This window comes from Arachis stenosperma, chromosome 8 (genome assembly GCF_014773155.1).
Source record: "Arachis stenosperma cultivar V10309 chromosome 8, arast.V10309.gnm1.PFL2, whole genome shotgun sequence".
NCBI classification, from domain to species: Eukaryota; Viridiplantae; Streptophyta; class Magnoliopsida; order Fabales; family Fabaceae; genus Arachis; species Arachis stenosperma.
The window spans coordinates 29,031,547-29,103,635 of NC_080384.1; the positions used below are offsets into that span (position 1 = coordinate 29,031,547).

The following is a 72,089-nucleotide window of genomic DNA, read 5'->3' on the forward strand; positions in this document are numbered from 1 at the left end:
TATGTAATTCGAACCTATTTGATTCGAACTACAATTGCACATAAATCGAACCTAATTGGTTCGAATTACTCATTATTAAACGCCACTACTAATTCGAACCAAATTGGTTCGAATTACCAACAATTTGGCTATATAAGGAGTTCGAATCAAGCAAATTCGAACTCATTCTCATTTTTCATATCCCACCAAATTCCAGAGAAAACGACCCATATTCGATCCGAGAAATAGGAGAACCGAAGACTCAGCTGATGGGGGACGATCCTGCAAGGCTGTACCGGTTGGACGGGGTTGCTCATATAGCCGGGGTCATCAACGACAAGGTTAGTACATAGAAAACTTTGTGCACACGGTTTATTTGAGTTAGTGATTTTGCCTATGGTTTTAGTGGCAGTTTATGTTAGTGGTTTATCGTGGTTGTATTGCAAATGGTTTATATTAGAGGTTTTACATACGATTTAGTTGGTGATTTATGTTAAGTGGTTTTTTATAAGTGCTTTTATATGCGGTTGTGTTAATAATTTATGTAAATGGTTTATATTAGGTGGTATTGTTAGTGGTTTATTGTAGTAGTATTACAAATGATTTATCTTAATGGTTTTACATGCGGTTTAGTTTGCAATTTAGAATAAGTGATTTTTTGTAAGTAGTTTTATATGCGGGGTTGTGTTGATGGTTTATGTAAGTGGTTTATTATGTTGGTTTTTTTTTTTTTTTACCCCAAACCGTTCCTATAATAAGTAATGACACTTATTATAAGTAATCTAATATAATAATTGAAGACAAAAAGACACATGTGATCTTTTTAAAATTTTTGTGTTGTGTATCAAAATTTTTGTGTTCAATAATTTTATTGAATATATATTGGAGAAAAAAGCTACGACGATGATGACGATAATAACGAAAGAGGATAAGAAAAATAACGAAGGAGACAATGACAATAATGACAACAATAATAATATTTAAAAAATATGGATACAATAAACTTAATTAAACTTAGTTTAAAGATTACTTGACCTCTCCTCCTCCTCTTACTACTACTACTACTAATAATAATAATAATAATAATAATAATAATAATAATAATGTTATTAAAAATTTTCATTATTTATAATATTAATTAGTTCTATCCCTCAATGAAAAATATATATAGCTAAAACTTTTTTTTTATTTTAATTTTGTCTTGTATATGAACTATTACTAACTAATTTTTTATAAAATGTTTTCTAAAATTATTAGTTTCTAGAATTTTTCCTGCTGAATTATCCTTCTTTAATTTCTGTATGAGCTGTACATACATACAGTAAATAAAGTCACCAGAAAAATACATACAATAAATAAACAGTACTACTTATATTGACAAATATCTTTTTTTTTTTTAAAAGAAGAACCATAATATACAGCAATTTGCCATTTATTATTTTACAAAAAAAATATTAGATAAAATAAGAACCAAAAGTAGTAAGCACAGATAAAACTAATTAAAAAGATGTTTTAGTACTTCATTAGGTATTATAATTGTCGATCTAACATTTCTATATCAATATTTTTATGAACTTCTTGTACTGAATTTGTCACGAGAAGAAAAGCCAGAGAGAGGATCTGGAAAAGGTTTTGGACTTTTTATAATAAGATGAAATTAAACCATTGATTTATTTAGAGTCATTTTCCAGTGATTCTTCGGAAGTCATGGATCGGCAGATAGAAAACATGGACGGGACCTGTGAGAAGCTACAAGCTAAGACCTCTTTTTTTTTGTTTTAATTATTATTATTTTTTTCCTACTTTTTTCTAATTGTTATTATTTACTTTATTTTCATTTCCCTTGCCAAAGCCACACCAATAAGTAGTGTATGTTTATTTGCCTTTTGAAAACGACACAACACACACAAGCTAATAAATAAAAGCATATCTTATATGGAAAAATTCTCTTTCTATGCTTTATGAAAAAGTGGTATATATATAACAAAAGTAAAAAGAGTTATATGATATGATATGATACGATGTGATGATGCCCTGGCTAGAAATAGGGTGTTCAAATTCAAAACGATCTAAATTAAATTATTCATTTAATCCAATTTAAAATAAAATCGATTAAAACTGCATTGATTTGGATTTGATTGGATTTTATTTTTTGCAAACTGTTGGATCGGATTAGATTTCAAATCTACTTTTCATAATCGATCCAATCACATCCAAACCGTGCCATAATATTATTATTTTATTATTATATTTACAATTATACTTATAACATGTTCAATTTATTATACATTTTTATATTATTCATGTATTATTATTATTTAATAAATATTTTACGTTCAAAATATTATTTATTTATTTATTTTAACTAACCTATAATTTTATTTCTATTATGTTATTGTAGGCTTTTTAAGATATCGTACAGACTTGTTATGTTATTGTTAATTATTTAAAATTTGATGTTGAGACTTGTTATATGTATTTAATTTTTTTAATTTACAAAACCGCAAATCCAATCAAATCCAAATTGCTTGAAATTAGATCGGATCGGATAGAATATTTTTAAAAACATCATCCAATCCAAACCGCACCGCAAGTATAATTAACGTTCGGATTGGATAAATTTTTTGCTCAAAACTGATCCAAACCGCACTGCAAACACCCTTAGCTAGAAATAAAATACTCTTGCTTATATCATATATGAATAATGTTACACATTTAAATTTTTTTTATTAACTAAGTTTAATTATATTGGTTTTTTTTTACTTAAAAGAAAATAAACAAAAACAAAGAGAGAGAAAAAAACAAAAAACTGCTTAAGAAAGGCAGTCCCGCTGAATACTACTCTCAAATTTCTTCTAAGACAATGGAAGCTCCACTTGGGGAGAAAAGGTCCTCATTGCGGTCTTTGCCATGACGTCTGCTACTGTATTTGCATCTCTCAAGATCAACCGAAGATCAGCATGCCATTTCCAAGACATGATATCTCGGATTTTTAATACCAAAAGATCAATAAACCCAGAGCAATCTTGTAAATTATTGACAATAGTAAAAGCATCCACATATTCTGTCTCACATATAATGTCTCTTTGTCCCGAGTTCCATGCTAAAAGAAAGCCTCTCTAAATAGCAAATAACTCTCCTTGCAAAATGCTACGACTCTCAATTGTTCCCAGACAGCCTCGTTGCCACCTTCCCTTCCAATCTCTGCTAACACAAGCAAAACCAACTCGAGCACCACTGCTAGGATAGCTAGCATCACAATTAATCTTAAAGGTACCCACTGAGGGGGAAATCCAAGAGCCACTAATGGTTGAGGGGATAGACAGTCGTTGCAACTGAAAAATATTTCGGAGCTCCTTTTCCAAGGACAAAGCCATACCAATCACCTTGTCTGTGGTCCAATGCTCGTGAGGATGAAAGATCTCGTTATTCCTCGAACGCCAAATCCACCAGAGACCAGAAAAGAATCTAAAGGGGCGCTGTTTGTTATTATGTAAGAACCAACTCATCAAATCCACTGGTTGATCGGAGATCCCTAAAGCTTGCCAAACAAGTTAGGCCTTTGGACAATCCCAAATACAATGTAATACCGATTCCTGACCTGAGAAACATCGTGGACAGCTATCCATGTACGAAATGTCCCTCCTAAAACGAAATGCAGCAGTAGGAAGAGCCTCCCGAAGACATAGCCAGGCCAAAAATTTGTGCTTTTCTAGAACATGTTGACGCCAAAGCCAAAGCCAATTACCCCTATCCTCCCAACTAAACATCTTCTTACTGAGCCACAAATAACCACTATGAGCATTATAAACCTTTGAAGTCGCACCAGTCCAACACCAACCGACCTCTGAACCAGCTTGAACATCTGGGTTGTAAGAGTTAATATTGCTCTGCAGAGACTGATTCAGAGGAGAATAGATATTCTCAAGGTTCCACTGTCCAGATGACCAAAGGTCCAAGATCCTGAGATCCGAATCAGAAATGTGAACATAATCCATCTCCTGACTCAGTCGCTCCTCTCTTCTCCATTTAGAAAACCAAAAGTTCTGTTCCAAATCCCCAATGCACCAAATAAAATCTTCCTTCAGGATATCCCAAACTCAACATATACTCTTCCAAACATAAGATCCCCTTTCTCAAGACCGACTAAGACAATCATCCTTAGAAGAATGATATTTTTTCGTCAACAGGTGAACCCATAACTTATCGGGATGGTCAAAAAATGTTGCCAAACTAGTTTTCCAAGAAGAGCAATATTGGCACAAAAAGGATCTCTAATTCCCAGACCTCCAAACTTCTTATGGGTGACCAATACTTTCTAGTTAACTATATTTAAGCCTCTACCATCAGCTTGACTTTTCCATAGAAAGTTTCGCATCATGGATTCTATCTTATTAGTTACCCCTTTAGGGAAGAGAGATGCTTGCATGCGATAAGTAGGAATCGCAGTCACTATCGAGTTGAGCAAATAGAGTCTACCTGCCTTATTAAGCAATCTCCCTTTTCAGCTGGCTAGCCTTCCCCGAATCATGTCCAGAACATCGTTGAAAGTTACACGTGTCACCCGAGAGTGATTAAGGTTCACCCCTAAATACTTGCACAAGTTCTGGACAAATCTGATGGAGGAGACTCTAGTGAAAATCTATTTTCTTGTCGCTGAAACATTCCTAGAGCATAGCGCTTTAGATTTCTCCACATTAACCTTCATCCCAGAGGCTCTGCAGAAAATTTCCAAAGCTACCATTACAGTTTGAACTTGCTGTTTTTCAGCTTTATAGAAAAGAAGCAAATCATCGGCAAACATCAAATGAGAAATTCTTGGACCCCCTCTAGAAACCGTAACCGGCTTCCATAAGTCCTTATCAACTTGCTGATTAATAGAACAAGACAATCTCTCCATACACAACACAAACAGATACGGTGATATAGGATCTCCTTGCCTAAGACCCCTGTTCGGAGTGAAGCTATTTAATCTATCCACATTCCAGAGGATAGACAGTGAGAAAGCAGTGACACAACGCATAATCAGATTGACTGTCGGAGGAGGAAAGGCAAAACTCACCAGGGTTTGTTTCAGAAATCCCTAATCCACTCTATCGTACGCTTTCTCCAGATCAATTTTAAAGGGCATGGTACCTTTCTTTGACTTTGTCTTCTTCATGAAATGGAGAACCTCTTGTACTACAACGATGTTGTCTGGGGTTCCTCTCCCCGGGATAAACCCTCCTTGAAGGGTCCAATAATCTCTTTGAGATGGGGACGAAGTCTATTGATCAGGACCTTCGTTATAACTTTGTAAACCACATTACAGAGACTAATTGGTCGGAAATCCTTCATAGAAACCGAATTTTCTACCTTTGGAATAAGAACCACAAGAATTTCCATCATCATTGGATCTATATCCAAACCAGAGAACGCATGACAAACTGTAGTCAAAACATCAAAACCAACAATCTCCCAATATTATATAACAAAAAATAATTATAATTAATATTATTTTAAATTTTATTATTTAATTTTAGTTCATAAAAAAACTTAAATATGTAATCTTATTCATATATTATATATCTTATAATCGATTGTCTAACTTCAATTTTTCATATACACATCTTAATTTAATTTGAAGACCACTTTTTTGCACTTAAAATATAATGATTTTGATTTGCTCTAGATTAGAACTTTAAGATCCATGAACACGCACCTGATTCGGATATGTCTACTTTTTTCGATAAGTAAAAGTAAATCACAAAGCAACACAAACAATATCACCATTCATCACCACCGATCACAACTCTCCTTCTTCAACGAGAATATAAATTTCACGGTTCCGTCGTCACCCACGTCACCATTATCACAGCTCCCTTAGCCTTGCACCTTTTCATAGTTATGTTTTCGGTTTGAACTTATTCACTACACATACATCGTTGAAGTGAAAGTGTTTACAGCCTTTACTATGACATTAAATTAAAATCTCCTTCAAAAAAAAAGACATCAAATTAAAATCTCACAACAATAGAACTAAATGAAAAGAGGAAATAATTTAGATAAAGATATTAAAAATATTTTTTTTAAAGATATTTTTAAAAATTAAAATTTAATACATACAATCAATTAAATTATATTACTTTTATTAAAATTAAATCGGACAAATTAGTTTAGCAAAAAAATTAATAAATTAAATTTTGAATCGGTATAAATTAATATTTTTTATAAAAAATTACTACAATATTTTTATTATAAAACACAACTAAAATATTCCTATTATATATATATATATATTAATTTTGAAAATTTTAAATTCTAATCTATAATGACAGAAAAAAATGACTAGAATTTAGAATTTTTAAAATTAATATATATAATAAGAGTATTTTAGTCATTTTATATAATAGGGATATTGTAGTAATTTTTTATAAAAAATAATATTAATTTAGACCGATTCAAAATTTGATTCACTATTTTTCGGTCAAATTAATTTGTCTGACATAATTTTGACAAAAATAACACAATTTAAATAATTATATATGTTAAATTTTAATTATTAAAAAATATTTTTTTAAAAAAGACGTGTTTTATGCGTCTTTATAGGAACAAAAAGAAACTGATTTTATATATATATACTACTTAAAGGTTCTTCATTAAATTGCTTATGCATATCAATTGTACAACTACTACACTTAAAATTAGTCATATGTTTTGAAAATATATTTTAAAATTAAATAAAAAATATATAAATACATAATAACTAATTTTAAATATACATATATAATGAGGTCTCTAATTTTAAATATACATATATAATGAGGTCTCTCGTAGTTATAAGAGTGGTGACTACTAGTGGCTAATATTTGACTTGCCAATAAAAAAATAATATGTGATAGTCTTTGTTAATATATTTAAAAGAATCAATGTAGCGCTTGTTTATTGTGGTGGTAACTTTATCATTTTATAATCCGACAACTTGAATGTCCATTGGCAACGTGAAATGAATTTGAGAAAAATAAAAAATTAAAAAAAATAAATTTTTGTTACCTGCAAATTCTTTGTAAATTAGATATTAATTCATTAAGAAAAAAATAACTAAGTTCTAAAAATAAATGTTAGATTAAGGAACTATTTTAAAATTTTTTTTATTAAATAAAAAGTTTTTATCAATTAAATAAACTTTAGCTTTTTATTTATTATAATTTATATCAATTACTCATATTTAGAATTTAGAATTTAAAGTTTATAATTTATTAATTATGGCTAGATTAATTATATAATTTTAAATATAATAAATATATAATTATAAATATTACATATATAAAATTATAATGATTATATTATATAAAATAATTTTAGATATCTTAGATATATATTATATAATATATTACTAATTTTACAATTAAAATGTACCACATATCACTTTCTCATTATAATTGAAATCAAATATTTTCTACTAAAATTAAATAGTTATCTCCTCCTCTCTCTCTCTCTTTCTATTTCTCACATTCTTTTACCCACTCTATTTCTCTTATATATCATTATCAATAACTAATTACGAATTTAATAATCAAAATATGCAACATAACATTTTCTAATTATAATTAAATTAAAATTATAATTATAAACATTTAATAGAGTGGGTGAAAAAAGATGAGAAATAGAAAAAGGGAGAGAGAAGAGAAAATAACTATTCAATTTTGGTGAAAAATATTTGATTTCAATTGCAATGAGACTATGTGATACATTTTGATTGTGAAATTAGTAATATATAATAGATATCTAAGATATCTAAAATTATTTTATATAATATAATAATTATAATTTTATATATGTAATATTTATAATTATATATTTATTATATTTAAAATTATATAATTATTCTAGCCATAATTAATAAATTATAAATTTTAAATCTTAAATTTTAAATATGAGTAATTGGTATAAATTATAATAAATAAAAAACTAAACTTTATTTAATTAATCATAAAGAGTGCAACACTTTATTTAATAAAAAAATTTAAAATAGCTCCTTAATCTAACATTTATTTTTGGAACTTAGTTATTTTTTTCCTAATGAATCAATATCTAATTTACAAAAGACTTGTGGATAACAAATTTTTTTTTTTTTTTAATTTTCTATTTTTCTCAAACCCATTTTACGAGTGTCAATGGACATTTAAATTGTTGGATCATAAAATGACAAAGTTACCACCACAATAAATAAGTGTTTCATTAATTCCTTCTAATATTAATTATATGTTACTTTTTTATTGACAAATAAAATATTAGCCACCAATAATCATAACTTTTATGGCAACCGGAGATTTCACCTATATATAATATTTTATTTTCTATATATAATAGATGTTGAAGGAAGAAGACTAAGTCAGCTTAATTACTTGTGGAACTGCTAGTCAAACAGAGAATCAGTCAAAATAGTTATGTAACTGATTCCTTAAGTAGCTCTCTTGTTTAGAGTATTAAGCCACTCTATGTGTATAAATAATGGTTAGTGGCTCACTTGTAAAGACACACATTTTTGAATTGGTGAAATTTTAGATAAAGTCGACTTCATGTGAAGTTGTTAAATGAAAATTTAGTCAAATCAGTTAAATTATTTAACGATTCTCAGGTATCAATTTCATGTAAAGTCAATTGCACCTGAATTTTCACCTTCTGAATTGAAAGTTCTGCATATTCTAATTTTTCTATGCTGTATAGTTCATAGCTTTGAGCTCTCTTTAGATTTGTAGTGCAAACTCTTACAATAGAGTCTTTTTTTTTTTTTTTTTGGAAAACTTTTCTATTAACCTATTGATGATTCTCTCTATTTCTTGTATTGATTGCGGGGTACAGCCGTACAGCCATAAATACACTGTGTAATTTCATCAGTACTTATTATAGAGAGAGAGTGGTCTCTGACTCACTCTGCTAAACTACTTTAATTTTCTGCATGATAAATGGTTGTACACTTTTATCTTACTTTGCTTGCAGTGATCTTCGGTACGATTTTCCCAAGTTTCGTTGGTAATGTATCTTTGTTTAAAAAAAAAAAAAGGATTATGTGGTTGGTATTTAATTGACTTTGAGAAGAAAATTGGCATGAAAAATATTGGTATTCGATAATATTAACGAAATAATCATGCTTTTAAATATTCATGTGACAGTTAAACGTTGGTGTGAGAAACTAATTAAAATGCTGATCATGAGATTTATAAGTGATATAGACAAGAGAAGGAAGAAGTGAAGAACGTAACTGCTAATTGAATTTCTGTTATTTATTTCTTCTCTTAGCTGCATGATAATAAATAGAACTATAAATAATTAAATAAAAGAGGAGTGCTGCTACACATACAAGTCTTTTTGACTTACAAGTCTTACAAGTTACTAGGCCTTTTAATGCGTTATTCAACGTTTATTGTTTTCAAAGCGCGATACTCACTCTTCCTCTTCCTCTTCCTCTTCTTCTTCCTCTTCTTCTTCGTTTTTTTTTTCGATTTTCATGATTTCTGAAATCAAGATTTGAAATCGTTTTGAAGAAGAAGAAGCAGCAGAAGATGAGGAGAAAGAGAAAGAGTTCTGAATTATGCAACGAATTTTGGGTGTATTTCTTAAATACTTTGGGTGTATTTTTCGTAATCATTTGGGTGTATTTCTGTAATCCTTTTGAAGATAATGAAACTTCAGAAATACACCCAAATGATTACAGAAGTACACCCAAAATAATTACAGAAATACACCCAAAGAATTACAGAAATACACCCAAACGGTTACAGGAATTCACCCAAACGATTATAGAAATACACCCAAAGGATTATAGAAAATACACCCAAAAGATTACAAAATTACACCCAAAGGATTTAAAGAAATACACCCAAATTTCGTTAAAATACATATTATGCATAATTCAAAACTCTTTCTCTTTCTCCTCCTCATTTTCTACTGCTTCTTCTTCTTCAAAAACGATTTCACCATGAAAAATCGAAAAAAAAAGATAAAACAGAGAGAAAAGAACGTAAATGAAGAAGAAGAGGAAGACGATGAAGAAAAACGTGCAGAAACGAAAGAAAAGAAGAAGAAGAAGAGTAAGAGGAAGAAGAACGTGCAGCAAAAAGAAGAAGAAGAAGAAGGAGAAAGAGAAGGCAAGAAACGAAAGAAAAGAAGAAGGAGAAGACGAAGAGGAAGAAGAATGGTTCGAAGCGTGTTTTGAGCGTTAGTTTTAATTGAACTTGTAAGGCTTACAAGCCTTAATCGCTTGTATGCGAAGAATTACTCATAATTAAATAGCTAAATTAAAGGTTATTTAAGAATTACTAATGTGGAGGATTTAGTAGTATTTACGATTGAACGTATCAAATTGCATTTTCTGCAAGTAAATATATCTAATTTCAATACAAGTGTTAATATATAAGACGCTGTGAAATATAAAATAATTGGCCAATTAAAAACAATCGACAAAAAAATTCATAAAAAAAATCTATGTAATGAAATGATAACTTCTAAAAATAAAATAAAATAAAATAAAATAAAATACCTACAGGCTTCCACCAAGTATATCATGACATATTAATTATTATGTAACCATTGTAAGAAATAAGAAGTAAGAACACATATCATATTTTTATTTTATTAATTAAAATATAATATAAATTGTTGAGTTTGGAAACTTAAGATTTGATGATAATTAAACATTATTAAAAATATTATTTACAAAATTGTTAATATATTTTTTGGTTATTATTAATTTAATTACCAATTGGTTGTTTAACAAGTTTTGTTAAAGTGTGTAGATTTGGTTATTGAGAAAAAGAAATTTAAACCCATTATGATGACAAGGCTCGGTCTTTGCAATAATAAATTTAAATAAAGTGGCTGCGAATTATTTTGATGCTAAGCTAATGCTCATTGGGCCAGTAAATTATTGTGTAAGCCCAAATTTAATCTTTGTTGTAAAACCAATAAAGCTTGGTTCGAATCAAAAAGAAAAGAAGGAAGAAGTAGTGCATGCTTTCCACGAATATTCTATCCCCTCTGATGGAATTTAAATTTAATTAAATAGATTTAATGCATGTATTGATAATAGGAAAGAGAAAATGCAATTGATTTGATGGTATTTAATTTCCACACGTTACAAGGCATGAGAGGGAAGTAGATAATTAACTCATTCTAATTTTCTTCTTTACTTCCAGTAAAAGCTTTTCATTCTTCTCTCTTTTCTCTCTCAATGTTTTGGTCATATCTGTCAGGAAGAAGCTTGAAGATGTAAGCCATCAGAAGTAGAAACAGAGAGTCTATGAAGAAGCAAGCGGCCAAGGTGATGGTGGCCCTTGCAAAAAGAAGATCAATAGTATGGTGTGGCTGAGATCCTTAGCACAAAAGGTAAGATATGGTGAGAAAGTCTCAAGATCTTCATACCTAGAAATGGAAGCAATCCATTTCGGTCAGAGAAAAAGATCCATGGGGTATGGCTCGTTTCTACCTTCTGTTCATCCATCACAGTAGGTAGCTACTGTAGCTACGTGGAGGAAGAAGTAGAGGTGGAGCAGATGGAGCTGTCAAGGATCAATGGTTCATCAAGGGTCAGAAATCCTTCTTGGAAACCAAGTCAAGATGGAAGGCTCGGATTGATGAAGTTTGATGAGAAGGGATGAGAGAGAGGTACATGCATGTTAGTTTTGCTTTCAGTTCCCTCTCTCTTCTCTCTGTCCGAACTGGTTTTGATGATTGAATAAGAAGAAGTTAGCTCGGTTGAACCGTTTTAACCTTGGAGGGTTCCCCTTCTATAATAAGGGTGAACAGCCAAGGCTTGAAGTAAGGAGAGAAAGTACAGAGTTCTCATAGCTACACAAGCTAACAGAAGTTCTTCTCCTTCAATGTGTTTCATTTTGTATTTTCTTTAAGTTTTGTCTTTTTTGAGTCTCATGGTGAAAAAGACAAACAGTGAGGTTTGTAAAAAAAAGTCAGTGAATGAAAAAAAGCAGAGTGTACAAAATTAAAGAAAAAAAGCCATAGGTGTCTTAGAGGTCCTTTGTACATCTATGTGTTGTGTATCATGATTCTGTGGGAATTTCCTTGCAAGTTGGGTTAGCACTTAGCAGTTGAAAGTTTGGTAGGTGACCAAGTCAAGTTCAGGATTGGAGATAGATTCTGGACTTGTCCCAGATAGGAAGGGTAGTTCCTAGGGAAAATTGGTGTATGCAATCAAGATGATTATAGTGAAATTCCATCATTGTTGTGATGGAGACTGGATGTAGGCTGCATTGCATTTAGCAGCTGAACCATGATACTTCTTGGTGTGATTCTATCTTTCTCTTCTACTCCATTTCTGATTCTGTTGCATAGGAGACAAATTGAAAGATATCTCCTGACTGGTTATGAGACAAAAAGAAAATGTCTCTTGACTAGTTACGAGACAAAAAGAAAAAAAATCTCCTGAAGCTATTTCAAAAGGCAGAAAGTTATTCTCAGCAAAAAGGGGCTAAGATTTAACCCCCCTTCTCTTAGCCACTGATAACCATCAATTGGTATCAGAGTTTGGTCTCAAAGAGATCAAGCTTTGCAGCTTGGAGAAAAGATCCTGATGGCAGATAACAGTGGCTCAAACTTGGTGGCCTATACTCTGACAGAAGGGTAGTCAAGCAACAGACCTCCTCTCTTTAATGAAAAGAACTACACGTATTGGAAGGAAAGAATGAAGATATTTGTTCAATCAGTAGATTACAGACTCTAGAAGATTATCCTGGAAGGTCCTCAATTTCCAACCACTACAGGAGCTGATGGTGTGGTTTCTCTCAAAGGCAAAGCCAGTTGGACTAAAGAAGACAGAAAAAAGGTGGAGCTCAATGCCAAGGCTATCAACTTACTCAACTGTGTAATCAGTTTTGAGGAATACCGACGGGTATCAAGATGCACAACAGCAAAGAAAATCTGGGACAAACTTCAAATCACTCATGAAGGGACAATCCTAGTAAAGAAGACTAGAATAGACATGCTGAACAGAGAATATGAAATGTTCTCAATGAAGGAAGGAGAATCGATAGATGAACTGTTTGAAAGATTTAACATCATCATTAATGGCTTGGAAGCTATGGGATCACATATCCAGAATCTGTGCCTGTGAGAAGAATTTTGAGAAGTCTCACAAAAGAATGGGAAACTAAGGCAATAGTGATATCTGAGAATAGTGGTCTTGATTCTATGACTTAAGATGATTTGAGAGAGAATTTACTTGCTTTTGAAAATACATATTTGAAAAAGATACAAAAAAAGGAATAGCTCTCAAATCTGTTACTAACCCTCTGGATGATGAATCCAGTGATAATTTATCTGAAAATGATTTTGTTTTGTTTGCTAAGAAATTCAGGAAAATGGTGAAACTTAAGGAAAGAAGCAAAAGGAGCAGCTCAAGGAAGAAGGATCTCAGCAAAGTGATCTGCTACAACTGCAAAGAGGCTGGGCACTTCAAATCTGATTGCCCTAAACTGAAAAAAGAGGAAAAGCCGAAAAAGGGAAAGAAGAAGGGACTCATGGCTTCTTGGAAAGACTTGGAAAATGATTCTGAAGAAGATGAAGAATCTGAAACCAAGTCTCAGACCTGCCTCATGGCCGATCACGTAGAACAGGTAGTATTTCATAACCCTGACACTAAAGACTTTCATCTCATGATTGATCAGCTTTCTGAAAAAATCAAATATTTCCTAAGTGAAAACCAAGATCTTGAGTCTCAAATAGAAATTCTGAATGCAGAAAATAGTTTTCTGAAAGAAAAATTGAGAGAGGCTGAAACCGCTGTTGATCTTGTTGAAGAAAACAAGCGGTTGAAAGTTGAAATTAAAAGTTGTGAAAAACAGCATTTTGTAGTTGCATATCTAAACTATTTTGAAGAAAATGAAAAGTTTCTTTAAGAGGTAAAAAGACTCAAAGAAGACCTAGCCACTTTTGCTCAAAGTTCAGAAAATTTAAATTAACTATTGGCTAGTCAAAAACCTCTTTATAATAAAGCTGGTTTGGATTTTCATAAAAATTCAAAATCTGTTGAAAAACTTTATTTTGCAAACATGGCATCATCTTCTAATGATGTAAGGTTTCAAAACCCAACAAGCTTTGGGAAAACAGCAACTCATAGATTTTGTAGATTATGCAAACGAAATGGTCATTATCACATTCAATGTTTCTTTAGTGAAAGAATGATTGGTGATAAAGTTTATAAAATTGCTTGTGATTGTAATGGATTGGGACAAAGAAGATGGTTTGACGTTAAAGGATCCAAAAAGATTTGGATACCTAAGGTCACTTGAGCTTATTTTGTAGGTTTGCCTAGCATCCAAGTGAAAGGACAATATGTGGTATATAGATAGTGGATGCTCTAGGCATATGACCAGAAAGGCAACCTTCTTCATTAAGCTTGATGAATATGACGGAGGGTTTGTCACTTTCGGTGATAATGAAAAGGAAAAAATAGTGACAATTGGAAAAGTTGGTAAAAGTTTCTCTTCTTTCATAAATGATGTTTTACTTGTTGATGGACTGAAACACAATTTACTAAGCATTAGCCAATTATGTGATATTGGTTATGAAGTTATTTTTAGAAAATTAGATTGCTTAGTTATTTGTGAAAAATCTGGAGAAATTTTGTTTGAAGCTAAAAGGTGTAACAATGTATATGGATTAACTCTTGAGGATTTAAAAGATAAAAAAATAACATGCTTTACATAACTTGAATCTGAAAAAATGGCTTTGGCATAAGAAATTGGGTCATGCAAGCATGTACCAAATTTCTAAAGTTATTAAGAAAAACTTGGTAAGAGGAATTCCAAACATTAAATTTGATAAGGATATTATTTGTGATGCTTGTCAATTAGGCAAACAAGTAAAATCCTCTTTTAAACTAAAAGATGAAATTTCCACCAAGAGGCCATTAGAAAAGTTGCATATTGATCTTTTTTGTCCCACTAGAACTCAAAGTTTAGGAGGTAAACATTATGGTTTTGTAGTGGTGGATGACTACTCTAGATTCGGTTAGGTACTCTTTCTAGCTCATAAGAATGATGCTTTCCATGCTTTTTCAACTCTTTGTAAAAGAATTCAAAATGAAAAAGATTTGAAAATTGCCCACTTGAGAAGTGATCATGGAAAAGAATTTGAAAATCAAGCTTTTGAAAAATTCTGTGATGATTTTGGTATTGCTCATAATTTTTCATGTCCTAGAACTCCTCAACAAAATGGGGTAGTTGAAAGAAGGAATAGAAGCCTTCAAGAAATGACTAGGGCTATACTTTGTGAAACGATGTTTCAAAATTTTTGTGAGCTAAAACTGTAAATACAGCTTGTTATATTTTGAATAGGACTATCATTAGAAAAGGGTTAAACAAAACTCCTTATGAGCTATGGAAAGGAACCCCACCTAATCTTAAGTATTTCCACATTTTTTGATGCAAATATTTCGTACTTAACAATAAAGAAAATCTTGGAAAATTTTATCCAAAATCCTATGAAGGAATGTTTGTTGGATACTCCACCACTAGCAAAGCATATAGAATTTACCTCAAGGAACATAGAATTATAGAGGAATCCATACACGTGTCCTTTTGTGATACTAATTCAATTTTCAATGCTGTGGTAGAAAATGATGCAGGTTGTGAAGATATTGTCAACCAGGAAGCAAGTGAAGAAAATCCCAAAACTGTCCCAAGTGAAGAACCTGTCCATCCAGAATTGTCTCATCAGGATGGAGGAGACATTTCAGTTTTGTCTCCTAAACCAGTCAGAGAAATCGGAACAAAACTGACTGCTGAAACTCATCAAGGCAGAACTTTACCTTAAAGGCCAAGGGAATGGAAGTTCTTGAAGGGTTACCCACATGATTTTATCATTGGTGATCCTTCTCAAGGTGTAACTACAAGATCCTCAAGCAAGAAGCAAGTTGATCAAAGCAATGTTGCTTTCTTATCCCAATTGGAACCTCTCAACATCAAGCAAGCTCTTGGTGATCCCTCATGGGTCAAAGCAATGGAAGAAGAGCTAGCTCAATTTGAAAAGAATGAGGTTTGGACACTTGTACCCAATCCTAATGGTAAGAAGGTGACCGGTACTAAGTGGATCTTTAAAAATAAATTGGGTAAAGATGGTAGTGTTGCTCGTAACAAGGCTAGATTAGTGGCCCAAGGTTACGATCAAGAGGAGGGTATTGATTTTGATGAGTCTTTTGCCCCGGTAGCAAGAATGGAAGCAATTAGGTTGCTTCTTGCCTATGCTGCCCATAAGGGTTTTAGAATATTCCAAATGGACGTTAAATGTGTTTTCCTTAATGGCTTTATAGATAGAGAAGTATTTGTGACTCAACTCCCCGGTTTTGAAAATAAAGAATTTCTAAATTATGTTTTTAAACTTTTCAAAAGCTCTTTATGGGCTTAGGCAAGCTCCAAGAGCTTGGTACGAAAGGCTTAGTGCCTTCTTATTGGAAAATCACTTTTAAAGGGGTACCACCGATACTACTTTATTTATCAAAGAATCTAATGATAATATTCTACTTGTTCAAGTTTATGTGGATGACATAGTGTTTGGTTCGGCCAATGAAACCTTGTGGGAAGAGTTTGGAAAACTTATGACTAGTGAGTTTGAAATGAGTTTAATGGGAGAATTAACTTTTTTTCTTGGTCTCCAAATTAAACAAACTCCTAGTGGTATCTTTATTCACCAAGGAAAATATGCAAAAGGATTAATCAAGAAATTTGGCCTTGAAAATTCTAACCCAATGGGAACACCTATGCATCTAAATACTAAACTTGAAAAGGATGAAAATGGCAAAGATGTGGATAAAACACGGTATAGAGGAATGATAGGCTCACTTATGTATCTTACTTCCTCTAGGCCAGATATTGTTCAAAGTGTGGGTGTATGTTCAAGATTTCAATCTCACCCAAAAGAATCCCATCTTTCGACCCTCAAAAGAATCATTAGATACATTAAGGGAACTTGTGATTTTGGTTTATGGTATCCTAGATCTAATGATTTCTATGCAGTAAGGTTTTGTGATGCAGATTATGCGGGAGATCGGGTAGATAGAAGAAGCACATCCGAAATGTGTTGCTTCCTTGGAAGCTCACTAAACATGTGGTCAAGCAAGAAACAAGCCACAGTTGCTTTATCCACGACTGAAGCCGAATACATATCTGTCTCTGCTTGTTGTTCTCAATTAATTTGGTTAAAAACTCAGTTAGAGGATTATAAATTGAAAATCAATAGCATACCTTTATTTTGTGATAATATGAGTGCAATAAACATCTCTAAAAATCCTGTTCTGCACTCTAGAACTAAGCACATAGAAGTTAGATATCATTTTATTAGAGAACATGTGCAAAAGAGTACTATTGATATTCAATTTGTAAAATCCAAAGAATAATTTGCTGATATTTTTACTAAACTTTTGTGTGAAGATAGGTTCTGTTCGTTAAGGAATAGTTTGTGAATATTAGAATTGAATTCTATTGAGAAATTGTGATCTTTACTGATTCTATTTGGTTTTGTCTTGTAGGAAGGGGGGAGACAAATTTGGGATGTGATGAACAGGTCATGTAGCAGGGGGAGACTGAACACTGGCACTTCTGAACATAAGGCCTAGCAAACTCTCTTGGACCCACTCTATGACTTTGTGGCCCATTTTCAGTTGTTCATCATATTTTTATTTAAATAATTTTTTAGGTTATCACATCATAACTTAAAAAAGGGGAGCTCTTGTCAAATCAAATTCTTTCCCTTACTCTATCCCTAGAATCAAGGAAAAAGATCTTTCAGTTATTTTTTAATTTTAAAATTTCCTTAATGATAACCGCTCCATTAAATGCCCATTATCATATTAAACCTCTCTCTACTCAGCATTTAATGCAGTTATTCTCTCTCTCCACTCCAACCTACTCGGCCATCTCTTCATCTTTTCACCCTATACTTCTTCCTCCCTCATCATGAAAAAAAAGTTAGCACCTAGAAGAAGTAACCGAAACCCCTCCTCCAAAATTCCTCCAACTACTTCTACTCTATAAACACACACTCATATTCACATACATTCTGCTTCATCTTCATCTCCTTCTTCACAATCAACCGAAGCCATGAGGAGGAAAGTAATTGCTCAGATAACTTCTTCTCGCAAAAAGATTGGAAAGGAGAAAGAGCCTGTGATCGAAGAAGAAAAGTTACAATCCTCTCCACCACCGTCACCCCCAAGGCGATCAACTCCTAATCCATCAGGCCTAAGCTCTCAGCGCTCCAAAGGTTATGTTTTGCGCAACACTAGAGAACCACCAAACCCATATTCTCTTGACTTCAAGAATAAGTTCAACAAGAATCACTCTCACTTTGATCCAGTACGATTCAACTCATGCGCTGCCTACGAGTTCCATGGGCAAGTTCTGATTAACCGACATCTGTGTGCTTCTCATATTGTGAACCTGGAAACCCTGAGTACTAAAGGAATTGGCTTCATTGCTCTGTTTGATAATCTCAAATGGACTCCATTGTTCAAGATTCAGAAGCCGGTTTATCCAAATCTTGTTTGCGAATTCTACACAAATATGATGTACCATGACGGAGCAATTCACTCTTATGTCAAGAAGGTTCATTTAACTCTGAACAGAGAGACCATCAGCGCTGCCTTAGGGTACACTGATGAAGGAGCCACTACTTGTATGTCAGGAAAGTGTGACTCTCAGGTTGGCATTTCTTATCAGATATCCCTAACTCAGGTTTGTGAAAACTTTTCTACACTGGATGGTACTGTTCTTACTCATAAGGCTCTTGGTCCAGTAAGATCTCTACTTCACCGCATTATCAATCACATTCTTATGCCACAAAGCGGTTCTTTTCAGAGAGTAACAGTTTGTGATACCCTAGTTCTATTTGCTATTCTCACTTCTTCATCTATTTCATTTGTATATTTAATGGTTCGTCACATGTGGGACTACATACGTAGTGATAAAAAGATAAATTTTCCTTATGGTATTTTTCTAACATGTATCTTTGAACATTTTCATGTTGATTTACTGAATGAGCCAGTAGAAAACAGGGTGTCCACCATCAAAGGAGGCGGAGTTTCTGGAACCAAGAAAGGAAACAAAGAAAAAAGCTCAATCCCAGCCATGTCAGTTGATAGTGATCTTGAAAGTGGTCCATCTGATCCATCTAAGCTTGCTGAGTCACTCAAGTACGTTGTAAATGAGCTTTCACATAAGTCCAAACTGATGGCACGTTTCTACAAAGAAGCTCGCAAGCAGGCATACCAAAATGAAAAATCTTGGAACAAATGTAATGAAAGGATTAATCTACTCCTCCAAAGCTTTGAAACGGATCTAGGTCCCTCAGATAAAGACAATGCTTTTTCTGACTCTGATGTGAATCTCTCTGATGCCTAAGTGTTAGGATTATTGCTTCCCACTTATGTTTGAACAATTTCTAGCTTGTTGTTCTTCTGCGTACTGTTTTTTGTTATTGGTAGACTGTACTTGCATACTCTGGACTCTTGTGTTTTGGTTTAAACAAATACTCTGCATTTTGGTATACTGTTCTTCAGTTATTTTGTAGAACCCCCATTGATGACAAAAAGAGGAGGAGAAAAGAAACAGGGCTGACTTTATTGATAACTAAACAGGGGCTGAAATCTGAATGATTAATGATTACCCTTGTGCTTGTGCTCAATTTTTTGGCGTGCTTGTGCTCAATTTTTTTTATGATTCATGCTCTGATATCTGCTTTATCATGTTCTGTATTTGGTTATGCTCTGATATATACTCTGATCTGATATTCATTGCCAATTTTTTATGAAGCTTTGTTGATAATTCTAAATCTCTAAAAATGCTTCATAATAGCCTGAATTATTGTTTTGTTTAGTAAGAAACTTTACTTGGCAGAAAACAAATTGCGAACATGTTGATAAGAATGTTGAATTTGGTTTATTTATTGTTATGTACTCTGAAAGTAATTTAGAATACTCTATTTTGATTGAGAAAAAAATTGCTGAAAAGATAACAAATCAGGTTTTGTTTATCTTAATACATTTGCTCAAAAATCAAAATGTTCAACATTCTTTTGTTGAATACACTTTGGAATGTATAAAACTTATTACAGGTATTGCTCCCATACATTACTCAAACAGCAAATATTAAGGGGGAGCTATGTGACAAATAGAAAGGGGGAGGATCCAAAAATCTTCAAGGGAGTACTCTTAATCCTTACCCTTTTCAATTCATTTTTTAATAATGTTTGTCATCAAGGGGGAGATTGTTGAGTTTGAAAAACTTAGGATTTGATGATGATAAATATTGTTAAAAATATTATTTACAAAATTGTTAATATATTTCTTGGTTATTATTAATTTAATTACCAATTGGTTGTTTAACAAGTTTTGTTGAAGTGTGTAAATTTGGTTATTGGGAAAAAGAAATTTAAGCCTATTATGATGACAAGGCTCAGCCTTTGCAACAATAAATTCAAACAAAGTGGCTGTGAATTATTTTGATGCTAAGCTAATGCTCATTGGGACAGCAAATTACTATGCAAGTGGTGTGGGATTTTCTAACCCACAAACTAACTGGCAAGTGCACCGAGTCGTACCAAGTAATACCTCAGGTGAGTGAGAGTCGATCCACGAGGATTGATGGACTAAGCAACAATGGCTAAATAATTTACTTAGTTAGGGAAGAAGAAAATGGTTTTGAGATGTTCAAAGGGTTTAAAAAGTGACTTCAAAATATTAGAAGGCAGCAAGTAATTAAGTTGAAAATAAAATATGGGAGAAAACAGTTAAGATTTCAGAGATATCTATTTCTAGATTGACTTTTCTTATTAATTCATTTTAATTATGCAAGATTTAATTCATGACAAACTATATGTGACTAGACCCTAATTCCTTAGACCTTTTTAGTCTCCTCTAAAATTCATTAACTGCCAATTTCTTGGTCAATTAATTCCAATTAGAGGCTGCATGATCAAATTCCAGTTTGTATGCCACAAAAATTCTAATTACCCAAAAATAAGGGGATTATATGTCACGTATCCCGTTAAATCCAAATAATTAAAATTTTTGAGAAATTATTTTCAAGCTGTTGTTCAAGTAAAGAGTTTTTCCAAGTTATACAAGAACTCAATTAGAACATGGGTCATACTTTCGTTCCACCCAAATTTATAAAATAAAAAGCGAAAACAATTCTTGATTTATAAATCAAAATATGAATTAAAAGACAAAAACAATAGAATCAATCCATACAAATAGACAGAGCTCCTAACCTTAACAATGGAGATTTAGCTGCTCATGGTTCAGAGAAGAAAATAAGAATTCTCGTAAAACTGTGGAATATGGAATGTTAATTGGTATAGAATCCTAATATCTTTTATATCTAATCCTCATTAATTTTAAAATCTAATATCTAAACTAATATCTTTTCCTATAATATTTAAATTTAAATCAGAATTAATTATGACAATCAGCAAGTCTTCAAGTGATGGATGGGGACCACTTGCTTCGTAGGACCCACGCTTAACATGGGAAGTAATAGGAAGTGTTCCCTTGAGTCCTCCATTCTGCAGCCTCTAATCTGTGCTTTTTGGACCGAAAACTGGGTCAAAAACAGACCAGAAATCGCCCCCAGCGTTTTCTGCATGTGGCGCATGTCACGCGTACGCGTCGATGGCCATCTTCGCGTGTCACGCGTACGCGTCAGGTACACGCACGCGTCGCTGTGCAATTCTTCAAATCACGCGTACGCGTCATCCACGTGCACGCGTCATCCTGGAAAGCTCCAAATACGCGTACGCATCAGGTATGCGCACGCGTTGCTCCTCACTGATCATCTTCTTTAATTCTTGAGCTCCTTCCATTTGTGCAAGCTTCCTTTCCATCAGATCCAGCCAAATGCTACCTAAAATACACAAAATTTCACAAGACTCAAAGTAGCATCCATAGTGGCTAAAAGACAATTAATTCTTGATTAAACTTAACAATTTAAATGCAAATTCACTAGGAAAAGATAAGAAAGATGCTCACGCATCACAACACCAAACTTGAATTGTTACTTGTCCTCAAGCAACCAAAATAATACAGGCTTAGGATGTGAATTTACATGAGAATGAGAGTTCATTAAGCTCATGTCTCTTCTTAAAACGTGGTTTATTCATTGTAATTTTAAACAGTTTTGGCATCTCACTCTCATTTGAATCAGAGGAATGTCAGTGTCATTCGGAATTTGAATCCGGATCATATTATGAATTCTTTGATCTTTAAACTTCAGTTTAATCCTTGAACACAACATAATTTTCTTTAATTTATTTTTCTTTAATGCTTTGCACCTTGAGCCTAGCCGTAACTTTAAATGTTTTGTCTCAATGGTTACTTGACACAGAAATACCACAAGCACTTAACTGGGGAACTTCCTTTAAGTTCTAATTTTTCTTTTAGTTACTCCCAGACAGTGGTGCTCAAAGCCTTTGGCATACTCTGTTAAATGCACTTGGTCTCGACTCTAAGTGTTCTGTCTCAAGGATTACTTGACACAATCACACCACAAGCATATGACTAGGGAAATAACTCTTTGAGCTTTTAATCATGTCTGACCTCCCTAGTCATTGATGCTCAGAGCTTTGGACCTTATTTTTATAATTTCTTTTTCTTTTACTCTTTCTTTTACTTCAAGGATTAAATTTTTGTTTGTTTCAGAGAAGTAATAATAATTCTCTAAATTCCTGTTCCTTATACATCAACATCCTTTGATTCAAATTCAAATATGCACTGTTCATGTCATGTATTCAAAATCACAAATAATACCACGACATTTAAGTAAATAAGACTACTCTTAAATATAACTCAATTTCTCATGCCATACATCACTTCTCTTTTGAATTCAAGCTTTAGTGAGCAATACATGAAACAAATTTTTTTTTAGCTAAAAGTACTAAAGATCATGCAAACAATCAAAGTAACAGAAAACAGAAGACAACACAATAAGAACGGAAGAGAAATAGAATGAAAGGAACTCAACCACCTCAATTATGATGGTCGTCTACTCATTCCTTCATAAAGAACATTCTTCTCCCTTTGGTGCTAGATAGAAAAGCCATAAGCGAAGCGTCAACGCCAAACTTAAAGGTTTGCTTGTTCTCAAGCAAAGAAGAACTGCAAATAGAGAGAGACATAAAAGCAATTAATATGATGAAAGAAGAAGAAAAAGATAAAAGAACAAGAGAGAATTAGAATTTGGGAGGTGGATGATTTGAAATCAGGTGTTGAGGTGGTTCAATTAGGCGTCGCATGCGACGCGTACGCGTGAGGCACACGTAGACGTGGATCACACGAATTTCAAGCGACGCGTACGCGTGGACGGCCAGGATGGAAAAACGACACGAACGCGTCAAGGACACGTCCGCGTGGTGGGGCTTGTGCGCCCAGCATAGTTCCAGCCCCACACCAGTATAACTTTCTGGTCAAAACACCTTTTACGCCGATTTCACTCATCCACGCGTGCGCGTGCTTGACGCGTACGCGTGGAGTGTCAAAAGTGCAAATGGCGCGCACGCGTCATGAACGCGTACGCGTGAGCTAATTTGTGCGCAAAGCACACTTTCTGCTCTCCTCCTGCGCAACTTTTTGCCAAATACTCATTTACGCCGATTTTCAAGGTCACGCGTACGCGTCTGGGTCAGACGCGCACGCGTGGATGGCTAAAGGCGCAAACGATGCGCACGTGTGAGGTACGCGTACACATGATCTTGTTTGTGCGCAAGGCACAGTTCCTGCGCTACTCCAGCGCAGCTTTCGGCCTTCTTCATCTCTTCTCTCTTCTCTTTTGCTTTTTTTTTTTGAAATATTCATTTCCTGCTTCTAAAAGAACTGCATGATCAGATAATACTCAATAAGAATCAGATAAATAAGAAAGCTACTACTACGAAAATAACTAAGGATACAAAATTATCGGGTTGCCTCCTGACAAGCGCTTCTTTAACGTCACTAGCTTGACAATCAGTTCTGCTAAGTCAACAGATGAGCGGACCTCTGGCGATCAATCTCACCTCCAAGATAGTGCTTCAACCTCTGGCCATTCACTATAAATTTTCTGTCAGAATTCCACATGACCATATGGTGAAGCTCTGGTAACCACAAACGGTCTTGACCACTAGGATTTCAGCTTTCCTGAAAAGAATTTGAGCCTTGAATTATACAGAAACACTCGCTGTCCTGGCTCTAAGACTCTAATGGCAATCTTCTTGTCATATAATAACTTGGTTCTCTCCTTATAGAGCTTGGCATTCTCATAGGCTGAGTATCTGAATTCATCAAGCTCATTTAACTGGAGCATTCGCTTAATTCCTGCAGTTTCTGAATCAAGGTTCAGATATCTGATTGCCCAGTAAGCTTTATGCTCCAACTCAACTGGCAAGTGACAGGCTTTGCCATAGACCAACTGATAATGATACATGCCAATGGGAGTCTTGTACGCTGTCCGGTATGCCCAGAGAGCATCATCAAGCTTCCTAGACCAGTCCTTTCTTGAAACACTGATGGTCTTTTCTAGAATCCCCTTAAGTTTCCTGTTGAAAACTTCAACCTGTCCACTTGTCTGAGGGTGATAGGGGATTGCCACTTTATGACAGATTTCATATCTCTGCAGAAGAGAGTCCAGCTGTCTGTTGCAGAAATGACTTCCTTCATCACTAATGAGTGTCCTCGGGACACCAAACCGACTAAAGATATATCTCTGAAGAAATCTCATGACCACCTTGGCATCATTGGTGGGTAGAGCCACAGCTTCCACCCACTTGGACACATAATCAACTGCCACTAGAATATAGTTGTTTGAATGTGAGGGTAGAAAGGGTCCCATGAAGTCAATACCCCACACATCAAACAACTCAACCTCAAGAATCCCCTGCTGTGGTATTTCATGGTTGGCAGGGAGATTCATGGCTTTTTCACATCTGTCACAGTGCTTCACAAATGCTCTTGCATCCCTGAAGAGAGTTGGCCAGTAGAATCTGCTCTGAAAGACCTTTGTAGTTGTCCTTTCACCACCAAAGTGGCCTCCATAATCTAAACCATGACAGTGCCAGAGAATCTGCTGTGTTTCTTCATCTGGGACACATCTCCGGATGATATCATCTGAACACCTCTTAAAAAAATATGGTTCCTCCCAAATGTAGTACTTTGCATCCGTCAATAGCTTCGTTACTTGTTGCCTGTTGTACTCCTTTAGAATGAAATTCATGGCTTTATAATTTGCAATGTCTGCAAACCATGGAGCCTACTAAATGAGAAACAACTGCTCGTTCGGAAATGTCTCAGTCACAGCTGTGGGTGGTTGTACTCCTGCTTCAGGCTCAATTCTGGAGAGATGGTCAGCTACTTATTTTTTGACCCTTTTCTGTCTTTTATCTCAATATCAAACTCCTAAAGGAGCAACACCCATCTGATTAATCTTGGTTTAGAATCCTGTTTGGTTAGAAGGTACTTCAAAGCAGCATGATCAGTATAAATAATAACCTTAGAACCAAGTAAATAGGACCTAAACTTATCAACAGTATACACAATAGCTAATAATTCCTTTTCTGTAGTTGTGTAATTCTTTTGTACATCGTTTAACACACGACTGGCATAGTAAATTACATGTACAAGCTTACCATGCCTCTGTCCTAAAAAAGCTCCTATAGTAAAATTACTGGCATCACACATCAATTCAAATGGTAAATCCCAGTCAGGGGGAGCTATAATGGGCGCAGAGGTAAGGTTTGCTTTTAAAGTTTCAAAAGCATGCAGACAATCAGAATCAAAGACAAAGGGAACATCAACAACCAACAGGTTGCTCAATGGTTTAGCAATTTTAGAAAAGTCCTTTATAAATCTCCTATAAACTCCTGCATGACCGAACAAACTCCTGACTGCCTTAACATTTACTGGTGGTGGTAAATTTTCAATTACCTCCACCTTTGCTCTGTCAACCTCAATCCCCTTACTTGAAATCCGGTGTCCAAGAACAATACCCTCTGTGACCATAAAATGGAATTTTTTCCAATTCAAAACAATGTTTGATTCTTGACACCATTTCAAGACAAGAGATAAATGCTTAAGGCAGGATTCAAAAGAATTAACAAAAAAAGAAAAGTCATCCATAAATACCTCAATGAACTTTTTAACCATGTCAGAAAAAATTGAAAGTATACACCTCTGAAAAGTTGCTGGAACATTACAAAGTCCAAATGGCATTCTTCTGTAGGCAAATACTCCAAAGGGGCATGTGAATGCTGTCTTCTCTTGATCTTGAGGGTCCATTGCAATTTGATTATATCCAGAATATCCATCTAGAAAACAATAAAAAGCATGACCAGCTACCCTCTCAAGCATTTGATCAATGAAAGGCAGGAGAAATGATTCTTCCTTGTAGCAGTGTTGAACCTCCTGTAGTCTATACACATTCTCCATCATGTTATTGTTCTTGTAGGAATAAGCTCATTCTTTTCATTATGGATCATTGTCATCCCTCCTTTTTTGGGAACTATCTGCACAGGACTTACCCAAGGACTGTCAGAAATAAGGTAAATAATACCTGCTTTCCATAATTTCATTACCTCTTTTTGGACCACCTCTTTCATGGTTGGATTGAGTCTCCTTTGTGGTTGCACAACTGGTTTAGCATCATCTTTAAGAAGGATCTTGTGTATACACTTGGTTAGACTAATCCCCTTCAAGTCATTAATGGTCCACCCAAGAGCTGTTTTATGGCTCTTGAGCACTGAAACAAGCCTCTTCCTCTTCAGGCTTCAGGGAAGAGCTAATAATCACCGGATATGAATCATTTTCACCCAAGAACACATATTTCAGAGAAAGAGGTAAAGGTTTGAGCTCAAGCTTGGGGGCTTCCTCCTCTGCTTTAGGCGTGTAAACCATAGCCTTCTGGGGTGGTGAATCAACAACTTCAACTAATTCATACTCGTAAACAGGATCCAGAATGTCATCAAGCACCTCAGCTTTCAGTACCTCTTGAACAAGTGGTTCAATAACATCTATTTTCATGCACCCTTCAGAATCATTAGGGTGTTTGAGAGCCTCAAAAACATTTAGGACCGCCTGTTCTTCATTGACCCTCAGGGTTAATTCACCCTTTTGCATATCAATCAGAGCTCTACCTATAGCTAAAAAGAGTCTACCAAGTATAATAGAGGATTTTACCTCCTCTTCTATGTCTAATATAACAAAATCAACAGGAAAAATAAATGATCCTACTTTAACAAGTAAATCCTCAACAACACCCACAGGTAATTTAACAAAAAGATCAGCAAGTTGAAGAGAAATACGAGTGGGTTTTACCTTCTCAATTTGAAGCTTTTTCATCACTGAAAGTGGCATTAGATTGATGCTAGCTCCAAGGTCACATAAAGCTCTCTGAATAGTGACATCTCCAATGGTGCAAGTAATGATAAAGCTTCCTGGGTCTGGCATTTTCTCAGGGAGATTGTGTTGAATAATTGCACTACATTCCTTGGTTAACACCACTGTTTCTTATTCCTTCCAATTCCTCTTATGGGTCAACAACTCTTTCATAAATTTAGCATAAAGAGGCATTTGCTCAAGAGCCTCTACAAAAGAAATGTTAATCTGTAGCTTCTTGAAGACATCTAAAAATTTGAAAAAATGATTTTCTTTGGAAGCCTTCTGAAGCCTCTGAGGATATGGCATTTTTGGCTTGTATTCAGGAGCCTTTGGCAAGGTGGGATAAGTGTCAAGAGAATCAGGGAATGGGTTGTCTGCACGCTTAGGAGTGGCACGTTCTACTTCTTCCTTCTTCTCCTTTGGTTCTTCTTTTTCAGTCAACTCTTTATTGACCTTGGTCTCAGAACCAGCTATTTTACCACTTCTCAATTGAATAACCTTGTAATCTTCTCTTAGGTTCACCACTGTATCACCTGGTAATGTACTTGTAGACCACTCAGGTATTTGCTTGCTAAGCTGGCCCATTTGCACTTCTAAGTTTCTAATGGAGGCTCTGATTTCCTGCATAAAACTCCTCATCATCTCCCAATTAGAATCTTCTTGGGATTTAGAGTTAGCCTGCTGAGGTGGTTGTTGCTGCTGAGACTGAAATTGGCGGTTAATGTAATTGTTCTATTGGAAGCCGTCCTGAGAATTGTTGTTGAAATTCTAAGGTCTCTGAGGTTGGTCTTTCCACCCAAAATTTGGGTGATTTCTCCATCCTTGATTGTATGTCTGAGAATAGGGTCATTATTGGAATTTCTAGAACCACTCCCCATGTAATTGACCTGTTCAGAAGAGGATTGAGCATAATCATAATTATCATTTTGCACTAAATTTCCTGCCATGTCATAGGAGACCTCTTGAGGTGAATTTTGGGTGTTGATAGCTGAGACTTGCATGCCATCCATGTGTTGAGTAAGTAGACTTATTTGCTGAGACATAAGCTTGTTCTGAGCAAGAATAGCATTAAGAGCTTCTACTTCCATGACACCCTTCTTCTGAGGAGTCTCAGAGTTCACAGGATTCCTATTAGATGAGTATAAATATTGGTTGCTAGCAACCAATTCAATAAGCTCAATACTCAATAGTCTCCTCCAGTGTCTTCTTCTTGTGCAATAAACCCCCTGTAGAATTATCTAAGAACATCTTGGACATTTCACCCAAACCTTCATAGAAGATGTCTAGTTGGGTCCATTTGGAGAACATGTCCGGAGGACATTGCCTAGTCAGTAGCTTGTATCTCTCACAAGTTTCATACAGAGTTTCACCATCCTTCTGCCTGAAGGTCTGAACCTCCACCCTAAGCTTAGTCAGTTTTTTTGGTGGAAAAAATTTAGTGAGAAACTCAGTAACAACCTTGTTCCAAGTATCCAGACTCTCTTTGGGTTGGGAATCTAGCCATAGCTTTGCTCTATCCCTCAGAGAAAAAGGGAAGAGCATGAGTTTGTACACCTCTGGGTTCACTCCATTTGTAGAAAATTAGAAATAAATTGATTTGGGTCTTCATGTGGAAGACTATGATACTAGCAGTTTTGTTGCACCAGGGTGACCAATTGTGGCTTCAACTCAAAGTTGTTTGCAGTTATAGGAGGCACAACAATGCTTTTTCCATAAAGATCTGCAGTAGGAGCAGAATAAGAGCCAAGCACTCTCCTTTGTTGCTCATTCCCATTCAGATTTGCCACATTGGCATTATCAGCATTATTAGGATCCATAGTGGGTTCTGTAGCCTTGTAAAGTCTTACCTATTGTAAACGTCGCCTGAAAGTCCTTCCAGGTTCAGGATCAAAGTCTAACAGATGTTCTTTGTCTCTGTTCCTGTGCATAAAAAAACAGAAAATAAGAAAAGATGGGAATCTCTACGTCAGAGTGCAGAGAATTCCTAGTGAGGTAACCTGTGTAAAGAGATAAAAATATATTTTTTTTCTCGAAAATTTAAAACAATTTAAAAAATTAAAACTAAAACGCCTAATCTAAGCAATCAAACAACTAATAGTTGTTAATCACAGTCAATCCCCAGCAACGGCGCCAAAAACTTGGTGCGGGATTTTCTAACCCACAAACTAACCGGCAAGTGCACCGGGTCGTACCAAGTAATACCTCAGGTGAGTGAGGGTCGATCCCACGAGGATTGATGGACTAAGCAACAATGGCTAAATGATTTACTTAGTTAAGCAAGCAGAAAATGGTTTTGAGATGTTCAAAAGGTTTAAAAAGTGACTTCAAAATATCAGAAGGCAGCAAGTAATTAAGTTGAAAATAAAATATGGGAGAAAACAGTTAAGATTTCAGAGATATCTATTTTCTGGATTGACTTTTCATATTAATTCATTTTAATTATGTAAGATTTAATTCATGGCAAACTATTTGTGACTAGACCCTAATTCCTTAGACATTTCTAGTCTCCTCTAAAATTCATTAACTGCCAATTTCTTGGTGATGCCAAGGCATCTTAGGCTAGTTTCACTAGCATTTTTCTGTTAGTTTTAGTTGTTTTATGCATTTTCTTGAGCTTAAAGTAATCAAGAATGGTTAAATGAACAACAAAGCAATGAACCATCCAAAACATTATGATTTTGATGCAAATTCCATGAGTTTTTAGTGATATTACTTGAATGCTATGAATGGATGAATTCTCATGAAATTTTGCAAGACTTTGATGCAATTGTTTGGATGATTTCAGGGAAGAGATGCTAGGCAAGGAAGCAACAAAATCAATAAAGGAAGCTTGAAATTCAAATGGGACGTTTAAGCTCCAGTTTAAGCCTAAACTGGAGCTTAAACGCCAAAATCATGAGAAGAAGAGGAAATGCTGTAACTGGCGTTCAACCTCCAGTTTGACCTTAAACTGGAAGTTAAACGCCAGAATGAGAAAGGGCACTAAGAAGCATTCCACGTTTAACCTCCAGTTTAACCTTAAACTGGAGGTTAAACGCCAGAATGATGATTTGAACCAAGGGAGCATTCCACGTTTAACCTCTAGTTTAACCTTAAACTAGAGGTTAAACGTGTTCGACACTTTTCTTTCTCACCAAGAAGCATTCCACGTTTAACCTCCAGTTTGACCTCAAACTGGAGGTTAAACGCCAGAAGCAAAAGAGGCACCAGGAGCATTCCACGTTTAACCTCCAGTTTGACCTCAAACTGGAGGTTAAACGTGTTCGACCATTTCCTTCCTCCAGGGTGTTTTCTTCATTCCACGTTTAACCTCCAGTTTGACCTCAAACTGGAGGTTAAACGTGTTCGATCCAATTTGCCTCCAGGGGTTGCTTTCTTCATTTCCAAGTTTAACCTCCAGTTTGACCTCAAACTGGAGGTTAAACGTGTTCGACTATGTACACTCCTGGGGTGCTTTCTTCCAATTCCACGTTTAAGTTTTAGTTTGACCTTAAACTGAAACTTAAACTTCAACTTAAACACCACCATTTGAAAAGGTTTCTGGGCCAAATATATTGAAGTTTAAGTTAGCAATTGAGCACAAATACTAACTTAAACGTATTATGGTGTGAAACCCAAGTGAATATCATGGTTTATGAGATTGGGCCTGAAGAATTGATGAGTCTGGAACTTCAAATTGTTGAGTCATTGGGTCATTACTTGTTTATCACTAAGTTTGCTCAATGAATGTTACAGAATTGGATCACAGCCTCATCAGGATTATGGACCATAAGCCTAAAGCAAAAGGAAATCAAGGAAAGGCCTCAAAGCCCAAGAAACACAACAGAAGCTCAATTTAGAAAGTGTATAAATAGGATAGAATTGAAGTTAGTTGGGATCTTTTGGAACTTTTGACATTTTTTACACTAGAGAACTTTGGATATTGTGTAATTGAATTCTGAGCTATGAAGCACTAAACCCCTTTCATTGGGTTAGGGAGCTCTATTGTAATTCAATGAATCAATAATAGTTTTATCTTCTTCTTCAATTTTTTCTCTTGAATTTTGTTAGAAAGCTTCTCGATCTAATTCCATTGGGTGATTGTCTTGGGAAAGAAATTACCCATAATTGGAATCCTTCGGAACCTTGGGAAAGGAATGATGGATTCATGCTAGAGAAGCTTTCTCACAGTGAATTGGATTGGGGTTTGGATGGATATTGTGACATGTAATCCTACCAAATTGTGGTCCATGAAGCTGTGTGGTATAATCAGTGATCGAGCATCATCTCTTCTTATGAACATTTAAACCAAGGGATTGGGAATTTGTTTGTTTTTAGAGAGAATTGGTGAGCCAAGGGATTGGGATCCAATCATAAAAGATTGCCAAGCAAAATTCAATGAATGCATTGGTTGAGGAAGAGATAAAAAATGTTTTGATTCGGAGATCTCAATATCTCCTAACACCCAATGAACTCCCCATCTCTGATCTACACTTTCTATTTACATTCTGCAATTTCAATTCATGCAATCACCCCCATCCCTTTTAATTTCAGCAATTTAGCTTCTCGCTCTTTAATTCATGCAATTTTACATTCCGCAATTCTCATCTAAATCTTGATTCCGCTCAACTAAACAAACTTCTAATTCGAATTGCTCATTCAACCAATCCTTGTGGGATTCGACCTCACTCTTTGTGAGTTTTTACTTGACGATAACCGGTGCACTTGCCGGAAGGAATTTTTGCCGATTGTGCAATTTCCTAAATCGTAGCATATCAAGTTTATGCAATCATCAAGTTTATGGCGCCGTTGCCGGGGATTGGTTTTCGATTGACAATTCTCAAATTGGAAGTTAACTAGATTGAGCATTTTTCTTGTTTTGATTAATTTAGTTCTAGTTTCTTGTTGAAATTCTGCACTCTGTTACTTGCTTTTTCTTTCTTATGCCTTTCAATTCTAGCAACTAACTCACTAACCCACTAACTATTTGAATTAATTCCTCAACTGCTCTAACCATACTCTTCCATTGACCAAGAGTATTCCACTTGTTTGTTGCTTGTGGTGTGTTCGTGTATGACAGGTAGAAGAGGAGAGACATCAACTCCTCCATATACCGAACCAGAGAGGACCCTTCATAGACTTAGAAGGGAAGCAAGAGGGAAGAAAGTATTGAGAGAAGAAGAATCAGAAGGAGAATCTGAGGACAACTTTGAGGAAGCTCTAGATCTCAACATGGATAGAGAATTTCACAACCATGAGAGGGCTGATGGACACAATGCCATTCCTGAGAGGAGGGTTCTTGGTTCATACATAAACCCAACCTCTGGGAATTGTGGTAGCAGCATTCAGAAACCACCCATTCAGGCCAACAATTTTGAACTCAAACCACAACTAATATCACTGGTGGAGAACCATTGTTCATTTGGTGGGAGTGCTAATGAAGATCCAAACCAACATCTCACCAAATTCCTGAGAATTTGCGACACTGTGAAGTCCAATGGAGTCCAGGACGATGCCTATAAACTGCTCTTGTTCCCTTTTTCACTTAGGGACAAGGCAGCTAAGTGGCTGGAATCATTCCCAAGGGACAGCCTAACAACCTGGGATGAGGTGGAGAGTAAGTTTCTGGCGCGTTTCTACCCCCCACAAAAGGTCAATAGACTTCGATCTGAGGTTCAAACTTTTAGACAACAAGATGGTGAGACGCTCTACGAGGCATGGGAGAGGTTCAAAGAATTGACAAGGAAATGTCCACCCAACATGTTCCCTGACTGGGTGCAATTGCACATTTTCTATGATGGACTTTCTTATGAATCAAGGAAGGCTGTAGACCATTCATCAGGAGGCTCATTGAACAGGAAAAAGACTGTGGAAGAAGCCATTGAAGTGATTGAGACAATGGCTGAGAATGAGTATTACTATGCTTCAGAGAGACACAACACTAAGGGAGTCATGGAGCTGAACCATGTTGATACAATTCTAGCCCAAAACAAGGTGTTTGCCAAGCAACTAGCAGAGCTCACCAGGAAATTAGACACAAAGCAAGTGGCTGCAATACACACACAAGATCAAGAGGAAGTAGGCATTGAAGGAGGTGATTGGGAAGAGGCCAACTATGTGGGAAATCAACAAAGGCAATCATATGATCCACATTCCAACACTTACAACCCAGGATGGAAAAACCACCCAAACTTTGGGTGGGGAAACCAGCAAACCCAACCACAAAACCACAAATCTTACAACCACAACCAACATAACAATTCCACATACCAAAACTCCAACCAAAGATCATACCAAGCCACACAAAACACTTACTCCCAACCACCATATCATGGCCAAAATAATCAACCTGCCCAATCCAATCTGAACCAACAATTTCAAGATCAATTAAACAGGATAGAAGGAAGGCTTGCAACCATGAGTCAAGACATAACCGAATTAAAAAGTTTTAAGGAAGATGTGAGATCGACCTTAAGGAGCCATGGTGAAAAATTCAAGTGGATGGAGTCTCGAGTAGGAGAGCTATCTCAACAGGCCCCCAAGTCAACTGCAGTGTTCCCTAGTGACACTGAAAAGAATCCTAAAGGGGAACAAAAGGGAGTGAGATGGGAAAAATGCAAGGCCATCACCATATTGAAGGAAGTCTCAGAAGAAGAAGGAACCAGACCCTCAGAAAAGGAGCCAGAAATCTTGAAGGAAGGTGTGGAAGAAGCTAAGCAGGAAAGTGAAACGGAGCAAGCCAAAGAGTTGCAAAAGGAAGGCATGCTGGGAACATACCAACCAAAAGCACCATTTCCTCAGAGGTTAGGAGGAGGTGAGCAAGGGAAAACATATTCAAGGTTCTTAGAGACATTTAAGTCTCTCCACATCAATATTCCCTTTCTTGAAATCCTCCAGCAGATGCCTACACATGTCAAGTATTTGAAGGAATTGCTGAGCAAGAAAAGAGTTTTGAAGGGAGGACAAACTGTAACAATGAACAAAGAATGCAGTGCACTCATCAAGAAGGATATGGTCTCTAAGAAAACAGACCCAGGAAGTTTTCATATCCCCTGCATCATAGGGGAAACAAAAATTGACAGAGGATTCTGTGATCTAGGAGCTAGCATAAATGTGATGCCTCTGACTCTCATGAGGAGGCTACAACTGAATGAGGTGAGATCCACTGATGTAATCATACAACTGGCTGATAAAACTCAGAAGCAAGCTGAAGGGGTAGTTGAGAATGTGCTGGTGAAAGTGGGAAATTATTTCTTTCCCACAGACTTTGTCATTTTGGACATGGAGGAAAGCTACTTACACCCTATCATTCTGGGGAGGCCATTTCTAGCCACTGCTAGAGCACTCATAGATATAGAACAAGGAGAGCTAATTTTGAGAGTACATGATGAACAGCTCATTTTCCATGTTTTCAAATCTGCATCTGAGCCTGCACCAGAATCTGAAAAGCCTATGGATGATAGTAACTATCTATGTTTGGAGGAAAGCAAGCTAGTAGCCGAAAGTTTGAAACAGTCTTTGGAAGGCAAACAAGAATTGCAAGAGTTAAAGCCACAACAATCAATAGAAACAGCTCAGAAGGATCCTCCTAGCATAAGGGTCAATGAAGAAATCCTCAAGAGAGAAAGCAGAATTGTAAAGAAATTGCCAAGAGGGTGGAGAAACAAGAAAATTCCCACTGAAGGTTTCTCTCCGGGAGATAAAGTAATATCAAGTCATTATTTGCCAATCCCACCTGGCCTCAAACCCATTCCTTCTCAGCTCCCTCAAGTGTTCACAATCAGGAAAGTTCTTTCTATGGAACATTTGGAAATCATGAAGGAATCAAATGGGGATGTTTCCATAGTGAGAGGAGAGGACATCAAGCACTACAATCCACCCTAACAAGGGACAACCGTCAAGCTAGTGACGATAAAGAAGCGCTTGTTGGGAGGCAACCCAACCTGAGGTAATACTCCTTTACTGTTTCTTTTATTTGTTTCAATAAAAAGGTGAAGTAGTTTCTGTGCATTGCAAAGAATTAAGTTTGGTGTTTCACACCAAACAATGAATTTGTGGATCAATAATTCAAAGGGGAACGTGTGACTCTAAGTTTGGTGTTCCACCATACAGATTAACTGAACACAACAACCTTTAAATTATATGAAAGGAACAACCATTCTAAGCAATCACAGAAATGCTTAAAGTCATTAGCAGCAACTTCATTCCAAGGAGAATTCAAGGATTCAAAGAGCAGAGGAGTAAGTAGGAGACTAAGTTTGGTGTTCACACACCAACTTAAGACTCAGACACTTGCCCATATATAGTGAGCTAACCATTCAAGTGCTTGAGAAACAAGCAACTTCATCACTCTTGCAGGGAAGGAAACAAGGATCTTAGAAAGAACATGATGCAACAACTAGTAGAAGAAGGAGAAATCAAATTGTTTCCTGGCAACAAAGAGAAAACAAGAATTTTCACAAGGTGGTGTTGTTCCTTGACCTTTCTTTAAAAGGCAAACAAAAGCATGCTTGTTCTGGTTTAAACTGAAATTGTTGAATCTTTCTGGAATGTGAAGTTTTTAGTATGTTTGTCTGTTATTTGCTTTGAATAAAGTGAATGCCTAGATGTTTGGATATATCTCCACCTTCTTAAACAAATGCTTGCCATGCTTGTTCTGTTTCCAAAAATTAAAAGAAAAGTTTGAACAAAAGTAACTTGGCTCAATTAGTGACAAATCAAGTAGAATTAAGTGGTGGTATGCATGCTTGATTGTTTAGTTAGCTCACTGAAAATTGAATGTAGAATTATCATTTTTTGTGTAGAAGTTGAATACTGTCTATGGATCTTGATGAATAAATGTCTTTGGCCATGAAAAAGAAAGAAAAAGAAGAAGAAAAGCCACTGAAAAAGGGCAACCAAAAAGCAAAAGAATAAAAAAAAATAAAGCTAGGCACCAATGGTTTGAACTTTTGATACATATGCCTGTGGTGTTTATGTACTAGGATCTGCTTGGATGAATAGGTTCTGTGGAGTGTTTCAACACTTGGTAACTTGGGTTAACTAACCCGGGATTATCAACCAAAAGTCTATTATCAAGAGCAACCTAGCTACAAAACATTTAGTTACACAAAGAGGTGCTGGGCACCAATGTCTCAAAAAGAAATGTGAACTAAAATGCCTGTAGTGGATATGTGTACTGCACTGATAAGAAAAAGAAAATGCCAAAGGCTTGTGCAACACATGACACTGAGCAAACAAGGAGCAAAAGAGCTCTAAGAAAAAGAAAAACAAAGAAAGAAAAAGTGCCAAAGACATGAGAATAACAAGAGGCCATAGCAGTGTTTGATGGATGCAATGAAAAAGTGATGATTCTACCTGATAAGAATGAAAAAGTGATGCTGCAACTTTCTGCATAAAACCCTTCTAATGAACTTCAAATGCTTGCTAATATAGCCAATGTAATTGCTTTTTGTTTCATACTTTCTTCTCAAATAACTCAGGACTTGCTTAGGGACAAGCAAGTATTAAGTTTGGTGTTGTGATGCCAAGGCATCTTAGGCTAGTTTCACTAGCATTTTTCTGTTAGTTTTAGTTGTTTTATGCATTTTCTTGAGCTTAAAGTAACGAAGAATGGTTAAATGAACAACAAAGCAATGAACCATCCAAAACATTATGATTTTGATGCAAATTCCATGAGTTTTTAGTGATATTACTTGAATGCTATGAATGGATGAATTCTCATGAAATTTTGCAAGACTTTGATGCAATTGTTTGGATGATTTCAGGGAAGAGATGCTAGGCAAGGAAGCAACAAAATCAATAAAGGAAGCTTGAAATTCAAATGGGACGTTTAAGCTCCAGTTTAAGCCTAAACTGGAGCTTAAACGCCAAAATCATGAGAAGAAGAGGAAATGCTGTAACTGGCGTTCAACCTCCAGTTTGACCTTAAACTGGAAGTTAAACGCCAGAATGAGAAAGGGCACTAAGAAGCATTCCACGTTTAACCTCCAGTTTAACCTTAAACTGGAGGTTAAACGCCAGAATGATGATTTGAACCAAGGGAGCATTCCACGTTTAACCTCTAGTTTAACCTTAAACTAGAGGTTAAACGTGTTCGACACTTTTCTTTCTCACCAAGAAGCATTCCACGTTTAACCTCCAGTTTGACCTCAAACTGGAGGTTAAACGCCAGAAGCAAAAGAGGCACCAGGAGCATTCCACGTTTAACCTCCAGTTTGACCTCAAACTGGAGGTTAAACGTGTTCGACCATTTCCTTCCTCCAGGGTGTTTTCTTCATTCCACGTTTAACCTCCAGTTTGACCTCAAACTGGAGGTTAAACGTGTTCGATCCAATTTGCCTCCAGGGGTTGCTTTCTTCATTTCCAAGTTTAACCTCCAGTTTGACCTCAAACTGGAGGTTAAACGTGTTCGACTATGTACACTCCTGGGGTGCTTTCTTCCAATTCCACGTTTAAGTTTTAGTTTGACCTTAAACTGAAACTTAAACTTCAACTTAAACACCACCATTTGAAAAGGTTTCTGGGCCAAATATATTGAAGTTTAAGTTAGCAATTGAGCACAAATACTAACTTAAACGTATTATGGTGTGAAACCCAAGTGAATATCATGGTTTATGAGATTGGGCCTGAAGAATTGATGAGTCTGGAACTTCAAATTGTTGAGTCATTGGGTCATTACTTGTTTATCACTAAGTTTGCTCAATGAATGTTACAGAATTGGATCACAGCCTCATCAGGATTATGGACCATAAGCCTAAAGCAAAAGGAAATCAAGGAAAGGCCTCAAAGCCCAAGAAACACAACAGAAGCTCAATTTAGAAAGTGTATAAATAGGATAGAATTGAAGTTAGTTGGGATCTTTTGGAACTTTTGACATTTTTTACACTAGAGAACTTTGGATATTGTGTAATTGAATTCTGAGCTATGAAGCACTAAACCCCTTTCATTGGGTTAGGGAGCTCTATTGTAATTCAATGAATCAATAATAGTTTTATCTTCTTCTTCAATTTTTTCTCTTGAATTTTGTTAGAAAGCTTCTCGATCTAATTCCATTGGGTGATTGTCTTGGGAAAGAAATTACCCATAATTGGAATCCTTCGGAACCTTGGGAAAGGAATGATGGATTCATGCTAGAGAAGCTTTCTCACAGTGAATTGGATTGGGGTTTGGATGGATATTGTGACATGTAATCCTACCAAATTGTGGTCCATGAAGCTGTGTGGTATAATCAGTGATCGAGCATCATCTCTTCTTATGAACATTTAAACCAAGGGATTGGGAATTTGTTTGTTTTTAGAGAGAATTGGTGAGCCAAGGGATTGGGATCCAATCATAAAAGATTGCCAAGCAAAATTCAATGAATGCATTGGTTGAGGAAGAGATAAAAAATGTTTTGATTCGGAGATCTCAATATCTCCTAACACCCAATGAACTCCCCATCTCTGATCTACACTTTCTATTTACATTCTGCAATTTCAATTCATGCAATCACCCCCATCCCTTTTAATTTCAGCAATTTAGCTTCTCGCTCTTTAATTCATGCAATTTTACATTCCGCAATTCTCATCTAAATCTTGATTCTGCTCAACTAAACAAACTTCTAATTCGAATTGCTCATTCAACCAATCCTTGTGGGATTCGACCTCACTCTTTGTGAGTTTTTACTTGACGATAACCGGTGCACTTGCCGGAAGGAATTTTTGCCGATTGTGCAATTTCCTAAATCGTAGCATATCAAGTTTATGCAATCATCACTTGGTCAATTAATTTCAATTAGAGGATGCATGATCAAATTCCAGTTTGTATGCCACAAAAATTCTAATTACCCAAAAATAAGAAGATCAACAGTATAGTGTGGCTGAGATCCTTACCACAAAAGGTAAGATGTGGTGAGGAAGTCTCAAGATCTCCATACCTAGAAATAGAAGCAATCCATTTTGGTCAGAGAAGAAGATCCCTGGGGTATGGCTCGTTTCTACCTTTTGTTTATCCATCACAGTAGGTAGCTACTGTAACTACGTGGAGGAAGAAGCAGAGGTGGAGCAGATGGAGCTGTCAAGGATCAAGGGCTCATCAAGGGTCAGAAATCCTTCTTGGGGACCAAGTCAAGATGGAAGGCTCGGATTGATGAAGCTTGATGAGAAGGGATGAGAGAAAGGTACATGCATGTTAGTTTTGCTTTTGATTCTCTCTCTCTTCTCTCTGTCCAAACCGGTTTTGATGATTAAAGAAGAAGAAGTTGGCTCGATTGAACCGTTTCAACCTTGGAGGCTTCCCCTTCTATAATAAGGGTGAACAGCCAAGGCTTGAAGCAAGGAGAGAAAGCACAGAGTTCTCATAGCTACCCAAGCTAACAAAAGTTCTTTTCCTTTAATGTGTTTCATTTTGTATTTTCTTTAAGTTTTGTCTGTCTTGAGTCTTATGGTGAAAAAGGCAAATCGTGAGGTTTGTAAGTAAAATCCAGTGAATGGAAAAAGGCAGAGTGTACAAAATTAAAGAAAAAAAAGCCATAGGTATCTTAGAGGTCCTTTGTACATCTATTGTTGTGTATCATGATTCTGTGGGAATCCCCTTGCAAGTTGGGTTAGCACTTAGCAGTTGAAAGCTTGGTACGTAATCAAGTCAAGTTCAGAATTGAGGATAGATTTTGGACTTGTCCCGGATAGGAAGGGTAGTTCCTAGGGAGAATTGGTGTATGTAATCAAGATGATTATAGTGAAATTCCATCATTGTTGTGATGGAGACTGGATGTAGGCTGCATTGCACTTAGCAGCTGAACCAGGATACTTCTTAGTGTGATTCTCTCTTTCTCTTCTACTTCATTTCTAATTCTGTGGCATAGGAGACAAAATTGTAAAATATCTTCTGACTGGTTCAGAGACAAAAAAAAATGTCTCTTAACTAGTTACGAGACAAAAAGAAGAAAAATCTCCTGAAGCTATTTCAAGGGCAGAAAGTTACTCTCAGCAAAAAGGGGCTAAGATTCAACCCCCTTCTCTTAGCCATTGATAACCCTCATAAATATATCATAAATTAATAATAATCATATCTTTTATTTTTTATATAAATGTCAAAAGAATTTACTATATAAATAGCATTATTAGTTATTCGAAACAAAACAACTGAACACGAGAATTAATTACTCTGAGTCGACTACCACACACACATATATTAACCATTAATAGTATGAGTAATTCTCCACATTCAAGCAATTTTACATTTAAGTTTATCCAAGTGATTTGAGTTACGCATTTTTTTCCGTTTCCTTCCCTTCCTTGCGCTACTACTGCTTCTTCTTCTTCTTCTTCTTCTTTATTATTTTTCAATTTCGTTGCCATCATCACCAACAATACCTCTTTCTCTTTCTCCTTCTATTAGAATTTCGTCTCCTTCTTCCTTTTCATGCTTCTCCTTCATCATTATTATCATCATCATCATATTATCATCGTTATCGTCATTGTCTTCTTCTACTACGTATCGTCGTTATCGTTATCATCGAATTCGAATTTATATAATGAACAATTTTCGGTTCATTTCATATTATACAATATTTTCGTTTTGAGCTAATTTTTTGGCTCATTCAAGACGTAAGTGTTTCTGAATTCGAATTTATAAAATGGACAATTTTCGGTTCATTTGGTATTATACAATAGTTTCGTTTTGATAATATTTTTTGTTCATTCGAGACGCATGTATTTCTGAATTCAAATTTATATAATTGACTATTTTCAGTTCATTTGGTATTATACAATGGTTTCATTTTGATAATATTTTCGGTTCATTCAATCACAATAGAGAATCAGAATCAATAAAGATATTAGTAAAATGTTGGTGTTGTTGATGATGATGATAATAATGATGGAAGATGAAGAAGAAAAGAAACGAAGAGATCAAAAAAATTCAAATAAAAAAGAAATAAGAGGAAGAGGAGAAGGAGGAGGAGAAGATGGATGTGGTGGTATGGTGGCCGTGACGATGACGACAATAAAAAAAATGAGATGGAGAAGAAGAAGAAAAAGGAGTAGGAGGAAGAGAAAAAAAAAAAGACGACGCCCTCCGCGTAAACTAAATGACTTGGATGAACTTAAATATAAAATTGTTTAGATATGGACGGGACTCTAATAGTATATCTAAAATATCCTATAATAAAAATATAATCTCTTATATATAATTAATAGAATTAAGATATAAAGCTTTACACACATTATTAATGTAGTCAAAATTTATTATAATTTAAGAGCCATTTTATTTATAAAATTATTATTTTAATTTAAATTTATAATATTGCAACCAAATTAACCATTAATAATATATTTAAAATATCCTATAATAAAAATATAATCTCTTATATATAATTAATATAACTAAGAAATAAAATTTTTAAATTTTTTTTTTCAATAAATACTTAAGATTCCAAATATATACGAAATTGATTTTATGATATTTTTATCATAAAAAAATCTGTTATACTTAAAAATTATAATATAATAATTTATACGTATTTATCTAATATTTTAAATTCTTTTAAAAATTGGTTTCATAAAATCATTTTAACCGTTAATAAAATATCTATCTAATAAAAAAAAAATATTTTTTGTCGTGAAAATATAAAAATATGTTTATTTTCTTCGTCTGGGTTTTTCTTTTTTGGGACTCTTCTTGGTCTGGATTTAAAAGACCAATATACAATAACATAAAAAAAAAAAAGCATGTACGCAGGACCAGATCAAATTGTGATTTGAGATGGAAGTGGCCGGGCAGGGGCTACCCGATAAGGATTTGTGGTTTGGCTCGTTTTAAGTTTGGTTCGGTTTGATTCGTTTTGTTAAAAATGTCAGATTTAATTTTTTTTTGTAAAGCCTATTAATTAAAAATGTTAGCACATAAGCTTTTAAAAAATTATAAAATTTGTTGAGTCGGTTTGATAAAATATATTTTTTAAATAATGTTTTTTAGTTTACACTTTCAACTATTCATTTATATTAAATACGAAACAAAACTAAAAAGAATTAATACTCAAAATTAATTAAAATAGTAATTTTTTTGTTCAAAGAAAAAGTTCATAAATTATAAGTATAATTATAATATATGATTAACGATTGATATATAAATGAGTTATACTTTATAAATTATGAATTATAAATTTTGGAATGTATTTAATGTCAATTTAGAATTTTTAAGTTTATTGTTTGGGTTTTTTTTGTTCAAAATAAATAAATATAAAATTTATGGAAATACATAAAATACAGCATAATTACATAAATACACAATTGGCTACATCTCGGATACAAAGGGGATTTCAAAAATTAAACACATGTCGAGTATTACCATAAGAGTTAAATGGGATTTCAGTAGGCGAAATACATGCAAAAATATAATGGAGATCACTTAAATAAAGATGCCTATTTCATCTTTTACTAAAGATATTTTCATATTGTATTTTAATTGATATTTGTATAACTTATTCAGTATTCCGCATCACATATTATTAAAATTCTTAAAATATTTTCTTTCCAAAAATAATAAAAAATATTTAAATTGGACTAAAACAAAAAACGTAATTGATTAACTATTAGATTTTTTCTGAAATTGTTTATATAAAAAATATGTCACACTAATTTATATATATATATATATATATATATATAATAAGCTCAAGTCTCTTAAATTTTTTACAAATAAAAAAATAATTAATTTATATTTGTACAAAATATAAAATAATTACTATATTATTATTACACTATAATTTAAAATTTACTAATTTAAATTTGTTTTCATTTTTAATATGAACATTAGAAATAAATAAAATTCTTATAACTAGATGTAGTATAATAAAATATATATAATATTAATTATTTTTAAAAAAATTATGAAAAAATTCTAAAAAATTTTTGAAAAAAGTAAACATAAAAAGTATTTATAGAAGTAAATATGTTTAAAATTAAAATTTGTTAATTTTCTTATTTTACGGATATATTTGATATCTGATCCAAATATAAAAAGTGCGGATTGTATCGAAATTTTAGCCATATCTGATTTACGAACAACCCTAACAATAATAATTAAAAAAATTATAATGATTCCAAAAAAAATACTAAATACAAGAACAATTTAATCAAATATTAAAAAAAATACTTTAAATCAATTGGACTTTTTTGCCATATATATATATATATATATATATATATATATATATATATATATATATATATATATATATATATATATAATGTAATAATAATAATATGGTAATTATTTTATATGTTATACAAATATAAACGTTTTTTCTGTGAACTTAAGAAAAGTTTTGTAAATCTCTAACTAGTTAGTTTTGTTATCGATTCTTTTGGTATTAGTCCTCCTATTATCGATTTGATTCATATATAATTCGGATGGTGTTCATACCCTGGGTCAAGATGTCCGACCTGGGATGTTTAGCAACAAGCCAACCGACCTCTTCAGGTCAGGCTATCCGACCTCTTCTTAAAGAGCTCGGCCAATATCCGACCTCTTCTCAAAGAGCTCGGCCAATATCCGACCTCTTCTCAAAGAGCTCGGCCAATATCCGACCTCTTCTCAAAGAGCTTGGCCAAAACGCCACAGAGGCCCAAGAAGGCCCAAACGAAGGAACACAGCCCAATCCAAAGGCAGCCGAAAGATAAAGGCGGTTCCGTTGAAGATAAGCTGACCTCACCCAAAGATAAGATAAGATAAGATAAGATAACTAACTTATCTTATCTAAGAAGGTCACTTCTCACCATTATAAATACACTGGAGCACCCAGGTATAACTCATACTCTGATTCTACATAAAACCTGTTTAATACCCATGCTAACTTAAGCATCGGAGTCTCTTGCAGGTACCCCCCCCCTCCGGTGACGAAGGATCAGCAGTGCAACCAGTCCAACAAGTCGGACACGGCAGCTCTGGCCACCATCTACAAGTCGGACGCGGCGGCTCCGACCACCATCAACAAGTCGGACACAACAGCTCCGACCAGCACAGAAGATCTCATCCGAGATCGACCTACAGTTTCAGGTTACCCTCGGAACATTGGCGCCGTTGCCGGGGAACCTGGAAGTCATCCCATCACCATGGCGGACAACCATGACAACGACCATGATTCAGATCTAGAGGATAGAACACCGCACAAAGACGCGGATACTACACCAAAAGATACTCTTCAACCCACCAAAGGCGAGAATTCGCCAAAAGAGGAGGCTATGGAGGCACTTCAAGATCGCTTAAAGCAACTCGAAAAAAAGGTGGAACATCAACAAGAAGCTGAGAGAGACCTACGAAGGGAAGTTAGGTGATGCCACGAGTTAAAGGACAAGCTCCTAAAACTCGAAGCAGATCTCAAGGCCAAAACAACTCGATCCGGTCACGAAGACAGCCCCTACAAAGATCAAGACCCATTCACCAAAGATATCATGAAAGCTAAAGTCCCAAAGGACTTCAAGGCTCCCGACATGATCCCGTACGGCGGCACATTGGATCCAAGCCATCATCTCAGTAATTTCAGAAGAATGTACCTCACCGACACATCGGACGCTATTTGATGCAAAGTCTTCCCGACTACTCTAACGAAGACAGCAATATGGTGCTTCGACAGTTTGTCTCCAAGATCCATCACAAGTTTGACGACCTTGTTAAGAAGATTCCTCGCCAGGTTCTCCATCCAGAAGGATAAAGCCAAACACACTTCAAGCTTGCTGGGAATTAAACAAGGAGATCAGAAAAGCCTTCACAGCTACATGGAAAGATTCAACAACGCATGCCTTGACATACAAAGTCTTCCAACAAAAGCGGCCATCATGGGACTCATCAATGGCCTAAGAGAAGGACCTCTCAGCCACTCAATATCCAAGAAGCACCCAACATCTCTGAACGAGGTACAGGAACGGGAACAGAAATACATCAACATGGAAGAGAACTCTCGACTAGGAGAAAGCTAAAAAACCGAATTCTCCTAACCCACCACGGGACAAGGATAAAGAGTCCAAGAAAAGAGAAGATCAATCGGAGAAGATCCCACCACCTCGCCCAATCAAAAGCAAAAAGGAGAAAGAGGTCAGGCGAGTTGAAGGCCCACCTCATAACAAAGAATTGGGCAAGTTGAAGGTCCACCTCACACCGAAGAGGTCGGGCGAGTTGAAGGTCCACCTCACACCAAAGAGGTCGGACGAGTTGAAGGTCCACCTCACACGGAAGAGGTCGGGCAAGTTAAGGTCCACCTCACAACAAAGAGGTCGGACAAGTTTAAGCTCCACCTCACACCAAAGAGGTCGGACAAGTTGAAGGTCCACCTCACACCGAAGATGTCGGGCGAATTGAAGGTCCACCTCACACTAAAGAGGTCGGACAAGTTGAAGGTCCACCTCACAACCAAGAGGTCGGACGAGTTGAAGGTCCACCTCATACCAAAGAGGTCGAACGAGTTAAACATCTACCTCACACCAAAGAGGTCGGACGAGTTGAACGTCCACCTCACACCAAGGAGGTCGGACGAGTTGAAAAGGACAACGGAGTACGAACAAGCCTTCCGAGATTTCAAAATTCTTGGGGCAACCACCCATCCTTTCCAGACCACGGGAAAGTGAAGAACTCATTATACCTCGCAGTGGGAAGTCAGGCAATAGCCTCAGCACTAGTCAGAGAAGACGAAAGTGGGAAACAACCCGTCTACTTCATCAGCAAAGCTTTACAAGGGACCGAACTAACCTATCAACAGATAGAAAAAGTTCGCCTACACCCTCATACTCACCTCTCGACGACTCCACCCATACTTTCAAGCTCACACTATCAGAGTTCCAACCAACCAGCCAATAAAGGGCATCCTGCAGAAAACAAACTTAGCTGGAAGAATCCTACAGAGGACAGCTCGGATAATTCGGGAGACCTTGGACAAAACCAGAGAACATCTCGGACAATTCGGGGGACTCTGGACAAAAACAGAAAATAGCTCGGACAAATCGGGGAAAATGAAGTCTGACACATAGAATGCCCGAGCTAATGCAGCCAGCACCAACAACTCGGACAAATCGGAGAAAAATGAAGTCCGACACATAGAATGCCCGAGCTTATGCATTTTCAAAACCAGCCAGCACCAACAGCTCGGACAATTCGGGGATATGAGGTCCGACACATACCTTGAGAGCAGAATGCCCGAGCTGATGCATTTTCAAAACTAGCCAACCAAGGGGCAATAACAGAAGCCTCATCCGAGCTACATTACAAGACCACAACAAATCGGTCTCGAAGGCGGTATAAGGGATGTACTCAGGGTCAGCCACAGTAACACACATTTAAACTATGAAATCCAGCTAATCAGACACGCTGTCCGGGATCTTAGTAGACATCTCAAAGACATAGGTCGACTATGGAATTACTACCAAACAACTCGGGCAAATAAGGAAACAACTCGGACAATAACAGTAAAACATAAAGTGACAGACGTGGCAGTAAAAGGGAAACCCCAGGACTCACACAAAAGTCCAAGGGCACCCTTTGGAGGCAACAACAGAGCAAAAACCCAAATACAAAGTCAAAGCTTACATCAAAAAGCATGCCAACTTCCACATTGCCCCACCAGAGGAGCTCATCAGTGTAACATCACCTTGGCCGTTCGCAAAGAGGGGACTCGACCTCCTCGGACTATTTTTCCAAGGATCGGGACAAGTCAAGTTCCTCATTGTAGGGGTGGATTACTTCACAAAATGGATTGAGGCAGAGCCCCTAGCTAATGCCACTGCTCAAAGAAGTCAGAAATTCTTGTACAAGAACATTATTACAAGGTTTGGGGTTTCTTACTCCATCACCACAAACAATGACACTCAATTCACGGACACAGGTTTCAAGAAAAGAGTGGCTAACTTGAAAATAAAGCACCAATTCACATCCGTAGAACACCCACAAGCCAATGGACAAGCAGAAGCTGCCAACAAAGTCATACTAGCTAGGTTAAAACGGAGACTAAAGGACACAAAGGGAGCTTGGGCTGAAGAGCTCCCACAAGTCCTATGGGCATATCGGACAACTCCACACTTCACCACGGGGGAATCACCCTTCCGATTGATTTACGAAATGGAGGCAATGATCCCAGTAGAGATCGAAGAAGGATCCCCCAAGAATGATCTTCTACAATGAAGAGGTCAACTCCCAAATCCAAAGGAAAGAACTCGACCTACTTCCAAAAGTCCGAGAGAGAGCTCCGATCAAGGAAGAGGCGTTAAAACGTCGAATGGCCTCAAGATACAATCAGAAGGTAGTACAGCGAAGCTTTGCCAACAACAACCTTATCCTAATCCAAAATGATATCGGAACAACTCGACCTGGAGAAGGAAAGCTAGCACCCAACTGGAAAGGACCATACCAAGTTGTTTAGAAGAACTGGGGAAAGGTTGCTACAGACTGCCCGAACTTGAAGGGCAAGAGCTACCAAGGTCATGGCATGCCTGCAATCTAAAAAGGGCGCCAGGCCGAGATCCAAAAAGATTGCCCGACCTAGAAAGGTAAGTACTAACATGTACACACTCTTATCTTTATATTATTGTTTAAAAGATTGCAGATTCCCTAAAAAGTTTCCTACCAAGACGCCCGACTACGGCAGGTCGGCAAGGTGAAACACCAAAATCATCGCCCGATCACGACAAAGTCGGCAAGATGAAAACCAAACTCATCGTCCGATTACAAAGCGACAAGTCGGCAAGGTGAAAACCAACTTCACCGCCCGACCACGATGAAAACCGAATTCATCATTCGATTTCGACAAAGTGAAAACAAAATTCACTGCTATACCAAGACGCATTAATCTGAAACGCAAATTTCACTGCCGGATCACGACAAGGTCGGCGGGGTGAAAACCAAACTCACCGCCCGATCATGATAAAATTCGGCAAAGATGAAACCAGAATTCATCGCCCGATTTCGACAAGGTCGGCAAAAAAGTGAAAGCAGAGTTCATCGTCCGATTATAAAGCTACAGGTCGGCAGAAAGTGAAAAACAATTTCACTGCACGACCACGATAAAGATGAGTCGTCCGATAAAGGTGAAAACGCAATTCACCCAAAGGACGAGCTAGAGATGCCAACCACTTTCTACAAATCGGCAAAGATGAACACAGAATAATGTAAGAAGTTATCGAAAGTGATCCAAAAAAGAACCTGACGAGGTCTTACGGATTGCTAAAATAGTAACTTAAAGACTGGCCGACGTTGAGAAGTCGGACCAAGTCAACCCAACTTATCAGCAAATCCCTGGAAAGAGGTCTGGACAACCCTATAAAAGAGGAATTGCTATAACTTAGAAGAGATCGACCTAACGAAGTCGGTTTCCTACAAAAATAAGTTATAAAAGTAATCCCTGAAAGAGACCTGGCAAAGGTCCAAGAAAGAGGATTATGAAATAACTTAGAAGAGATCGACATGACGAAGTCGGTCTCCTACAATAATAAAGTTATAGAAGTAATCCCTGAAAGAGACCTGACAAAGGTCCAAGAAAGAGGGTTACGAAATAACTTAGAAGAGATCGACATAAAGAAGTCGGTCTCCTACAACGGACAAGTTATAAAAGTAATCCCTGAAAGAGATCTAACAGAGGTCCAATAAAGAGGATTACTAGAAATAACTTAGAAGCGACCGACATGAAGAAGTCGGCCCAAAGCTACAGCTTGGAACAACAAGAAAAAGTCGGACCAACAAAAGCTACAGCTTGGACCGACAAGAAGAAGTCGGACCAACGAAAACCACAGCTTGGACCGACAAGAAGTCGGACCAACGAAAGCTACAGCTCGTCGACACGAGAAATTGGACCAACGAAAAGCGTGCGCTAAAAGGGACATAGCTTTGCCCAAAAAGCCACGGCTCCATGACAAGGCTATCAAAATTGTTCAGACCAACTAAAAAGGTTCTACCAAAGAACACTAAAAAGTCGTCGGACAAGTTAGCCCCAAGGACCACCTCAACCAAGCAGAAAGTGGACAAAACCGGCAGTGATCAAAAGAGGTCGGACAACAAAATACCGACACTCTACAAAGATCCACAAAGGGGACAAAGACATCTCGCAACGGCCAGAGGAATGCCAGGAATGCTTTGCTAAAAGGTACGAAGTCTTGAAAAAAGACACTACTTAAAAGGCAAAAGCACAAATCAAAACGGCGCTAAAAAGTCATCCAAACAGACTATAAAAGGTTTCCCATCAGGAACTATACCTAAAAGTTGTTGGATTATGACTAAAAAGCCCGAACAGTGAAGACAAACAAGTCGGAAGAAGGCTGAAAAGACCTCTCAACAAACTAAAAAAGGCAATGCCAAACTCGCACAAGATAAAACTACTCAAGATTGACCAAAGTCAGGATGCTTGAGTACGACTTCCCCCAAAGAGAGCACGATCTCACGGAAAGATCGAACTCAAGCAGGGGCAAAGTCGTACAGGTCGACGTCAGCTAAGAAGAGGCGCAAGTACAATCTCAAAAAAGAACAAGCCAAAAGGTTAAGAAAAACCTTAAGGCTCAAAAGTGCTTAGCTAAAAGGGATACAACTCCACTCAAAGAAGGCACAATCTCAAACAGGGCTACGTACGTCATCCGAGACTAAAAAGGTTCTATACAAAGAACACTAAAAAGTCATCAGACAAGTCACTAAGAGTCCGGATATCAAGCCGCAAGGATAACTTCACCAAAGCAGAGGGTTGTCAACACAAAAGCAAGGCGTGATCCAGAAGGCAAGGGTAGAAAACTCACACTACTACTCAAAAGAGGACGGACTGTGAAGTACCAAACCTCTAGAAAATCTGCAAAAGATTTCAAAGCAATGAAGAATCAAAGCCAGACAGATGCTTGAGCACGACTTCCAAAGAGATCGAAGCTCTGAAAAACACGATCTCACGAAAAGATCGAACTCAAGCAGGGGCACTGTTCATACCCTGGGTCAAGATGTCCGACCTGGGATGTTTAGCAACAAGCCAACCGACCTCTTCAGGTCAGGCTATCCGACCTCTTCTTAAAGAGCTCGGCCAATATCCGACCTCTTCTTAAAGAGCTCAGCCAATATCCGACCTCTTCTTAAAGAGCTCGGCCAATATCCGACCTCTTCTCAAAGAGCTCGGCCAATATCCGACCTCTTCTCAAAGAGCTTGGCCAAAACGCCACAGAGGCCCAAGAAGGCCCAAACGAAGGAACACAGCCCAATCCAAAGGCAGCCGAAAGATAAAGGCGGTTCCGTTGAAGATAAGCTGACCTCACCCAAAGATAAGATAAGATAAGATAAGATAACTAACTTATCTTATCTAAGAAGGTCACTTCTCACCATTATAAATACACTGGAGCACCCAGGTATAACTCATACTCTGATTCTACATAAACCTGTTTAATACCCATGCTAACTTAAGCATCGGAGTCTCTTGCAGGTACCCCCCACCCTCCGGTGACGAAGGATCAGCAGTGCAACCAGTCCAACAAGTCGGACGCGGCAGCTCTGGCCACCATCTACAAGTCGGACGCGGCGGCTCCGACCACCATCAACAAGTCGGACACAACAGCTCCGACCAGCACAGAAGATCTCATCCGAGATCGACCTACAGTTTCAGGTTACCCTCGGAACAGATGGTGATATATATTTTTTTAATGTAACATACTTATTATTATTATTATATTATTATTATTATTTTGCACTTTCAAAAATTCATAGATAAAAGTAGAAAAATCATAAAGTGCAATCATGATTTTAAAAATAACAAGGCCAAATTATTGCCGTAACATAATGGAAGGGACAATTTACGAAAATAAAATATTTGACTTTTAAAATTACGGAAATACAACTTTTGCAGTTTGGATACGAAAATGCAATAGATTTGTAGAAAGTTGCATTTTCGTATCTGTTCCGGGGGTTACCTGAAACGTGTAGCTCGGTCGTCTGGAGAGGCCCGAGGTGGGGGTTCAGGGACCCGAGCTTTGATATGCGGAGTGGTTGGTGGTTGTACCTGCAATGACACTCCGATGCTTAAGTTAGCATGGGTCCAAGCAGATATGTGTAGAATGTGGAATGTATGCCATACCTGGGTGCTCCAGTGTATTTATAGTAGTTGGCCGTGATCTTCCCTGGATAAGATATTCTTATCTTATCTTATCTTTCGGGAGTTTTATCCCTATCTTTGTGGAACCGCCTTTGCTAGGCCTTTTCGGCCTTTTTGGGCTGCGTTCCTTTTGATGGGCCTTCCCTTGCTTTATTCGTCTGAGGTCCGACCTTTAGGCGTGAGCCTTAGGACGAGGTCAGACCTTTTATGAACTGACCGAGTTTGGGGGAGCCCGGTCAGGGTATGAACAGTGCCCCTGCCCGAGTTCGTCCTTTTTGGGAGGTCGAGCTCGGGCATAGTAGTTTTTCAAATTTCAAAAATGGCCGTTCCTGCATTTATTGCATTTTACCGTTTTTCCTCGATTTCCGTTCGGGCTCTGTGAAGGCTTTATTTATTTGCCCCTTTCATCCTTTTCTGCGTTTTGTTTTTCGTTTATCCTTTTTCGAGCACTGCACTGCTTCTTCTTTCTCTTTGCTCTGCTTCCCCGAATCTCTCCGTGTGCCTTTCTGGGGCTTCTTCTGCGCCGCCGTTCCGTTCTCCTTGCTTCGGAGCTCTTCGCCTTTGTTTTCTTTCTTCCAGGTTTGTTCCCATGTTTCTCTCTTCTTGTGATCATATGCTTCTGTTCTTTGTGTGGCTCTTGTTTGTTTCTTTATGCCTGGGTTGCCCCAAAAAGAGGCGCCGCCATTGCTTGTTGTTTGTGTATGGGGGGGGGCTCTTTTTTGTTCTCTGGTATTTTTGCTCCGGGTTGCCGCATTTTCTTCGTTGGGTTTTTGTTTCTTGTTTTTGCTGAATGGGTTTTTTCGCTGTCTGCTTTATGTGATTTTTGCTTGCTGTTGTATTCTTCTTTGTAGGTAAGAATTTTATGTCTCGAAAGGTTCTTCAAGCGATGTCGACCAAGATTCCAAGTGGTCTTGGTTGGGTAGACCCTCTTCCTCTAAAAGTCCCTTCTGTGGTAGATTCTGAGTATTTAGCTAGGTTCCGTAGGCACTGTAGCATATGTGAAAATAGAGAGTCTGAGAGGGATTATGAACTAGTAGCCCCGGATTCCGAGGAGGGAGTGTGCTTCCCGCCTTTAGATAGTCCCGAGAAGCTCTTCTTTTATGCTTATGATTGTTTTTTCTCTAAGCTGAGTGTCCGACTTCCTTTTACCGACCTGGAGTCCGAGGTGTTATGGTCTTGTAACCTTGCCCCTACGCAGCTCCATCCGAATTCTTGGGCGTTTTTAAAGCTGTTTCAACTTTTGTGTCAGTTTTTGGGCGTCGCTCCCTCTATTTCTCTTTTTTCCTACTTGTTTGTGTTGACGAAGCCGGGGTCGGGTGGAGGGAAGGTATCTTGGGTCTCTTTTAGGGCTAACCAGGGAAGGAAGTTTTGTACCCTGTATGATGAGTCCTTTCATGATTTTAAGAACTTTTATTTCAAGGTCCGGGCTACTGGAGACGTCCGACCTTTCTTTCTAGATGAGAGTGGGGAGCCTTCTTTTCCTCTTTGTTGGCAGGAGAATGTAGTGTCTACTAAGTATACCTCTGAGAGTCTAGATGAGGTGGAGCAGGCTTTTGTGGGTGTGGTAAGCAGTTTATGGGGTCGGGCACCTCACTTGGACACGAAGAAAATGTTGGGAGATCCAAGCCTTCTCCGTTCCGAGTTAGGTAGTTCCCGACCTCTCCGAGATTCATCTTTTTTAGTATTTTTGGCTTTGCTTGTTTTGGTGGAATTTCTGCTGTGGTAATCCTTTTCTTTTATTTCCGCAGAGATGTCTTCTCAGGCGGATTCCATGAAGTACCTTCGTCGGACGAAGAAGTCTGTGGCCGCTCGGAATATCGAGGCTGGGGGGGCTTCTGCCCGATCTTCTCCGGAGAAGACTACTGTGGGTGTCACCACTCGGTCAAAGACTATTCCGACTCCCCAGTTTCGAGCTATAAATCAAGATCCTCCGACCTCTGGACCTGCTACCTCTTCTCCTCCTTCGTCCTCGGGTCCTCCTCCCAAGAAACAGAAGACCTCTCAAGAGCCTGCGGGTTTTAATGACAAGGATTTCGATGCTCTTGGTTGGGTTGAGCAGCATATTCTCCCTCAGACTTTTATTTCTACTGATGATGTGTCTATGGAGCACCATTTTCAGTATATGGCGCGGAGCTGTGTCCGGATGGCTAGTCTTCATGCCGCTATTGCCCGGGAGTTCAAGAAATCCCCTATTGGTGCGACCAGTTCCCGACTTGAGAAAGCTCAGTCTGAGTTCGAGAGAATTAGTAAACTGAAGGCTGCTAGGATTGCTGAGCTGGAGGAGTCTTTGGAGAAGGAGAAAGCTAAAGCTACCGAGGCTGTGGCGGCGGCGAGTTCGTCCGAGGAGATGGCGAAGGCGGCGAAGGAGAATTATACTCGGACACTTGCCGAGCTTGTGGAGACAAAGGAGAAGTTGCAATCTGCTCAGGATGATTTTTACGAGCTCGAAGGGCATGTGGCTAAGGGTATGGATGCTATGTATGAAAATTTGAAGGCTCAGGTCCGGGTTCTTGCTCCTGACCTGGATCTGAGCTTATTCAGTACGGATAACGTTGTTGTGGAGGGAAAGATTGTCCCTGCTCCCAACGAGGATGAGGTTCCGGTGTCCGACCCCAAAGTTTCGTTGTCCGATCCCACAGTTCCGGTTGCGAGCCCGACTTCACCTTTGGCCGGGGATGGATCTGGTGTGGCGGTTTTAAATCGAGATGACGGTGCCGTCGATGCTGTCCCGATTTCTATGTTTCTTCCGCAGCCTTCTGTTGATGTGGCGTCCGGAAAGGATCTTTGATTCTCTGTAATCCTTTTTATCTTTTGGTTTTTTGCCCGGCCTGTGGGCTCTTTTTGTTTTTGGATGGTTTCTGTGAATGCTTTGAACACCCTTTTTGCTTTTTAGCTACTTGTAGTAACTTTTTAGCTTATTATGCGGTGTTTTTGTTCGCGTTTTGACTTTTTGCTCCGCTTTTATGCTTTTTAGTTGTTTTTGGATAACAACCTTTTAGCTAGCGCTTTTTTCTTTAAAACTTTTGTTTTTTCCTTTTGATTTCGTTTTTTCGCTTGTACTTTTTAGTTGCTTTTTGTATAGCAACTTTTTAGTAAGCGTTTTCGAAATCTTTGTTTTCGCCGTTTTAAGGCTTCCTTCTCGGGTCCGGGCTTTTTCTCGGACCTCGGGTTGAGCGGTCGAGTACACCCTTTGTTGGGTCCGACTTTGTCATTGGTCGGCCTTTTAAGTTATTTTTGTAATCTCTTTTTATACGGCTTTTTGAGCCTTTTTCAGAGTTACTTTATAACTTCTCACATTAATTTGAACCTCGTCGCTTTTATCTTTTGCCGACCTTGTGTGGTCTCTCGGCAATGATTTTTTGCGTTTTGTCGAGCATAAATTAATGCGCCTTGGCGGGGTACTTTTTCAGGATTTGTTTCATCACGGGGAAGAACAAAAGAAAATAGAAAAATTTGATTAGTATTAAAAAAGAAAGAATATTTACAGAGTGTTTACCCTTGACTAGGTCGGGTGCTTTACTTGACCGGGTGTCTCGTTAAAAAAACCCTTGTAGGGAAAAAGAGTACACCTCGGGTCAAATTTTTCTAGCTGTAGTACCGTCTTAGATTACAGGCGTGCCAGGCCCTGGGCAGCTCATTGCCTTCTAGGTCGGATATCTTGTAATAGCCTGTTCCTAAGACTTCTGTTACTTTGTAGTGTCCTTTCCAATTTGCAGCTAGCTTTCCTTCTCCCGACTTTTGTGTTCCGATGTCATTTCGGATTAGAATTAGGTCGTGAGTGGAGAAGCTTCATTTTATTACTTTCTGATTGTATCTAAGGGCCGTTCGCCATTTTAAGGCTTCTTCTCGGATCCGGGCTCTTTCTCGGACCTCGGGGAGGAGGTCGAGTTCTTCCTTTTGTGCCTGCGGGTTACCTTCTTCGTTGTAGAAGATGACTCTGGGTGACCCTTCATCTATTTCGATAGGAATCATTGCCTCCATCCCGTAAGCTAGTCGGAATGGCGATTCTCCCGTTGTAGAGTGTGGAGTTGTCCGATATGCCCATAATATCTGGGGGAGCTCCTCGGCCCATGCTCCTTTGGCCTCTTGGAGTCTGCGTTTTAACCCGGCCAAGATGACTTTATTTGCGGCCTCTGCTTGTCCGTTGGCTTGTGGGTGCTCAACTGAGGTGAATTGCTGTTTGATTTTTAGTTCGGCCACCAAGTTCTGAAAACTTGTGTCCGTGAACTGTGTTCCATTATCTGTTGTAATGGAGTAGGGGACTCCGAACCTTGTGACAATGTTTTTGTATAGGAATTTGCGGCTTTTCTGAGCCGTAATGGTGGCTAAGGGTTCAGCTTCGATCCACTTTGTGAAGTAGTCGACCCCTACTATGATGTATTTGACTTGCCCCGGTCCTTGGGGGAACGGGCCGAGTAGGTCGAGTCCCCATTTTGCGAAGGGCCATGGTGCGGTGATGCTGATAAGGTCTTCGGGTGGTGCTTTGTGGAAATTGGCGTGTTTTTGGCAGGGGGGCATATTTTCACAAACTCCGTTGCGTCTCTTTGTAAAGTTGGCCAGTAGAACCCGGCTCGGACTACTTTCTTGGATAATGCCCGAGCTCCGAGGTGGTTCCCACACATGCCTTCGTGGACTTCTTCGAGGACGCTCTTTGTTTCTGAGGTCGGGACACACCTAAGGAGGGGGTTTGCGAATCCTCTTCTGTATAATACGTCGTGAATTAGTGTATAATTCTGGGCGTCTTTCGTGAGTCTTTTAGCTTCTTTTCTTTCGGCGGGGAGAGTTCCCGACTTCAGGTAGCTGAGTATGGGGGTCATCCATTCTTGCTGTTGGTCGGATATATTTAGCGTTTCTTCCTCTCTTAGCACGGAGGGAGATTGTAAGGTTTCCTGGAGGAGACTTCTGTTGTTGCCTCCGGGCTTGGTGCTGGCAAGCTTTGAGAGGGCGTCTGCCCGGGCGTTTTGTTCCCGAGGTATGTGCTGGATCTGTATCTCTGGAAAGTGGCGTAATTGTGCCTGTGTTTGGTCCAGGTATTTTTTCATAGTTGGGTCTTTGGCCTGGTAGCTTCCATTTACCTGTGATGTGATGACCTGGGAGTCGTTGAAGATCGTGATTTTCTGGGCTCCGACCTCTTCGGCTAGCTTTAGACCTGCTAGTAGGGCCTCGTATTCGGCTTGGTTGTTCGAGGCCTGGAACTCGAATTTTAGGGATAGTTCTATCTGCGTTCCTTGGTCGCTTTCGAGTATAACCCCGGCTCCGCTTCCAGTTTTGTTTGAGGACCCGTCGACATACAGGTTCCATGAGAGTGGGGTTCCAGGGGTCTCAGTGTATTCTGCGATGAAGTCGGCTAGATACTGAGATTTTATGGCAGTCCGGGTTTCATAGTGGAGGTCGAACTCGGACAGTTCCACCGCCCATTGCAGTATTCGTCCTGCCAGGTCTGTTTTTTGGAGGATGTGTCTCATGGGTTGGTTTGTCCGGACTTTAATGGTGTGGGCTTGAAAGTAGGGACGGAGCCTCCGAGATGTGAATACTAGGGCGTAGGCGAATTTTTCTATCTTCTGGTAGTTTAATTCGGCCCCTTGTAGTGCCTTGCTTACAAAGTATATGGGGTGTTGTCCTTGGTCATTTTCTCGTATTAATGCTGAAGCGACTGCTCGATGTCCAACAGAGAGGTATAATACGAGTTCTTCTCCTTTTAAAGGTCGGGTTAGGATTGGTGGCTGCCCGAGGAATTCCTTGAATTCTTGAAAGGCTTTTTCGCACTCCGGGGTCCATGAGAAGGGTTTCCCTTTCTTTAGGAGTGAGTAGAGAGGTAGTGACTTTATTGCTGATCCTGCCAAGAATCTTGATAGGGCGGCTAGCCTTCCATTCAGTTGTTGTACTTCTTTGACACACGTCGGGCTCTTCATATTGAGTATCGCTTGGCATTTGTCTGGGTTCGCTTCGATGCCCCTTTGAGTCAGCATGAAGCCTAAGAACTTTTCGGCTTCTGCGGCGAAGGTGCACTTTGTCGGGTTAAGTCTCATGTTGTGTTTTCTGAGGGTGCCGAAGACGCTGGTGAGGTCGGTCAGCAAGTTTCTGTCTTCTTGTGTCTTTACCAGCATGTCGTCGACGTACACCTCTAGCTGTAGTCCGATGTGCTCTGAGAACACTTTGTTCATTAGCCTCTGGTAGGTTGCCCCTGCGTTTTTCAGCCCGAAGGGCATTACTACGTAGCAGTAGTTTGCCCTTGGGGTTATGAACGAGGTCTTTTCTTGGTCGGGTCCGTACATCGGGATTTGATTGTATCCTGAGTATGCGTCCATGAAGGAGAGATATCTGTAGCCTGAGACTGCGTCTACTAAGGCGTCGATGTTTGGTAGTGGGTATGGGTCTTTGGGGCAGGCTTTGTTGAGGTCTGTGTAATCGACGCACATCCTCCATTTTCCGTTGGGCTTTTTTACCAGGACCACGTTTGCGAGCCATAGGGGGTATTTTACTTCCCTAATGAACCCTGCATCTAGTAGTGCTTGTACTTGTTCTTCTATTGCTTGCATGCGCTCGGGTCCGAGCTTCCGGCGTCTTTGTTGGACAGGTCGGGATCCCGGGTAAACTGACAGCTTATGGCACATCAGGTCGGGGCTTATGCCTGGCATGTCGGAGGCTTTCCAGGCGAAGAGGTCGGAATTCTCCTTTAAGAGGGTTATGAGTTCCTCTTTTAGGCCCGTTTTGAGGTTCGCTCCTATGTTTGTTATTTTTTCAGGTGTGTTCCCAATCTGGACTTTTTCGGTCTCTCCCTCTGGTTGTGGTCGAAGATCTTCTCGGGACTGAACTCGTCCGAGTTCTATCGTGTTGACCTCCTTCCCTTTTAGGCTCAGGCTTTCGTTGTAGCATCGCCGCGCTAGTTTTTGGTCGCCCTTTAGGGTAGCGATTCCTTTTGCGGTAGGGAACTTCATACAGAGGTGTGGGGTCGAGACTATAGCTGCCAGTCTGTTTAGGGTTGGTCGCCCAATGAGGGCATTGTATGCCGAAGTGACGTCGACTATAATGTAGTCGATGCTTAATGTTTTAGATTGCTCGCCTCTTCCAAAGGTAGTGTGTAGCGGGATGTATCCTAAGGGATGGATCGGGGTATCCCCTAGCCCAAATAGGTCGGTGGGATAGGCCTTTAGTTCTTTTTCTTCAAGTCCGAGCTTGTCGAATGCCGTTTTGAACAGGATATCTGCTGAGCTTCCCTGGTCAATCAGGGTTCGATGTAAGTTGGCGTTTGCTAGGATAATGGTGACTACCATTGGATCGTCGTGCCCGGGAATTATCCCTTGAGCATCTTCTCGGGTAAATGAGATAGTAGGTAACTCGGGCAGGGGACTGTCTTCTCGGACATGATAGACTTCTTTGAGGTGTCTTTTTCGCGAGGATCTGGATGTTCCTCCGCCTACAAAACCTCCATTTATCATGTGAACGTGTCTTTCTGGGGTTCGCGGGGTTTGTTCGGCCCGACCTTCGTTATCCCCCCGCCTTCTCTTCCTGGTCTCTTCTCCTTTGTCTGCTATGTATCTGTCGAGTTTTCCTTCTCTGGCCAGCTTTTCTATAACATTTTTTAGGTCGTAGCAGTCGTTAGTAGAATGACCGTAGAGCTTGTGATATTCACAGTATTCGGACCGATCTCTTCCCGCTCTCTTGTGTTTTAGCGGTCGGGGCGGTGGGATCTTTTCGGTGTGGCATACTTCTCTGTAGACGTCTACCAGGGAGACTCGGAGGGGGGTGTAGTTGTGGTATTTCCGTGGCTTGTCCGAGTTGGGGTCTTCTTTTTTCTTCTGTTCCCGATCCCGATCTCGGAGTGGGTAGGTTGATTCCTTCCTAGAAGAGTCTCTTAGCTGGGAGGTTTCCTCCATGTTGATATATTTTTCTGCCCGCTCCTGCACCTCGTATAGGGAGGTCGGGTATCGTTTGGATAGGGATTGGCTAAACGGTCCCTCTTTTAGGCCGTTTGCTAGTCCCATGATGGCTGCTTCAGTGGGCAAGTGTTGTATGTCCAGGCAGGCTTTGTTGAATCGCTCCATGTATTCTCGGAGAGTTTCTTGGTTACCTTGCTTGATCCCGAGTAGACTGGGGGCATGTTTTGTCTTGTCCTTTTGAATAGAGAACCTTGTTAGGAATTTTTTGGTTAGGTCTTCGAAGCTGGTGATTGATCTGGGTGGCAGGTTGTCGAACCACTTCATGGCTGACTTAGTGAGAGTGGTGGGGAAGGCTTTGCACCGAATCGCGTCGGAGGCGTCGACTAGGTACATTCTGCTTCTGAAGTTGCTGAGGTGGTGACTTGGATCGGTGGTGCCGTCGTAGAGATCCATATCGGGTGGTTTGAAGTTTCGTGGTACCTTCTCCTTCATGATCTCTTGTGTGAAGGGATCATGGTTGCCTTCGGGGGTGGTGCCGTGTTCTGTCCGGTCTTTCAGGTTGGCCTCTATTTTCCGCAGTTTTTCTTCTAATTCTCTGCGCTTTCGAGTCTCCCTTCTCAGATCTTGTTCAGTTTCTTTCTGCTTCTTTATGTCCTCTTCGAGTTGTTTCAGCCGGTGTTGTTGTGCCCGGACTGCTTCTAGAATTTCCGAGCTCTTCTCTTTTTCGGAATTTTGTGGATCTTTGTTTGGGAGTGATGTCTTCGGGCGATTCTGTTTGTTTCCTCCTGGAGTGCGTGGTGATAGGGGGCTGTCCGGTCGTTCTCCGGTGTCAATTTCGTCCTCTTGTTCAGATGTAGCGCGGTCATTGTCGTGAGGGTCATCATCCATGGTGGAGGGATGACTTCCAGGTCCCCGGCAACGGCGCCAATGTTCCGGGGGTTACCTGAAACGTGTAGCTCGGTCGTCTGGAGAGGCCCGAGGTGGGGGTTCAGGGACCCGAGCTTTGATATGCGGAGTGGTTGGTGGTTGTACCTGCAATGACACTCCGATGCTTAAGTTAGCATGGGTCCAAGCAGATATGTGTAGAATGTGGAATGTATGCCATACCTGGGTGCTCCAGTGTATTTATAGTAGTTGGCCGTGATCTTCCCTGGATAAGATATTCTTATCTTATCTTATCTTTCGGGAGTTTTATCCCTATCTTTGTGGAACCGCCTTTGCTAGGCCTTTTCGGCCTTTTTGGGCTGCGTTCCTTTTGATGGGCCTTCCCTTGCTTTATTCGTCCGAGGTCCGACCTTTAGGCGTGAGCCTTAGGACGAGGTCGGACCTTTTATGAACTGACCGAGTTTGGGGGAGCCCGGTCAGGGTATGAACAGTGCCCCTGCCCGAGTTCGTCCTTTTTGGGAGGTCGAGCTCGGGCATAGTAGTTTTTCAAATTTCAAAAATGGCCGTTCCTGCATTTATTGCATTTTACCGTTTTTCCTCGATTTCCGTTCGGGCTCTGTGAAGGCTTTATTTATTTGCCCCTTTCATCCTTTTCTGCGTTTTGTTTTTCGTTTATCCTTTTTCGAGCACTGCACTGCTTCTTCTTTCTCTTTGCTCTGCTTCCCCGAATCTCTCCGTGTGCCTTTCTGGGGCTTCTTCTGCGCCGCCGTTCCGTTCTCCTTGCTTCGGAGCTCTTCGCCTTTGTTTTCTTTCTTCCAGGTTTGTTCCCATGTTCTCTCTTCTTGTGAAAAAAGCTCATAGAAAAAACAATCAGCTTATAGAAAAAACAATCATAAGCATAAAAGAAGAGCTTCTCGGAACTATCTAAGGGCGGGAAGCACACTCTCTCCTCGGAATCCGGGGCTACTAGTTCATAATCCCTCTCAGACTCTCTATTTTCACATATGCTACAGTGCCTACGGAACCTAGCTAAATACTCAGAATCTACCACAGAAGGGACTTTTAGAGGAAGAGGGTCTACCCAACCAAGACCACTTGGAATCTTGGTCGACATCGCTTGAAGAACCTTTCGAGACATAAAATTCTTACCTACAAAGAAGAATACAACAGCAAGCAAAAATCACATAAAGCAGACAGCGAAAAAACCCATTCAGCAAAAACAAGAAACAAAAACCCAACGAAGAAAATGCGGCAACCCGGAGCAAAAATACCAGAGAACAAAAAAGAGCCCCCCCCTTACACAAACAACAAGCAATGGCGGCGCCTCTTTTTAGGGCAACCCAGGCATAAAGAAACAAACAAGAGCCACACAAAGAACAGAAGCATATGATCACAAGAAGAGAGAACATGGGAACAAACCTGGAAGAAAGAAAACAAAGGCGAAGAGCTCCGAAGCAAGGAGAACGGAACGGCGGCGCAGAAGAAGCCCCAGAAAGGCACACGGAGAGATTCGGGGAAGCAGAGCAAAGAGAAAGAAGAAGCAGTGCAGTGCTCGAAAAAGGATAAACGAAAAACAAAACGCAGAAAAGGATGAAAGGGGCAAATAAATAAAGCCTTCACAGAGCCCGAACGGAAATCGAGGAAAAACGGTAAAATGCAATAAATGCAGGAACGGCCATTTTTGAAATTTGAAAAACTACTATGCCCGAGCTCGACCTCCCAAAAAGGACGAACTCGGGCAGGGGCACTGTTCATACCCTGACCGGGCTCCCCCAAACTCGGTCAGTTCATAAAAGGTCCGACCTCGTCCTAAGGCTCACGCCTAAAGGTCGGACCTCGGACGAATAAAGCAAGGGAAGGCCCATCAAAAGGAACGCAGCCCAAAAAGGCCGAAAAGGCCTAGCAAAGGCGGTTCCACAAAGATAGGGATAAAACTCCCGAAAGATAAGATAAGATAAGAATATCTTATCCAGGGAAGATCACGGCCAACTACTATAAATACACTGGAGCACCCAGGTATGGCATACATTCCACATCTACACATATCTGCTTGGACCCATGCTAACTTAAGCATCGGAGTGTCATTGCAGGTACAACCACCAACCACTCCGCATATCAAAGCTCGGGTCCCTGAACCCCCACCTCGGGCCTCTCCAGACGACCGAGCTACACGTTTCAGGTAACCCCCGGAACATTGGCGCCGTTGCCGGGGACCTGGAAGTCATCCCCCCACCATGGCGGATGACCCTCACGACAATGACCACGCTGCATCTGAACAAGAGGACGAAATTGACACCGGAGAACGACCGGACAGCCCCCTATCACCACGCACTCCAGGAGGAAACAAACAGAATCGCCCGAAGACATCACTCCCAAACAAAGATCCACAAAATTCCGAAAAAGAGAAGAGTTCGGAAATTCTAGAAACAGTCCGGGCACAACAACACCGGCTGAAACAACTCGAAGAGGACATAAAGAAGCAGAAAGAAACTGAACAAGATCTGAGAAGGGAGACTCGAAAGCGCAGAGAATTAGAAGAAAAACTGCGGAAAATAGAGGCCAACCTGAAAGACCGGACAGAACGCGGCACCACCCCCGAAGGCAACCATGATCCCTTCACACAAGAGATCATGAAGGAGAAGGTACCACGAAACTTCAAACCACCCGACATGGATCTCTACGACGGCACCACCGATCCAAGTCACCACCTCAGCAACTTCAGAAGCAGAATGTACCTAGTCGACGCCTCCGACGTGATTCGGTGCAAAGCCTTCCCCACCACTCTCACTAAGTCAGCCATGAAGTGGTTCGACAACCTGCCACCCAGATCAATCACCAGCTTCGAAGACCTAACCAAAAAATTCCTAACAAGGTTCTCTATTCAAAAGGACAAGACAAAACATGCCCCCAGTCTACTCGGGATCAAGCAAGGTAACCAAGAAACTCTCCGAGAATACATGGAGCGATTCAACAAAGCCTGCCTGGACATACAACACTTGCCCACTGAAGCAGCCATCATGGGACTAGCAAACGGCCTAAAAGAAGGACCGTTTAGCCAACCCCTATCCAAACGATACCCGACCTCCCTATACGAGGTGCAGGAGCGGGCAGAAAAATATATCAACATGGAGGAAACCTCCCAGCTAAGAGACTCTTCTAGGAAGGAATCAACCTACCCACTCCGAGATCGGGATCGGGAACAGAAGAAAAAAGAAGACCCCAACTCGGACAAGCCACGGAAGTACCACAACTACACCCCCCTCCGAGTCTCCCTGGTAGACGTCTACAGAGAAGTATGCCACACCGAAAAGATCCCACCGCCCCGACCGCTAAAACACAAGAGAGCGGGAAGAGATCGGTCCGAATACTGTGAATATCACAAGCTCTACGGTCATTCTACTAACGACTGCTACGACCTAAAAAATGTTATAGAAAAGCTGGCCAGAGAAGGAAAACTCGACAGATACATAGCAGAGAAAGGAGAAGAGACCAGGAAGAGAAGGCGGGGGGATAACGAAGGTCGGGCCGAACAAACCCGCGAACCCCAGAAAGACACGTTCACATGATAAATGGAGGTTTTGCAGGCGGAGAACATCCAGATCCTCGCGAAAAAGACACCTCAAAGAAGTCTATCATGTCCGAGAAGACAGTCCCCTGCCCGAGTTACCTACTATCTCATTTACCCGAGAAGATGCTCAAGGGATAATTCCCGGGCACGACGATCCAATGGTAGTCACCATTATCCTAGCAAACGCCAACTTACATCGAACCCTGATTGACCAGGGAAGCTCAGCAGATATCCTGTTCAAAACGGCATTCGACAAGCTCGGACTTGAAGAAAAAGAACTAAAGGCCTATCCCACCGACCTATTTGGGCTAGGGGATACCCCGATCCATCCCTTAGGATACATCCCGCTACACACTACCTTTGGAAGAGGCGAGCAATCTAAAACATTAAGCATCGACTACATTATAGTCGACGTCACTTCGGCATACAATGCCCTCATTGGGCGACCAACCCTAAACAGACTGGCAGCTATAGTCTCGACCCCACACCTCTGTATGAAGTTCCCTACCGCAAAAGGAATCGCTACCCTAAAGGGCGACCAAAAACTAGCGCGGCGATGCTACAACGAAAGCCTGAGCCTAAAAGGGAAGGAGGTCAACACGATAGAACTCGGACGAGTTCAGTCCCGAGAAGATCTTCGACCACAACCAGAGGGAGAGACCGAAAAAGTCCAGATTGGGAACACACCTGAAAAAATAACAAACATAGGAGCGAACCTCAAAACGGGCCTAAAAGAGGAACTCATAACCCTCTTAAAGGAGAATTCCGACCTCTTCGCCTGGAAAGCCTCCGACATGCCAGGCATAAGCCCCGACCTGATGTGCCATAAGCTGTCAGTTTACCCGGGATCCCGACCTATCCAACAAAGACGCCGGAAGCTCAGACCCGAGCGCATGCAAGCAATAGAAGAACAAGTACAAGCACTACTAGATGCAGGGTTCATTAGGGAAGTAAAATACCCCCTATGGCTCGCAAACGTGGTCCTGGTAAAAAAGCCCAACGGAAAATGGAGGATGTGCGTCGATTACACAGACCTCAACAAAGCCTGCCCCAAAGACCCATACCCACTACCAAACATCGACGCCTTAGTAGACGCAGCCTCAGGCTACAGATATCTCTCCTTCATGGATGCATACTCAGGATACAATCAAATCCCGATGTACGGACCCGACCAAGAAAAGACCTCGTTCATAACCCCAAGGGCAAACTACTGCTACGTAGTAATGCCCTTCGGGCTGAAAAACGCAGGGGCAACCTACCAGAGGCTAATGAACAAAGTGTTCTCAGAGCACATCGGACTACAGCTAGAGGTGTACGTCGACGACATGCTGGTAAAGACACAAGAAGACAGAAACTTGCTGACCGACCTCACCAGCGTCTTCGGCACCCTCAGAAAACACAACATGAGACTTAACCCGACAAAGTGCACCTTCGCCGCAGAAGCCGGAAAGTTCTTAGGCTTCATGCTGACTCAAAGGGGCATCGAAGCGAACCCGGACAAATGCCAAGCGATACTCAATATGAAGAGCCCGACGTGTGTCAAAGAAGTACAACAACTGAATGGAAGGCTAGCCGCCCTATCAAGATTCTTGGCAGGATCAGCAATAAAGTCACTACCTCTCTACTCACTCCTAAAGAAAGGGAAACCCTTCTCATGGACCCCGGAGTGCGAAAAAGCCTTTCAAGAATTCAAGGAATTCCTCGGGCAGCCACCAATCCTAACCCGACCTTTAAAAGGAGAAGAACTCGTATTATACCTCTCTGTTGGACATCGAGCAGTCGCTTCAGCATTAATACAAGAAAATGACCAAGGACAACACCCCATATACTTTGTAAGCAAGGCACTACAAGGGGCCGAATTAAACTACCAGAAGATAGAAAAATTCGCCTACGCCCTAGTATTCACAGCTCGGAGGCTCCGTCCCTACTTTCAAGCCCACACCATCAAAGTCCAGACAAACCAACCCATGAGACACATCCTCCAAAAAACAGACCTGGCAGGACGAATACTGCAATGGGCGGTGGAACTGTCCGAGTTCGACCTCCACTATGAAACCCGGACTGCCATAAAATCTCAGTATCTAGCCGACTTCATCGCAGAATACACTGAGACCCCTGGAACCCCACTCTCATGGAACCTGTATGTCGACGGGTCCTCAAACAAAACTGGAAGCGGAGCCGGGGTTATACTCGAAAGCGACCAAGGAACGCAGATAGAACTATCCCTAAAATTCGAGTTCCAGGCCTCGAACAACCAAGCCGAATACGAGGCCCTACTAGCAGGTCTAAAGCTAGCCGAAAAGGTCGGAGCCCAGAAAATCACGATCTTCAGCGACTCCCAGGTCATCACATCACAGGTAAATGGAAGCTACCAGGCCAAAGACCCAACTATGAAAAAATACCTGGACCAAACACAGGCACAATTACGCCACTTTCCAGAGATACAGATCCAGCACATACCTCGGGAACAAAACGCCCGGGCAGACGCCCTCTCAAAGCTTGCCAGCACCAAGCCCGGAGGCAACAACAGAAGTCTCCTCCAGGAAACCTTACAATCTCCCTCCGTGCTAAGAGAGGAAGAAACGCTAAATATATCCGACCAACAGCAAGAATGGATGACCCCCATACTCAGCTACCTGAAGTCGGGAACTCTCCCCGCCGAAAGAAAAGAAGCTAAAAGACTCACGAAAGACGCCTAGAATTATACACTAATTCACGACGTATTATACAGAAGAAGATTCGCAAACCCCCTCCTTAGGTGTGTCCCGACCTCAGAAACAAAGAGCGTCCTCGAAGAAGTCCACGAAGGCATGTGTGGGAACCACCTCGGAGCTCGGGCATTATCCAAGAAAGTAGTCCGAGCTGGGTTCTACTGGCCAACTTTACAAAGAGACGCAACGGAGTTTGTGAAAATATGCCCCCCTGCCAAAAACACGCCAATTTCCACAAAGCACCACCCGAAGACCTTATCAGCATCACCGCACCATGGCCCTTCGCAAAATGGGGACTCGACATACTCGGCCCGTTCCCCCAAGGACCGGGGCAAGTCAAATACATCATAGTAGGGGTCGACTACTTCACAAAGTGGATCGAAGCTGAACCCTTAGCCACCATTACGGCTCAGAAAAGCCGCAAATTCCTATACAAAAACATTGTCACAAGGTTCGGAGTCCCCTACTCCATTACAACAGACAATGGAACACAGTTCACGGACACAAGTTTTCAGAACTTGGTGGCCGAACTAAAAATCAAACAGCAATTCACCTCAGTTGAGCACCCACAAGCCAACGGACAAGCAGAGGCCGCAAATAAAGTCATCTTGGCCGGGTTAAAACGAAGACTCCAAGAGGCCAAAGGAGCATGGGCCGAGGAGCTCCCCCAGGTATTATGGGCATATCGGACAACTCCACACTCTACAACGGGAGAATCGCCATTCCGACTAGCTTACGGGATGGAGGCAATGATTCCTATCGAAATAGATGAAGGGTCACCCAGAGTCATCTTCTACAACGAAGAAGGTAACCGCAGGCACAAAAGGAAGAACTCGACCTCCTCCCCGAGGTCCGAGAAAGAGCCCGGATCCGAGAAGAAGCCTTAAAACGGCGAACGGCCCTTAGATACAATCAGAAAGTAATAAAACGAAGCTTCTCCACTCACGACCTAATTCTAATCCGAAATGACATCGGAACACAAAAGTCGGGAGAAGGAAAGCTAGCTGCAAATTGGAAAGGACCCTACAAAGTAACAGAAGTCTTAGGAACAGGCTATTACAAGATATCCGACCTAGAAGGCAATGAGCTGCCCAGGGCCTGGCACGCCTGTAATCTAAGACGGTACTACAGCTAGAAAAATTTGACCCGAGGTGTACTCTTTTTCCCTACAAGGGTTTTTTAATGAGACACCCGGTCAAGTAAAGCACCCGACCTAGTCAAGGGTAAACACTCTGTAAATATTCTTTCTTTTTTAATACTAATCAAATTTTTCTATTTTCTTTTGTTCTTCCCCGTGATGAAACAAATCCTGAAAAAGTACCCCGCCAAGGCGCATTAATTTATGCTCGACAAAACGCAAAAAATCATTGCCGAGAGACCACACAAGGTCGGCAAAGATAAAAGCGACGAGGTTCAAATTAATGTGAGAAGTTATAAAGTAACTCTGAAAAAGGCTCAAAAAGCCGTATAAAAAGAGATTACAAAAATAACTTAAAAGGCCGACCAATGACAAAGTCGGACCCAACAAAGGGTGTACTCGACCGCTCAACCCGAGGTCCGAGAAAAAGCCCGGACCCGAGAAGGAAGCCTTAAAACGGCGAAAACAAAGATTTCGAAAATGCTTACTAAAAAGTTGCTATACAAAAAGCAACTAAAAAGTACAAGCGAAAAAACGAAATCAAAAGGAAAAAACAAAAGTTTTAAAGAAAAAAGCGCTAGCTAAAAGGTTGTTATCCAAAAACAACTAAAAAGCATAAAAGCGGAGCAAAAAGTCAAAACGCGAACAAAAACACCGCATAATAAGCTAAAAAGTTACTACAAGTAGCTAAAAAGCAAAAAGGGTGTTCAAAGCATTCACAGAAACCATCCAAAAACAAAAAGAGCCCACAGGCCGGGCAAAAAACCAAAAGATAAAAAGGATTACAGAGAATCAAAGATCCTTTCCGGACGCCGCATCAACAGAAGGCTGCGGAAGAAACATAGAAATCGGGACAGCATCGACGGCACCGTCATCTCGATTTAAAACCGCCACACCAGATCCATCCCCGGCCAAAGGTGAAGTCGGGCTCGCAACCGGAACTGTGGGATCGGACAACGGAACTTTGGGGTCGGACACCGGAACCTCATCCTCGTTGGGAGCAGGGACAATCTTTCCCTCCACAACAACGTTATCCGTACTGAATAAGCTCAGATCCAGGTCAGGAGCAAGAACCCGGACCTGAGCCTTCAAATTTTCATACATAGCATCCATACCCTTAGCCACATGCCCTTCGAGCTCGTAAAAATCATCCTGAGCAGATTGCAACTTCTCCTTTGTCTCCACAAGCTCGGCAAGTGTCCGAGTATAATTCTCCTTCGCCGCCTTCGCCATCTCCTCGAACGAACTCGCCGCCGCCACAGCCTCGGTAGCTTTAGCTTTCTCCTTCTCCAAAGACTCCTCCAGCTCAGCAATCCTAGCAGCCTTCAGTTTACTAATTCTCTCGAACTCAGACTGAGCTTTCTCAAGTCGGGAACTGGTCGCACCAATAGGGGATTTCTTGAACTCCCGGGCAATAGCGGCATGAAGACTAGCCATCCGGACACAGCTCCGCGCCATATACTGAAAATGGTGCTCCATAGACACATCATCAGTAGAAATAAAAGTCTGAGGGAGAATATGCTGCTCAACCCAACCAAGAGCATCGAAATCCTTGTCATTAAAACCCGCAGGCTCTTGAGAGGTCTTCTGTTTCTTGGGAGGAGGACCCGAGGACGAAGGAGGAGAAGAGGTAGCAGGTCCAGAGGTCGGAGGATCTTGATTTATAGCTCGGAACTGGGGAGTCGGAATAGTCTTTGACCGAGTGGTGACACCCACAGTAGTCTTCTCCGGAGAAGATCGGGCAGAAGCCCCCCCAGCCTCGATATTCCGAGCGGCCACAGACTTCTTCGTCCGACGAAGGTACTTCATGGAATCCGCCTGAAAAGACATCTCTGCGGAAATAAAAGAAAAGGATTACCACAGCAGAAATTCCACCAAAACAAGCAAAGCCAAAAATACTAAAAAAGATGAATCTCGGAGAGGTCGGGAACTACCTAACTCGGAACGGAGAAGGCTTGGATCTCCCAACATTTTCTTCGTGTCCAAGTGAGGTGCCCGACCCCATAAACTGCTTACCACACCCACAAAAGCCTGCTCCACCTCATCTAGACTCTCAAAGGTATACTTAGTAGACACTACATTCTCCTGCCAACAAAGAGGAAAAGAAGGCTCCCCACTCTCATCTAGAAAGAAAGGTCGGACGTCTCCAGTAGCCCGGACCTTAAAATAAAAGTTCTTAAAATCATGAAAGGACTCATCATACAGGGTACAAAACTTCCTTCCCTGGTTAGCCCTAAAAGAGACCCAAGATACCTTCCCTCCACCCGACCCCAGCTTCGTCAACACAAACAAGTAGGAAAAAAGAGAAATAGAGGGAGCGACGCCCAAAAACTGACACAAAAGTTGAAACAGCTTTAAAAATGCCCAAGAATTCGGATGGAGCTGCGTAGGGGCAAGGTTACAAGACCATAACACCTCGGACTCCAGGTCGGTAAAAGGAAGTCGGACACTCAGCTTATAGAAAAAACAATCATAAGCATAAAAGAAAAGCTTCTCGGAACTATCTAAGGGCGGGAAGCACACTCTCTCCTCGGAATCCGGGGCTACTAGTTCATAATCCCTCTCAGACTCTCTATTTTCACATATGCTACAGTGCCTACGGAACCTAGCTAAATACTCAGAATCTACCACAGAAGGGACTTTTAGAGGAAGAGGGTCTACCCAACCAAGACCACTTGGAATCTTGGTCGACATCGCTTGAAGAACCTTTCGAGACATAAAATTCTTACCTACAAAGAAGAATACAACAGCAAGCAAAAATCACATAAAGCAGACAGCGAAAAAACCCATTCAGCAAAAACAAGAAACAAAAACCCAACGAAGAAAATGCGGCAACCCGGAGCAAAAATACCAGAGAACAAAAAAGAGCCCCCCCCATACACAAACAACAAGCAATGGCGGCGCCTCTTTTTGGGGCAACCCAGGCATAAAGAAACAAACAAGAGCCACACAAAGAACAGAAGCATATGATCACAAGAAGAGAGAACATGGGAACAAACCTGGAAGAAAGAAAACAAAGGCGAAGAGCTCCGAAGCAAGGAGAACGGAACGGCGGCGCAGAAGAAGCCCCAGAAAGGCACACGGAGAGATTCGGGGAAGCAGAGCAAAGAGAAAGAAGAAGCAGTGCAGTGCTCGAAAAAGGATAAACGAAAAACAAAACGCAGAAAAGGATGAAAGGGGCAAATAAATAAAGCCTTCACAGAGCCCGAACGGAAATCGAGGAAAAACGGTAAAATGCAATAAATGCAGGAACGGCCATTTTTGAAATTTGAAAAACTACTATGCCCGAGCTCGACCTCCCAAAAAGGACGAACTCGGGCAGGGGCACTGTTCATACCCTGACCGGGCTCCCCCAAACTCGGTCAGTTCATAAAAGGTCCGACCTCGTCCTAAGGCTCACGCCTAAAGGTCGGACCTCGGACGAATAAAGCAAGGGAAGGCCCATCAAAAGGAACGCAGCCCAAAAAGGCCGAAAAGGCCTAGCAAAGGCGGTTCCACAAAGATAGGGATAAAACTCCCGAAAGATAAGATAAGATAAGAATATCTTATCCAGGGAAGATCACGGCCAACTACTATAAATACACTGGAGCACCCAGGTATGGCATACATTCCACATCTACACATATCTGCTTGGACCCATGCTAACTTAAGCATCGGAGTGTCATTGCAGGTACAACCACCAACCACTCCGCATATCAAAGCTCGGGTCCCTGAACCCCCACCTCGGGCCTCTCCAGACGACCGAGCTACACGTTTCAGGTAACCCCCGGAACTGCAAAAGTTGTATTTCCGTAATTTTGGAAGCCAAATATTTTATTTTCGTAAATTGTCCTAATGGAAGTATGGAAGTTTATCATTCTCCTCCAATGGAGGTAACAAAATTCCTTTCAATAGTTTATTTAACGTTTAACAGAATAAAAATGAATTTTACTAAAATAAATTTTAGTACACGTTTAATATTTTTATTCATCATAAAATACTTATAGAATTACTCATAGATAAATTTTAGAAAAAAGGAAAAAAAAGGCATAATTTTTAATTTTATTTTTAAAATAAATTTTAATTTTATCTTTTAATAATATTAATTTTTTATCGTATATAATTATTTAATTATTTTTTAATCACATCTAAATAAATTACTCTTAATAAAAAAAATTTTTGTCATTCAATTATTTTTTTAAAAAATAATTAACTATTAAAATAATTAAACTTTTCACAAGAAAAATAATAAAAAAAATTATGAACGAAAAAAATTAACCATTATGATAATTTTTTGTATTTTTTTCATATTTTAATTATAAATATAAATATAATTTAATTATATTATTTATGAAATGTGATTATAGATATATAGATAAAATTTAGGTATATTATCTATATATAATTTTATTATATTACTTATAAAGTTAGATTATAACTATGACTATAAAATTTTTTCTGATGGTATTAAAATATTACCTTTAATTATAAATAAAGTGTATAATT

At 39.3% G+C, this 72,089-nt stretch overlaps 2 protein-coding genes across 2 annotated transcripts; both read right to left on the minus strand.

Annotated features, from left to right (window-relative positions):
• Positions 1 to 3,098: 3,098 nt before the first annotated feature.
• Positions 3,099 to 3,977, minus strand: LOC130945739 (uncharacterized). Its single transcript, XM_057874445.1, has 2 exons — positions 3,570 to 3,977; positions 3,099 to 3,458 (listed from the first exon to the last, which is right to left on the minus strand). The coding sequence occupies exons 1-2, from the start codon at positions 3,975 to 3,977 to the stop codon at positions 3,099 to 3,101; spliced, it is 768 nt and encodes a 255-aa protein (XP_057730428.1).
• A 20,142-nt stretch (positions 3,978 to 24,119) lies between these two features.
• LOC130945740 (uncharacterized) lies at positions 24,120 to 26,419 on the minus strand. Its single transcript, XM_057874446.1, has 4 exons — positions 26,323 to 26,419; positions 25,919 to 25,983; positions 24,861 to 25,244; positions 24,120 to 24,563 (listed from the first exon to the last, which is right to left on the minus strand). The coding sequence occupies exons 1-4, from the start codon at positions 26,417 to 26,419 to the stop codon at positions 24,120 to 24,122; spliced, it is 990 nt and encodes a 329-aa protein (XP_057730429.1).
• Between the last annotated feature and the right edge of the window lie 45,670 nt (positions 26,420 to 72,089).

What these genes read in the sequence shown, in the direction of transcription:
- LOC130945740 (XM_057874446.1), bottom strand. Translation starts at nt 26,419, where the DNA reads ATGGAGAATGTGTATAGACTACAGGAGGTTCAACACTGCTACAAGGAA. An exon ending in TTGACAGAGCAAAGGTGGAG is followed by an intron (nt 25,245 to 25,918) that starts GTAATTGAAAAT and finishes CTCATTTAGTAG; the next exon opens with GCTCCATGGTTTGCAGACAT. An exon ending in CACAGCAGGGGATTCTTGAG is followed by an intron (nt 24,564 to 24,860) that starts GTTGAGTTGTTT and finishes TATCACCCTCAG; the next exon opens with ACAAGTGGACAGGTTGAAGT.
- LOC130945739 (XM_057874445.1), bottom strand. Translation starts at nt 3,977, where the DNA reads ATGGATTATGTTCACATTTCTGATTCGGATCTCAGGATCTTGGACCTT. An exon ending in GTTTCTCAGGTCAGGAATCG is followed by an intron (nt 3,459 to 3,569) that starts GTATTACATTGT and finishes AATAACAAACAG; the next exon opens with CGCCCCTTTAGATTCTTTTC.